This window comes from Oncorhynchus kisutch, linkage group LG8 (assembly GCF_002021735.2).
Source record: "Oncorhynchus kisutch isolate 150728-3 linkage group LG8, Okis_V2, whole genome shotgun sequence".
Taxonomy (NCBI): domain Eukaryota; kingdom Metazoa; phylum Chordata; class Actinopteri; order Salmoniformes; family Salmonidae; genus Oncorhynchus; species Oncorhynchus kisutch.
The window spans coordinates 45,056,418-45,128,506 of record NC_034181.2 but is presented as its reverse complement, the minus strand read 5'-3'; the positions used below and the strand labels follow the sequence as shown (position 1 = coordinate 45,128,506).

General features: G+C 43.0%; 2 protein-coding genes and 1 long non-coding RNA gene across 9 annotated transcripts in view; 1 reads left to right on the top strand and 2 right to left on the bottom strand.

The window, feature by feature from the left end:
- Positions 1-26,247: 26,247 nt before the first annotated feature.
- On the bottom strand, positions 26,248-35,734 carry LOC109895050 (uncharacterized). The gene is made up of 4 exons (XR_002255932.2): positions 35,500-35,734; positions 34,787-34,862; positions 28,255-28,287; positions 26,248-27,903 (listed from the first exon to the last, which is right to left on the bottom strand). It is a non-coding gene; the product is annotated as an uncharacterized LOC109895050 (long non-coding RNA).
- On the top strand, positions 35,719-43,557 carry nr2f1a (nuclear receptor subfamily 2, group F, member 1a). Of its 2 annotated transcripts, none has more exons than XM_020489472.2 (3): positions 35,719-37,110; positions 38,414-38,941; positions 42,353-43,557. In XM_020489472.2, exons 1-3 carry the CDS (start codon positions 36,684-36,686, stop codon positions 42,625-42,627), a joined length of 1,230 nt encoding a protein of 409 aa, XP_020345061.1. In that variant the 5' UTR covers positions 35,719-36,683; the 3' UTR covers positions 42,628-43,557. The 2 variants fall into 2 exon arrangements, with proteins under 2 accessions (XP_020345061.1, XP_020345062.1); XM_020489473.2 differs by having other exon boundaries at positions 35,842-37,110; positions 38,417-38,941; positions 42,353-43,401.
- Positions 43,558-65,973: 22,416 nt separating this feature from the next.
- LOC109895621 (cotranscriptional regulator FAM172A homolog) overlaps positions 65,974-72,089 on the bottom strand; it is a 262,316-nt gene continuing 256,200 nt past the window's right edge. For all 6 annotated transcript variants that reach the window (XM_031830434.1, XM_031830427.1, XM_020489474.2 and 3 more), the window contains one exon: positions 65,974-69,265. In XM_031830434.1, the coding sequence (XP_031686294.1) occupies positions 69,245-69,265 (21 nt within the window). In that variant the 3' untranslated portion in view covers positions 65,974-69,244. The remainder of the gene's footprint in view (positions 69,266-72,089) is intronic.

Here is a 72,089-nt window from a genome sequence, read left to right as displayed (position 1 = left end):
GAAGGCCTGTAGGTTTGCCACTGTACTAACCTGTCACTCACTGAAGACCTATAGGTTTGCCACTGTACTAACCTGTCACACACTGAAGACCTATAGGTTTGCCACTGTACTAACCTGTCACTCACTGAAGGCCTATAGGTTTGCCACTGTACTAACCTGTCACACACTGAAGGCCTATAGGTTTGCCACTGTACTAACCTGTCACTCACTGAAGGCCTATAGGTTTGCCACTGTACTAACCTGTCACTCACTGAAGCCTATAGGTTTGCCACTGTACTAACCTGTCACACACTGAAGGCCTATAGGTTTGCCACTGTACTAACCTGTCACTCACTGAAGGCCTATAGGTTTGCCACTGTACTAACCTGTCACACACTGAAGGCCTATAGGTTTGCCACTGTACTAACCTGTCACACACTGAAGGCCTATAGGTTCACCACTGTACTAACCTGTCACTCACTGAAGGCCTATAGGTTTGCCACTGTACTAACCTGTCACACACTGAAGGCCTATAGTTTGCCACTGTACTAACCTGTCACTCACTGAAGGCCTATAGGTTTGCCACTGAACTAACCTGTCACTCACTGAAGGCCTAAGGGTTTGCCACTGTACTAACCTGTCACACACTGAATATAGGTTCACCACTGTACTAACCTGTCACACACTGAAGACCTATAGGTTTGCCACTGTACTAACCTGTCACTCACTGAAGGCCTATAGGTTTGCCACTGTACTAACCTGTCACACACTGAAGGCCTATAGGTTGCCACTGTACTAACCTGTCACACACTGAAGGCCTATAGGTTTGCCACTGTACTAACCTGTCACTCACTGAAGGCCTATAGGTTTGCCACTGTACTAACCTGTCACTCACTGAAGGCCTATAGGTTTGCCACTGTACTAACCTGTCACTCACTGAAGGCCTATAGGTTTGCCACTGTACTAACCTGTCACTCACTGAAGGCCTATAGGTTTGCCACTGTACTAACCTGTCACTCACTGAAGGCCTATAGGTTTGCCACTGTACTAACCTGTCACTCACTGAAGACCTATAGGTTTGCCACTGTACTAACCTGTCACACACTGAAGACCTATAGGTTTGCCACTGTACTAACCTGTCACACACTGAAGACCTATAGGTTTGCCACTGTACTAACCTGTCACACACTGAAGCCTATAGGTTTGCCACTGTACTAACCTGTCACTCACTGAAGCCTATAGGTTTGCCACTGTACTAACCTGTCACACACTGAAGGCCTATAGGTTTGCCACTGTACTAACCTGTCACACACTGAAGGCCTATAGGTTTGCCACTGTACTAACCTGTCACACACTGAAGACCTATAGGTTTGCCACTGTACTAACCTGTCACACACTGAAGACCTATGGGTTTGCCACTGTACTAACCTGTCACACACTGAAGACCTATAGGTTTGCCACTGTACTAACCTGTCATTTACTGCAAGACCTATAGGTTCACCACTGTACTAACTGTCACTCACTAAAGAACGATGGGTTTGCCCACTGTTACTAACCTGTCACTCACTGAAGGCCTTTAAGGTTTGCCACTGTATAACCTGTCCCACACTGAAGGGCCTATAGGTTTGCCACTGTACCTAACCTTGTTCACACACTGAAGACCTATAGGTTTGCCACTGTTACTAACCCGTCACTCACTGAAGGCCTGTAGGTTTGCCATTGTACTAACTGTCACTCCACTGAAGGCCTATAGGATTTGCCACTGTACTAACATGTCACTCACTGAAGACCTATTAGGTTTGCCACTGTTCTAAACCTGTCACACACTGAAGACCTATATGTTTGCCACTGTGACTTAGTACCTGTCACTCACTGAAGGCCTATAGGTTTCACCGCTGTACTCACCTGTCACACACTGAAGACCTATATGTTTGCCACTGTACTAACCTGTCACACAATGAATACCTATAGATTTGCCACTGTACTAAACTGTCACACACTGAAGGCCTATAGGTTGCCACTGTACTAACCTGTCACTCACTGAAGGCCTGTAGGTTTTGCCACTGTACTAACCTGTCACTCACTGAAGAACGATGGGTTTGCCACTGTACTAACCTGTCACTCACTGAAGGACTATAGGTTCACCACTGTACTAACCTGTCACTCACTGAAGGCCTATCGGTTTACCACTGTACTAACCTCTCACTCACTGAAGGCCTATAGGTTTGCCACTGTACTAACCTGTCACTCACTGAAGACCTGTAGGTTTGCCACTGTACTAACCTGTCACACACTGAAGACCTATACGTTTGCCACTGTACTACCCTGTCACACATTGAAGGGCTATAGGTTTGCCATTGTACTAACCTGTCACACACTGAAAGCCAAAAGGTTCGCCACTGTACTAACCTGTCACACACTGAAGGCCTATAGGTTAGTACAGTGGTGAACCTGTCACTCACTGAAGGCCTATAGGTTTGCCACTGTACTAACCTGTCACTCACTGAAGGTCTATAGGTTCACCACTGTACTAACCTGTCACACACTGAAGACCTATAGGTTTGCCACTGTACTAACCTGTCACTCACTGAAGACCTATACGTTTGCCACTGTACTAACCTGTCACACACTGAATATAGGTTCACCACTGTACTAACCTGTCACTCACTGAAGACCTATACGTTTGCCACTGTACTAACCTGTCACACACTGAAGGCTTATAGGTTTACCACTGTACTAACCTGTCACACACTGAATATAGGTTCACCACTGTACTAACCTGTCACTCACTGAAGGCCTGTAGGTTTGCCACTGTACTAACCTGTCACTCACTGAAGAACTATAGGTTTGCCACTGAACTAACCTGTCACTCACTGAAGGCCTATGGGTTTGCCACTGTACTAACCTGTCACTCACTGAAGGCCTGTAGGTTTGCCACTGTACTAACCTGTCACTCACTGAATACCTATAGGTTCACCACTGTACTAACCTGTCACACACTGAAGACCTATGGGTTTGCCACTGTACTAACCTGTCACTCACTGAAGGCCTGTAGGTTCACCACTGTACTAACCTGTCACACACTGAAGGCCTATAGGTTCACCGCTGTACTCACCTGTCACACACTGAAGACCTATAGGTTTGCCACTGTACTACCCTGTCACACACTGAAGGCCTATGGGTTTGCCACTGTACTAACCTGTCACACACTGAAGACTTATACGTTTGCCACTGTACTAACCTGTCACTCACTGAAGACCTATAGGTTTGCCACTGTACTACCCTGTCACACACTGAAGGCCTATGGGTTTGCCACTGTACTAACCTGTCACACACTGAAGACCTATAGGTTTGCCACTGTACTACCCTGTCACTCACTGAAGGTCTATAGGTTCACCACTGTACTAACCTGTCACACACTGAAGACCTATAGGTTCACCACTGTACTAACCTGTCACACACTGAAGGCCTATAGGTTTGCCACTGTATTAACCTTTCACACACTGAAGACCTATAGGTTTGCCACTGTACTAAGCTGTCACACACTGAAGGCCTATAGGTTCACCACTGTACTAACCTGTCACTCACTGAAGGCCTATGGGTTTGCCAATGTACTAACCTGTCACTCACTGAAGACCTATAGGTTTTCCACTGTACTAACCTGTCACTCACTGAAGACCTATACGTTTGCCACTGTACTAACCTGTCACTCACTGAAGGCCTATCGGTTCACCACTGTACTAACCTGTCACTCACTGAAGGCCTATGGGTTTGCCACTGTACTAACCCATCACACACTTAAGGCCTATAGGTTTGCCACTGTACAACCTGTCACACACTGAAGTCCTGTAGGTTTGCCACTGTGCTAACCTGTCACTCACTGAAGGCCTATAGGTTCACCACTGTACTAACCTGTCACACACTGAAGACCTATAGGTTTGCCACTGTACTAACCTGTCACACACTGAAGACCTATAGGTTTGCCACTGTACTAACCTGTCACACACTGAAGGCCTATAGGTTTGCCACTGTACTAAACTTTCACACACTGAAGGCCTATAGGTTTGCCACTGTACTAACCTGTCACTCACTGAAGGCCTATGGGTTTGCCACTGTACTAACCTGTCACTCACTGAAGGCCTATAGGTTTGCCACTGTACTAACCTGTCACTCACTGAAGGCCTATAGGTTCACCACTGTACTAACCTGTCACACACTGAAGGCCTATAGGTTTGCCACTGTACTAACCTGTCACACACTGAAGGCCTATAGGTTCACAACTGTACTAACCTGTCACTCACTGAAGGCCTATGGGTTTGCCACTGTACTAACCTGTCACTCACTGAAGTCCTATCGGTTTGCCACTGTACTAACCTGTCACCCACTGAAGACCTATAGGTTTGCGACTGTACTAACCTGTCACTCACTGAAGGCCTATAGGTTCACCACTGTACTAACCTGTCACACACTGAAGGCCTATAGGTTCAGCACTGTACTAACCTGTCACTCACTGTAGGCCTATGGGTTTGCCACTGTACTAACCTGTCACACATTGAAGACCTATAGATTTGCCACTGTACTAAACTGTCACACACTGAAGGCCTATAGGTTTGCCACTGTACTAACCTGTCACTCACTGAAGGCCTGTAGGTTTGCCACTGTACTAACCTGTTACTCACTGAAGAACGATGGGTTTGCCACTGTACTAACCGGTCACTCACTGAAGGACTATAGGTTCACCACTGTACTAACCTGACACTCACTGAAGGCCTATAGGTTTGCCACTGTACTAACCTGTCACACACTGAAGACCTATACGTTTGCCACTGTACTAACCTGTCACTCACTGAAGGCCTATAGGTTTGCCACTGTACTAACCTGTCACACACTGAAGGCTTATAGGTTCACCACTGTACTAACCTGTCACACACTGAATATAGGTTCACCACTGTACTAACCTGTCACACACTGAAGACCTGTAGGTTTGCCACTGTACTAACCTGTCACTCACTGAAGGCCTATAGGTTCACCACTGTACTTACCTGTCACACACTGAAGGCCTATAGGTTCACCACTGTATTAACCTGTCACACACTGACGGCTTATAGGTTCACCACTGTACTAACCTGTCACTCACTGAAGGCCTATAGGTTTGCCACTGTACTAACCTGTCACTCACTGAAGGCCTGTAGGTTTGCCACTACTGTACTAACCTGTCACTCACTGAAGGACTATAGGTTCACCACTGTACTAACCTGTCACTCACTGAAGGCCTATAGGTTTGCCACTGTACTAACCTGTCACTCACTGAAGGCCTGTAGGTTTGCCACTGTACTGACCTGTCACTCACTGAAGACCTATAGGTTTGCCACTGTACTACCCTGTCACACACTGAAGACCTATGGGTTTGCCACTGTACTAACCTGTCACACACTGAAGACCTATAGGTTTGCCACTGTACTAACCTGTCATTTACTGAAGACCTATAGGTTCACCACTGTACTAACCTGTCACTCACTGAAGAACGATGGGTTTGCCACTGTACTAACCTGTCACTCACTGAAGGCCTTTAGGTTTGCCACTGTATTAACCTGTCACACACTGAAGGCCTATAGGTTTGCCACTGTACTAACCTGTCACACACTGAAGACCTATAGGTTTGCCACTGTACTACCCTGTCACACACTGAAGACCTATGGGTTTGCCACTGTACTAACCTGTCACACACTGAAGACCTATAGGTTTGCCACTGTACTAACCTGTCATTTACTGAAGACCTATAGGTTCACCACTGTACTAACCTGTCACTCACTAAAGAACGATGGGTTTGCCACTGTACTAACCTGTCACTCACTGAAGGCCTTTAGGTTTGCCACTGTATTAACCTGTCACACACTGAAGACCTATAGGTTTGCCACTGTACTAACCTGTCATTTACTGAAGACCTATAGGTTCACCACTGTACTAACCTGTCACTCACTGAAGAACGATGGGTTTGCCACTGTACTAACCTGTCACTCACTGAAGGCCTTTAGGTTTGCCACTGTATTAACCTGTCACACACTGAAGGCCTATAGGTTTGCCACTGTACTACCCTGTCACACACTGAAGACCTATGGGTTTGCCACTGTACTAACCTGTCACACACTGAAGACCTATAGGTTTGCCACTGTACTAACCTGTCATTTACTGAAGACCTATAGGTTCACCACTGTACTAACCTGTCACTCACTAAAGAACGATGGGTTTGCCACTGTACTAACCTGTCACTCACTGAAGGCCTTTAGGTTTGCCACTGTATTAACCTGTCACACACTGAAGGCCTATACTTTTGCCACTGTACTAACCTGTCACACACTGAAGGCCTTTAGGTTTGCCACTGTATTAACCTGTCACACACTGAAGGCCTATACTTTTGCCACTGTACTAACCTGTCACTCACTGAAGGCCTGTAGGTTTGCCACTGTACTAACCTGTCACACACTGAAGACCTATACGTTTGCCACTGTACTACCCTGTCACACATTGAAGGGCTATAGGTTTGCCACTGTACTAACCTGTCACACACTGAAAGCCAAAAGGTTCGCCACTGTACTAACCTGTCACACACTGAAGGCCTATAGGTTAGTACAGTGGTGAACCTGTCACTCACTGAAGGCCTATAGGTTTGCCACTGTACTAACCTGTCACTCACTGAAGGTCTATAGGTTCACCACTGTACTAACCTGTCACACACTGAAGACCTATAGGTTTGCCACTGTACTAACCTGTCACTCACTGAAGACATACACGTTTGCCACTGTACTAACCTGTCACACACTGAATATAGGTTCACCACTGTACTAACCTGTCACTCACTGAAGACCTATACGTTTGCCACTGTACTAACCTGTCACACACTGAAGGCTTATAGGTTTACCACTGTACTAACCTGTCACACACTGAAGGCCTATAGGTTTGCCACTGTACTAACCTGTCACTCACTGAAGGCCTATGGGTTTGCCACTGTACTAACCTGTCACTCACTGAAGGCCTATAGGTTTGCCACTGTACTAACCTGTCACTCACTGAAGGCCTATAGGTTCACCACTGTACTAACCTGTCGAACACTGAAGGCCTATAGGTTTGCCACTGTACTAACCTGTCACACACTGAAGGCCTATAGGTTCACAACTGTACTAACCTGTCACTCACTGAAGGCCTATGGGTTTGCCACTGTACTAACCTGTCACTCACTGAAGTCCTATCGGTTTGCCACTGTACTAACCTGTCACACACTGAAGACCTATAGGTTTGCGACTGTACTAACCTGTCACTCACTGAAGGCCTATAGGTTCACCACTGTACTAACCTGTCACACACTGAAGGCCTATAGGTTCAGCACTGTACTAACCTGTCACTCACTGTAGGCCTATGGGTTTGCCACTGTACTAACCTGTCACACATTGAAGACCTATAGATTTGCCACTGTACTAAACTGTCACACACTGAAGGCCTATAGGTTTGCCACTGTACTAACCTGTCACTCACAGAAGGCCTGTAGGTTTGCCACTGTACTAACCTGTTACTCACTGAAGAACGATGGGTTTGCCACTGTACTAACCGGTCACTAACTGAAGGACTACAGGTTCACCACTGTACTAACCTGACACTCACTGAAGGCCTATAGGTTTGCCACTGTACTAACCTGTCACACACTGAAGACCTATACGTTTGCCACTGTACTAACCTGTCACTCACTGAAGGCCTATAGGTTTGCCACTGTACTAACCTGTCACACACTGAAGGCTTATAGGTTCACCACTGTACTAACCTGTCACACACTGAATATAGGTTCACCACTGTACTAACCTGTCACACACTGAAGACCTGTAGGTTTGCCACTGTACTAACCTGTCACTCACTGAAGGCCTATAGGTTCACCACTGTACTTACCTGTCACACACTGAAGGCCTATAGGTTCACCACTGTATTAACCTGTCACACACTGACGGCTTATAGGTTCACCACTGTACTAACCTGTCACTCACTGAAGGCCTATAGGTTTGCCACTGTACTAACCTGTCACTCACTGAAGGCCTGTAGGTTTGCCACTGTACTAACCTGTCACTCACTGAAGGACTATAGGTTCACCACTGTACTAACCTGTCACTCACTGAAGGCCTATAGGTTTGCCACTGTACTAACCTGTCACTCACTGAAGGCCTGTAGGTTTGCCACTGTACTGACCTGTCACTCACTGAAGACCTATAGGTTTGCCACTGTACTACCCTGTAACACACTGAAGACCTATGGGTTTGCCACTGTACTAACCTGTCACACACTGAAGACCTATAGGTTTGCCACTGTACTAACCTGTCATTTACTGAAGACCTATAGGTTCACCACTGTACTAACCTGTCACTCACTGAAGAACGATGGGTTTGCCACTGTACTAACCTGTCACTCACTGAAGGCCTTTAGGTTTGCCACTGTATTAACCTGTCACACACTGAAGGCCTATAGGTTTGCCACTGTACTAACCTGTCACACACTGAAGACCTATAGGTTTGCCACTGTACTACCCTGTCACACACTGAAGACCTATGGGTTTGCCACTGTACTAACCTGTCACACACTGAAGACCTATAGGTTTGCCACTGTACTAACCTGTCATTTACTGAAGACCTATAGGTTCACCACTGTACTAACCTGTCACTCACTAAAGAACGATGGGTTTGCCACTGTACTAACCTGTCACTCACTGAAGGCCTTTAGGTTTGCCACTGTATTAACCTGTCACACACTGAAGGCCTATAGGTTTGCCACTGTACTAACCTGTCACACACTGAAGACCTATAGGTTTGCCACTGTACTAACCCGTCACTCACTGAAGGCCTGTAGGTTTGCCAATGTACTAACCTGTCACTCACTGAAGGCCTATAGGTTTGCCACTGTACTAACCTGTCACTCACTGAAGACCTATAGGTTTGCCACTGTTCTAACCTGTCACACACTGAAGACCTATATGTTTGCCACTGTACTAACCTGTCACTCACTGAAGGCCTATAGGTTCACCGCTGTACTCACCTGTCACACACTGAAGACCTATATGTTTGCCACTGTACTAACCTGTCACACAATGAAGACCTATAGATTTGCCACTGTACTAAACTGTCACACACTGAAGGCCTATAGGTTTGCCACTGTACTAACCTGTCACTCACTGAAGGCCTGTAGGTTTGCCACTGTACTAACCTGTCACTCACTGAAGAACGATGGGTTTGCCACTGTACTAACCTGTCACTCACTGAAGGACTATAGGTTCACCACTGTACTAACCTGTCACTCACTGAAGGCCTATAGGTTTGCCACTGTACTAACCTGTCACTCACTGAAGGCCTATAGGTTTGCCACTGTACTAACCTGTCACTCACTGAAGACCTGTAGGTTTGCCACTGTACTAACCTGTCACACACTGAAGACCTATACGTTTGCCACTGTACTACCCTGTCACACATTGAAGGGCTATAGGTTTGCCACTGTACTAACCTGTCACACACTGAAAGCCAAAAGGTTCGCCACTGTACTAACCTGTCACACACTGAAGGCCTATAGGTTAGTACAGTGGTGAACCTGTCACTCACTGAAGGCCTATAGGTTTGCCACTGTACTAACCTGTCACTCACTGAAGGTCTATAGGTTCACCACTGTACTAACCTGTCACACACTGAAGACCTATAGGTTTGCCACTGTACTAACCTGTCACTCACTGAAGACCTATACGTTTGCCACTGTACTAACCTGTCACACACTGAATATAGGTTCACCACTGTACTAACCTGTCACTCACTGAAGACCTATACGTTTGCCACTGTACTAACCTGTCACACACTGAAGGCTTATAGGTTTACCACTGTACTAACCTGTCACACACTGAATATAGGTTCACCACTGTACTAACCTGTCACTCACTGAAGGCCTGTAGGTTTGCCACTGTACTAACCTGTCACTCACTGAAGAACTATAGGTTTGCCACTGAACTAACCTGTCACTCACTGAAGGCCTATGGGTTTGCCACTGTACTAACCTGTCACTCACTGAAGGCCTGTAGGTTTGCCACTGTACTAACCTGTCACTCACTGAAGACCTATAGGTTCACCACTGTACTAACCTGTCACACACTGAAGACCTATGGGTTTGCCACTGTACTAACCTGTCACTCACTGAAGGCCTGTAGGTTCACCACTGTACTAACCTGTCACACACTGAAGGCCTATAGGTTCACCGCTGTACTCACCTGTCACACACTGAAGACCTATAGGTTTGCCACTGTACTACCCTGTCACACACTGAAGGCCTATGGGTTTGCCACTGTACTAACCTGTCACACACTGAAGACTTATACGTTTGCCACTGTACTAACCTGTCACTCACTGAAGACCTATAGGTTTGCCACTGTACTATCCTGTCACACAGTGAAGGCCCATAGGTTTGCCACTGTACTACCCTGTCACACACTGAAGGCCTATGGGTTTGCCACTGTACTAACCTGTCACACACTGAAGACCTATAGGTTTGCCACTGTACTACCCTGTCACTCACTGAAGGTCTATAGGTTCACCACTGTACTAACCTGTCACACACTGAAGACCTATAGGTTCACCACTGTACTAACCTGTCACACACTGAAGGCCTATAGGTTTGCCAATGTACTAACCTGTCACACACTGAAGACCTATAGGTTTGCCACTGTACTACCCTGTCACTCACTGAAGGTCTATAGGTTCACCACTGTACTAACCTGTCACACACTGAAGACCTATAGGTTTGCCACTGTACTAACCTGTCACACACTGAAGGCCTATAGGTTCACCACTGTACTAACCTGTCACACACTGAAGGCCTATAGGTTTGCCACTGTACTAACCTGTCACACACTGAAGACCTATATGTTTGCCACTGTACTAACATGTCACTCACTGAAGGCCTATAGGTTTGCCACTGTACTAACCTGTCACTCACTGAAGAACTGTAGGTTTGCCACTGTACTAACCTGTCACTCACTGAAGGCCTATAGGTTTGCCACTGTACTAACCTGTCACTCGCTGAAGAACTATGGGTTCGCCACTGTACTAACCTGTCACTCACTGAAGAACTATGAGTTCACCACTGTACTAACCTGTCACTCACTGAAGGACTATAGGTTCACCACTGTACTAACCTGTCACACACTGAAGACCTATAGTTTTGCCACTGTACTAACCTGTCACACACTGAAGACCTATAGGTTTGCCACTGTACTAACCTGTCACACACTGAAGGCCTATAGGTTCACCACTGTACTAACATGTCACACACTGAAGGCCTATAGGTTTGCCACTGTACTAACCTGTCACTCACTGAAGAACTGTAGGTTTGCCACTGTACTAACCTGTCACTCACTGAAGGCCTATAGGTTTGCCACTGTACTAACCTGTCACTCACTGAAGAACTATGGGTTCGCCACTGTACTAACCTGTCACTCACTGAAGAACTATGGGTTCACCACTGTACTAACCTGTCACTCACTGAAGGACTATAGGTTCACCACTGTACTAACCTGTCACACACTGAAGACCTATAGGTTTGCCACTGTACTAACCTGTCACACACTGAAGGCCTATAGGTTCACCACTGTACTAACCTGTCTGTAATAGATATAAAAGCTGTTAAGACTTTGTTTCAAGAAAGAAGTGTATATATTTGGCCTGGCGGAGCAGTTTTATGCGCTGACTGAATGGAAGCTGACAATTATGATTTTTTTACTCCTGGTTGGCTGTCCTTACTGTCCTGACTGTCCTTACTGTCCGAGACCGAGTCAAGACCAAGTACAAATGTATCCAACACCGAGACCAGACAGACACTCAATATGTGGTCTCCAGACCAGACTGGACACCGGACTCTACAACACTGGTAGCCAGTATTGAGAGAGTGTCAGACAAAGAAGGAGAGAAAAGGTAGAGAGAAAGAGGCCTAAGTGTCTGGATCTGAAGCGAAGTCTTGACAATGCAAAGCGGAGATGGCAAAGACTGTGTTTTTTTTCTGTCACACACTGAGAGAATTGCAGAGAGAGGGAATGTGTCCTCACAGAAACTGGAGCTCGCTTCAAAGACTACTGCAACTATCCCCCACCGATGGCTCACACCGCGAAGGAAGACAGCAGGGAAATAAGACATACTCCCTCCTCATTTAGGCACTCTTACTTTTATTTGCTCACTTGAAGAGTTCAATTGCAAAATGCTATCTATACATTTTCAGAAATGTTGGTAAATTAGCTTTTGTTTGTTGAAAGAAATTATGAAAGAGATTGGTTGTGTTTTTTTCACTTTCTTATCATGGCATGGGTCCTAATAGAAGATAATTAAAGGCCCAGTGCACTACTTTTGTGAAATAATATTGTTTTCAGCAACAACAAAAAAACTTTAAAAAACAATATATATATATATATGACTTTTTTTATTCAGATTTTTTCATGCGGTGCTACGTCACCCTCAGCACCCCTACTTCCCACGGAAGGCCAGAAAAAAATGACGAAGACTCTAGCCACCAAAGCCGTAGACTCTTCACTCTACTACCGTCCGACAAACGGTACCGGAGCATCTGCTCTCGGACCAACAGGCTCCGAGACAGCTTCTACCCCCAAGCCATAAGACTGTTCACTCTGCTACCGTCCGGCAAACGGTACCGGAGCATCTGCTCTCGGACCAACAGGCTCCGAGACAGCTTCTACCCCCAAGCCATAAGACTATTCACTCTGCTACCGTCCAGCAAACGGTACCGGAGCATCTGCTCTCGGACCAACAGGCTCCTAGACAGCTTCTACCCCCAAGCCATAAGACTGCTAAATAGCCAGACTGCTAAATAGTCCATTAATGGTACCTGAACTATCTGCACTGATTCTATCTTGCACTGACCTTACGCACCCTCACTAGACTATATATACAAACTATATACACACTCACTCGCACACACTACATTGACACTCCCACACAGAATGACACAACAAACACAAACATACACCCACTTTTACACGCATCGTTTGCCTCTGCTACTCTGTTCTGTATTTTACTCTTACTATTATCTATCCTGATGCCTAGTCACTTTACCCTCCCTTCATGTACATATCTACCTCAAATTCCTTGTACCTCTGCACATTGATCTGGTACTGGTACTCCCTGTACATAGCTCCACATTGATCTGGTACTGGTACTCCATGTATATAGCTCTATTCTTGTGTATTTTATTATATTCCTCTTGTGTTACTATTTTACGGGAAAGTATACACCAATTGTATTCGGCGCATGTGACAAATAAAATGTTTGATGACAGACATGTATTTGTTCAAACTCTATCACTTGAAGGTTTCATTTCAGAGAGAGAAGACGTACTGCTAGGTTTAACACAGTCAAATGTAACAAATAACTACATTTTTTATAAATATAGGTACAAATGATACATTGGTGATGTAAAAAACAATGATTCAATACAGTAATATGAGGTCTGTAGGTAAAACATTGACATTTGACAGTTTAGTCATTTAGCAGATGTTCTTATCCAGATTGACTTACAGTAAGTGTGTCCATTTTAAGATAGTTAAGTGAGACAACCAGCTATCACAGTCTAATATACAGAATACGAGCAGTCCATTCCAGCTAAACAATGGATCCATAGCGTTTTGCAAAGAAATACTAATTTTCATAAGCATCTAAAATATTTGACACACAAGGTACAAGTAAGCAATCACTTCAGATGAAAAAACACAAATGTGAAAAATTGGTGGATACAGCGTTACAAAAAGACAGAAATAATATATTTTACTTTCTCACCCACTCCATTCTACTTCTTTCACTCCCTTCACACCCTTTGACTCATCACTCCATCACTCATCCCCTCATTCCACACATTTTATTAACAGTCATTTTTCTACCATCACTTTATTCAGTTCACCCCCCCCCAAAACAAAAATTTACGAATGGAAAATATATTCATCTCACACTCACACACACACACACCCACACAAACATGTGCAGAGAAACAAACACACACCCTCACTCCCCATCTCCCTGTCGTCCAGGTGTTTACTGTCATATTTACTAAGGGGTTTTGTCTAATCCTCTCACCACACCTGAGTCCTACCCTGTCTGACATGTCACTGGCTTTTCTCTCTCTGTCTCTATTTCTCTCTCTCTCTCTCTCACTCTCTCTCTCTCACTCTCTCACTCACACACACAGACTCTCATGCTATCGCAACCAATACATGTTCATACTATTTTACATGTGTAGTTTACTATAACCATGAATTCGAAATCCTGATGTACTGTAACTCGTTGACGCAATTAAGAAGTCTATATCCTATCCTGTGTGTGTGTGAATGAGCGAGAGAGAGATCTGCTGAATTATTTACACTCCAAATCCCACCTAATTGGTATCAGGTTTTTAAACGGGGTCAAATGTTGCGGTGCAGCTTTTCTCTTACTGCATCGCATCCGATGAGGGGCTCGGCCAAGCTCTATTGATCTGCGTCTTAGGCCTTTGACTTGGAAACCCTCTGTGCCAACCGAGGACAGAACACACCCAACATCACAACAACGACAGTCGGGCTGTAGCGCTCCCATGTCTAGACTGAATCCTGGACCATTACTCCATTTATATAGAGTACATGCGAGGGGAGATTTGTTGAGTCACAGCACCATTGACATGCTGCCCGAGGCTGTGCAATGAGTGGGTATTAGATTTAAGCCCCTTAATAAAGCCAATTAGAATTATAGTTGCTCATGAAGGTAACCTTATCATGGCAAGGTAAACTTTAGCCAGACTGTGTGTGTGTGTGCGCGTGCGCTCTCTACATCCCCAGAACCATGGCAGCAAACAGACCAAGATCGGTGCGGACCACACTGGGGTTGGACTCCACACCCGTTCTCCGGCTGGCCCCCGGCCGGCTCGTTTGATGACCAAGGGAAACCAGGGGCCCGAGACAGAAAGAGAGAGGGGAAAGAAAGCGAGGGAGAGAGACAGGGATAAGAGAGAGGGAGACGGACCGTTACACAATCCAGAGGTTGCCGTGGTGACGGCTCCGTCTGAGACGGACGGGCCAGGAAATGGCCACTCATCAATCAAACGCGGAGAGAGGGATGAAAAGAAGGATGGCAGGTCCGTGGGGACTTGCGGGGGATGGAGGAGGGGTGAGGTGGGAGAGAGGGCCAGTGTTCAGCTGTCTGGTTCCCCTGGCCAGGTCTGACGGGCCGTCTGGTCTCCACACACCCAATACCCTGCTCCCAGCCTCCCACTGCAAACAGGACACCGGTCCTTCAGGAGAGGCCTGGGGCAGAACAGGTGAGGTCTCCCTACTGACAACCAAACGGAGAAGCAGGAGGACAGACAACAAGGTTGGAACCAGCACTCGCAGTACCTGTGTTGACACGTATAAATCTACACTGAGTGTACAAAAGATTAAGAACACCTTCCTAATGTTGAGTTGCACCCCCTTTTGCCCTCAGAACAGCCTCAATTGGTCACGGCATGGACTCTACAAGGTGTCAAAAGCGTTCCACAGGGACGCTGGCCCATGTTGGCTCCAATGCTTCCCACAGTTGTGTCAAGTTGGCTGGATGTCCTTTGGGTGGTGGACCATTCTTGATACACACAGGAAACTGTTGGGCGTGACAAACACAGTGGCGTTGCAGTTCTTGACACACTCAAACCAGTGCTCCAGGCACATACTACCATACCTCGTTCAAAGGCACTGAAATCTTTTGACTTGCCTTTTCGCCCTCTGAATGGCACACATACGCAATTCATATGTCAATTATCTCAAGGCTTAAAAATCCTTATTTAACCTGTCTCCTCCCCTTCATCTACACTGTGACGTGGATTTAACAAGTGAAATCAATAATGGATCCTAGCTTTCACCTGGATTCACCTGGTCAGTCGATATCATGGACATTTTTTGTGCACTCAGTGTATCTTTAAGCATGTTGTTGTAATTGAGGATTGTTTGTGCGTGTGTTTTGTGTTTGTGAATTTCTGTGTCTTATTCCCCCTCTAGTGGAGCTCCACAGATCCACGATGCTGAAAGGGGTGATGGTTGTGGTGTACTAAGCCCCAGAAGCAGAGCTGTTCGGAAGCACTCTGGTCCTTAAGCCCAGCCTGGCACGGTTCCCTGTCCCAGCCACACCCACTGCCACAGAACGGGATCCAGACCAGGAACAGGGGGTCAGCAGGCAGCCTCACACCAAGAGGATGGTGGCCCTCTCTCCCCCACCTGCCCAGCCCCCCATACCTCCCTGCACCCCCTTCTTATCCTCCTCTGCATCAGCAGTTTGTCTCTTGTTATGTCAGTCACTGATAGTCAGCCAATTAGCCCTAGTTAAGTAAATGTTCGATAAAATAAAGTAAAAGTCCACTTCAGCTAAAATGTTTTAGATTGCTAAGTTAGTTTAACTGCCAGCAATATAAACATATTATCATGGTCGAATCACCAGCCAAGGGGGGCCCACAATGATTTTATTAGTCAGTCTCACTCAGATGTCATATGACAAACTGCAAACATTTCTCTCCACCCTACGGCAAAATGTGTAGAATTCCATGAAATGTGTTATAAAATTGCAAAATGTTCTCTCCGCCCCATAGTAAAAACTGTAGAATTTCAATAAACTTGCTTTTTATTTTCTCTACGCTACATGGAAACATTTGTACTTACAAAATGTTTCTCTGCTGTCAAGAGTGGGGCCACTAAAATGTGTGTGGGGGGGTATGGGTGTGGGTACTAGCAACCGAGGCCCCTCATGAGTTCAGATTTATTTGTGGCCCCCACCCCCCCATCGAAGTTGCCCGTCCCCCCTCCAGAGCCTTTCAGCAGAACTCAACTCTGTAGAAAGGAGGCGGCAGCCATGTGTGGAATCCTCTGGGGTGGCCCAGCGTGAGCAGCCACCTCCAGGGTTCCATTGTGTTTCCAGGACCATAGTTTTCATTGTTTCATTTTTTTTGTTCCCGTAAAAACCCAGCCAAAGTCGTTCCTATAGGTTTCATTGTTTGTGGTTTTGAAGGCCTTTGCGCCACTACAGATCTGAACCTTGAGTAAGGCATTTCACGGTGAAGTCTTCTCTGTAGTCCTCCATCTCAATCAGTCCCATGTGTCTGCTACTATGCTCACCTGACCATGAGAAAATGATTTGCTGCAGAGATAATACGACAGAACACGGCTGCCTACAGGATTATTACACAAAACAGAGCTTTTTTGGGGAATCATCAGGAAATCATAGCATGTTTTGTTAAAACTCCCTGCTCTTTTTTCATCGTCAGAGGCCCCTCTCATAGTACAATCTATAGACGGTATACACTGTGTGTGCGTATGCCCGTGTGCGCGTGTGCCCGTGTGTGCGCGGGTGCGGGTGCGTGCGTGAGTGTGTGAGAGTCTATCTCTGTCTGAGTAAGAGTTTGGTGCTCCATGCGTGCCCTGCCAATCGATTCAAGGTGAGGCTTGTCGATTAAACAACCAGCACCGTGCTCCCTGCCCCACCCCAAAGCAGTCCCACCCCATACATCCCCCTCCCTCCCTCCACCTCACCTGCAGTCTATCAATAACCCCATCAACAGTCCTATTGACCCCCCCCCCCCCCCCATCCCCGGCGAGACGGCACGGCGTCTGCACAGGTTTAATTTTTTGACAGATTTACAATAAAGGTGAAGTTATTATTTAACTCTTCCGGCTGTGGCGTGCTCTCTGATTTAGCACCCTGAGAGAGGATGAGTTACAGCCGACGAGGAGAATCTGCCGGTCTAGGATGGTAGGCCCTGTTCATAACTCACTGGCTGAATGTCTAGTTAGTCAATCCCTTGATCTGTAATCACAAATGCTGCCAGAAATTACATGAGTGATGAGCTGTAATAAAAGTGCTTACTTTTCCTGCTCTGTCTCTTAAGTGTTATTGGCAGACCCCTCTCTCCCAGGAGGCCGCGGCTGTGAAACAAAATCCCGACATAAACTGGCTCATTGGCTCGGCTAGTGTGGGAGTGTGGGAGTGTGTTTGTGTGCGAGCGGGCGTTATTCCTCTGCTGTGCTGTTATGCCTCAAGTCTCTTTAGAGACAGTGTCTTACTCTATTTCTTGAATTGTCACTTCCTTGAGACACGAATCTCCAAGCTATTTCCGCACGGCAAAAGCAGCAGGTAAGTCCACTCTGGATCCCTCTCGTGTGTCCACCTTAGCAACGGCATCCCAACGTCTTCCCGCCAAGGATTCACGACAGCTGTGTCCACCTTAGCAACGGCATCCCAACGTCTTCCCGCCAAGGATTCACGACAGCTGTGTCCACCTTAGCAACGGCATCCCAACGTCTTCCCGCCAAGGATTCACGACAGCTGTGTCCACCTTAGCAACGGCATCCCAACGTCTTCCCGCCAAGGATTCACGACAGCTGTGTTCACCGTTGATCTGTTTTCTTCTGCCCTTCTACGGCATATACTTACTGTTTGAACTGTAAAATGGTCGTTTACGTACAGAATACCATTGATCCTGTGAATATTCGACGATGTGTGCTTCTCGGTCTTATTTATGGCAGTGTGGGGGGGGGGGGTAGATCTGGCTTAGGAAGATGGAGGTGGCGTTTTGACGAGGTTGACGCTCAACTTCAACGGCTCATGTCCCAGTCGTTCACAGAGCTCTGCTATGGCCTAAAAGCTGTAGGATGTAACGGTGCAGTACTGATTTGACCTTTCGCTCAGGGACTCCAACCCAGTACCCAACGAACCTATGCGATTCCTAAGTCTCGCAGCCTCTGGTGGGTGTATGCTGTGGGGCGTGACAGCTTTGTTGATACGCCCGCTGACCATAATAATTACACAACAGCCAGCTTGCACTATCGATCGCCCCTATTGATGAAATCCTATTTTACTGTAAAGGTCTGTTGATTTGGCGCGTTACAGTGTAAATCTCTCCGCACAAGCAGGCCAGCCATGCAGGACCTCCCACTACCGTGAGTGATGGATGTGAACCAAACAGAGATATATACTGTCTCGCACACAAACACATCTATTCAGGTGGCTCCGCTGAATGGGGAGTAATACACACGGTTCAAGACAGATACAGAAGTAACGATATCCATATCTCTATGCTCTCCTGTGGGAGTTGAGTGCATAAGGATGACAAGTGGGATCTCCTATCCAGACGCTGGTATGACGTGATGTGCGCGATGGTGTTTATGGGGCGTTGGCTTCATCTTATCGTGATTTGTATTGTCAGCGGCGGTTGAATCTGCATGGCAGTAATGGAGGCGTGATGTGGCTCAAGTGCCGCATGGTGAACGGGGAATCGAGATGAATGTGATGGAACACAGCGAGAACCGGCGTCTATAAACTGCCTCTAGGGCTGATGTGCTCAGAAGGGGAGGGAGGGAGGGAGGGAGGGAGGGAGGGAGGGAGGGAGGGAGGGAGGGAGGGAGGGAGGGAGGGAGGGAGGGAGGGAGGGAGGGAGGGAGGGAGGGAGGGAGGGAGGGAGGGAGGTGCAGGCTAATAGAGGGGTGTCATTTCTGGTGTTCAAATGCCCAATCACAATCCATTCCTACAAGACACTGGAATCCACCATCATCATAGTCAGGAGGGATCATTTAAAGAACAACAGTAAGCATATAGTGTTTTATTGTGGTATTTTGTGTTCCCCATGCTTTATATGGTGTTATTTGATTACTAATGTGACATGTGACAATGGCTGAGCTATAACAGCAACAAAGTGGAAAGGAGGTGTTACGTAATATACACTCATGTCTAGGGTGTAGCGCATTATCGCCCTGTGATCTTCTCATGGAAAAACATAACACGGGCATTAAAAGGAAAGACCAAATTTATTGCTATTGGAGGAAAAGAAAATAGGCCTTTATGGTTCAGGTTAAAATGTGGTCCACTAGACCGTGTTTCCGCTTTGGCGCACAGTTCAAACGCATGTTTTCTTTTTCGTATTTTTCTGGCTGAGCTCTGAAGCACTTGGGGGCCGTTCAAAAAGGCCATGGTACAGGCTGGTTTTCCCATTTAGGGGCCAAAATGATGTGGAGAGCATGTTCCTCTCCTAGAGGCCTGAAAAATGCTTGAAGCCTGGGTGTAGAGTAATTCACTAGCTCAGCCTCGGCTGCCACAAATACAGCCACTCCCGGAAGGCGAAACCACGTTTGGCCACTGCGTATAAAACTCCTTCTGTGGGAGGTTGAATTTTTTACATTTTTTATTTTTAATCAGTGGTGAATTGTTTTACAAGCTTAGAGTATGCCATAAGCTAATCTGCTTGTAACTGTCCAGGTATTTTGATGAAAGGCACAGTTGATCTCGGTCCATTTCCTTAGTTTCCTTTGCCAAGAAAAAACATTGTTTCATATATTTGGCAGAGAGTAGGGACTGAGTTCTCTGGCGTAAGGACATTTACACAGTATAAAAATGCCGTCCTATGGCACATTCAAATACATTTGAAGTAACAGACTTTTAGGTATAAGCTAATATCAAACAGACCAGACGACAGGATGTGATAGGATGTGACAGCGAATTGAAAGTGTGTATCTATTCTCGATACAATCATATTTACACAGGCTACTTTTTCACATTGCTGCACATAAGCTATTCTTACATCACTATATGAGTCCGTGAATTCCGTGAAATCATTGAAGGAGAGAATAACCACACCAGTCGGTCATATCTATCAGACAATACCGCCGGCAGGACAAAAACGCACACGTATCACAATTCCTGCTGGTGGAAATGCTAATGTCAAGCCGCAGAATTGCTACAATACAAGTTGTCTTCCCCGATGTAGAAAGGAACCAGGCGGGATGAGACAAAGGGCTGTTTCTAATCTCAGCAGGAAACATATAGTAACGATGCAGTGTGACACAGTGATTGATATGAGTAAAGTTGTCTATTTACAGAAGAGAGAAAAGAGAGTGTTTCCTTCTCATCCCTACGCTTATCTCCTGCCGTAAATCACCGCCAATGGCATGCATAAATACGCCCGAGTGTCGTCGTATGGGTCCAGCACGGGCAATTCCACTTTGACCTTTACATTTTGCATCGGTCACTCGCGCTTAATGCGTGCCTCGACCCCACTGACCTTGGCCATTTATATTTAATAGACACACAGGCGGATTGTTCTCCAGACAACAAACACAAGCACACACATAAACCTACTGTATTGCCAAATGGCGAGCTCATGCCATGATTAATATTGTCATCATAACATGGTCACATTTGAAATCCGTCTAATGACGGAGGTACAGGCTAATGTGAAGTCCCATCTACTGTTTCTCATTAGTCCTTGTCCCTCCAGTCACAGCCCTTTGATTCCATTACGGGAGCCCAGCGGCACTTCGTATCGTCGTATGGCCATCCTAACCTTTGACTTCAGCCACCGCTTTAAAGGTTTTGCTCTTTGCCCTCTCCCATTTGACCTGTCTGAAGTATACTTTAATAATTGCAGCTGACGCTATCAAATGCACATACGAGAGGGTGGCAGGGCAGGGGCCGAAGTCTGTCCAGTAACCTTTTGGCCTTTCAGTCATCCGCTGTGCCTGATGCAACACACACACACACACACACACGCTATTCCATACTGTATTAGTCTGCATGTCACAGTTATTGATGGACCCTATTTTATTGGTCAGGGTGACCTTTGACTCAAGTCAGCCAATCATAACCCGCCGTCCCTCTCAAGCTCCTATTGACCGGATCACATGATCAGATGACATTTAGATTAGGGAAATATACACTGCTTTCTGTTGGCAGGCTGTTTGTAATCATTGGAAAATAGAATGCACACATCATGGCGTGACTGTTTCCTCTGTCTTCATCCATCCTTTTGGAGGTTGTGTTGCCCATTTACATCTGGTATTTGCACCAGTTTGTGCAGGTAGAGAAAGTGAGAAGTCAGTCATTTTGATTATTTATGGTTAACGACCTGTGGTAAGACTGCATTGTGTCATTTTGAGCTCAACGTAACACCACAGAATCCCAAAAAGGGGAAGGAAATCATTTTGCAAAAAATACATATATTATTCATTTTGAGCGCTTAATGTCACACGCATTAACTCTGCCGTGCAAGATAGTACATTTTACATTTTAGTCATTTAGCAGACACTCTCATCCAGAGTGACTTACAGTAAGTGCATTCATCTTAAGTTAGCTAGGTGGGACAAGCACATATCTCAGACATAGCACGGACATTTTCCTCAATAAAGTAGCTAGGAGGGGGGAGGAAAGTGAAGTGATAGGGTTTTTATTTTTTTGTAAAGTTGTGTGCAAGGACCACTCGGCACATCGAAGTTTGCCTACAGCAAAACGTTGCTGGTCGCCACGTTGATTAACTCACATACATTATTTTGAGTAAAACACAATTTTGCAATGACAGTGGAATGCCTCTGCCCTAAAATGATGTCCCTCCCACTCGATGTGGACCTTGTTGAATTGTAAGGTAGGCTAGTCGCCGTCAACAGAAATGTAGCTTTGTGTCGACCTGTGTTGCTACTCATGGTTATATGTTATATGTTATTTATTGTTGCTGAATGACTGATTAGTGATGTTATTGATATTGGTGGACATATCCAAACAATGTGTTTGGAACAGTTGATATATTATATAAAATCATTCCAAAAAGGTTTGCATCAGAAAATGTTTTTATCCACCATTGCTGCAGACCCCTGAATGACTGTTTTCAGGTAGATACCGCCATTTGAGTTACATCATTTCTTCTCCAATAGCCTGTGTGACAGTTACGTCTACAAAACAGTTAAATCACTGTTGTCATATCAGTTGTCATATCATGGGGGTTGTTGAAACCACTGTGTCAACATAAAAAGCACTGCCATATCAACCAACGCTCAAAACACGGTATACCTCTCTCCACCGTTCCCTCTCCCATCTCCTCCTTTCCCTCAAAGTAAGCCTCTTTGTCACAGGAAGTATGGCTTGCGTTGAAGCACCTGCAATTAAAATAAGCCTGATCACAGCTGGACAATTACCTTGCCAACTAACCTTTTCTGGAGGCACTTAAGGATGTAAGGACCCCGAGGATAGATGTGCCCTGAGTGGATCAGACACTTCACCGAGAGAGAGAGAGAGAGAGAGAGAGAGAGAGAGAGAGAGAGAGAGAGAGAGGGAGAGGGTATCATGGTGAGATTACCTAATCCTCTGAGAGCATCCCAGTTGTAGGGCTTGTTCATGTCAGACGTGAGTGGGGCTTTGGCTAAGTTTACCCCAGAGAGGGCCACAGAGCACACAGGGATCTGCCCCCTCCACAGCACATCGCCGGTGGCTTGGTAAACAGTGTTAAATTGGTTGCAGGGAGCAGATAATATTTCCCAACACTTGCATTCATTAGCACGGTGGGTATTATTTTTCACCCTCCCTGACTGCACCAAGGTCTACCCTGGAGGTACTGCCCCCTCGGTGCACTGAGTTAGGTTTCACCGTGCTTGTGTTATTGAAGAGGTAGACCTGAGGGGCAGCCACTGAGAATCAACAGTGGAATACTGCTTGTGTTTATTGAAGAGGTAGACCTGAGGGGCAGCCACTGAGAATCAACAGTGGAATACTGCTTATGTTATTGAAGAGGTAGACCTGAGGGGCAGCCACTGAGAATCAACAGTGGAATACTGCTTGTGTTTATTGTCATCCATCAAACGTGATGGAGAACAATCACCTGGAAGAAGGATGCAAAATCATGCTTCAATAGGCCGGTTTTGGGATGAGGTTCCTTGCCTGGCACTGACAGGGCACTGACGGCCTGCCCGGTTATGCCGAGGGGCACACGTACTTACACAGGTCATCGTGAGGGAGATTGCAGACGAAGTGCCATGCATGAGTAGATGAGCGCTGTGTGTCCAACACATTTCAGATTCTATGCTTTATATTTTGAGTTCTCTAACCACAAAAAAAATATCCTACAGGTTTCGTGAGGAGTGCAAGACGGAGTGTCCTTGGATCAGTGAAGAGGTCTCTAGTCAGTATCACTTAACAGTTGTGGGCGTGTGCCAGAATTCAGGGGAACAACTCAGTATGTAGTGTGAAATAGCACGATTTAAAGGGACACTTTGGGATTTTTGTCATTAAGGCCCTTAATCTACCTCCACAGAGTCAGATGAACTTGTGGATACCATTTTGTATGTCTCTGTGTCCAGTGGGAAGGAAGTTAGAGGTAGTTTCGTGAGCCAATGCTAACTGGCATTAGCGCAGTGACTGGAAGTCGACGGGTGTCTGCTGGCGTGCTCACTGCCAAAATCCCGGCGTATCCCTTTAACACACTAAGCAGCATGTTGCCGTGAAGTGGTGTAGTAAGGGCCTGCCATAGATCATGTCGTTAGCAGTTAGCTGGTGCTGCAGGTGTGTATAGACTAAGGGAAGGCTGTAAAGGCCTCCATTACAGTGAAAATAGCCCACTCCCACAGCCCCTCCAGACAGCCAGTCATTACCCATCTATTGGGAGGCCTGAGAGAGAGCAGTAAGTATGGGAGACGTACGGCTTTGTTAGAATGCGCCTGGATGTTCTCCACGGGGTTAATACTACCAGGGTCCAGCGTCCAGCGCATCGAGCGTCTCTCCCCCAATGTTCTCGTGAGTAGAGTCAGGGGTTATTTGATGCTATTTTTACAAGAAACTGGTTAATTTGTCTTAAGTCATTACCGTCTATTACGGCTGGAAGTCTTGGGAAAAGGTGGGAAGCGGCAGGCGCTGGCATTCTGCCTAAAGAGAAATCAATGAAACAAATTAATCCTTTGCAGGCTGCGGTGACACAGTCATCCATCATTCATGGGCGCTTTTACCCAACGAATCAGGGAGCAGGGCAGGGGGAGAGAGAGAGGCCCAGGGGACGGGGCAGACAACCACGCAATGCCCAACACTGGGGCAACAGCGAGGAATCATCTTGCTCCAAGGTGAGCCTCCAAACACAACAGCCGACTGTCTGTCTACAGAGTGCAAAGCAGGGATAAATACAATTGGAAGAGCAACACCATGAACAGCCATGATTACACACAGTGTCACTCTCGCTCTCACACACCAGTATTTCCTCCCTCCCAGTATTTCCTCCCTCCCCCAGCTTGTTCTGGGCCTCCAGGTTGATGGGAAGACTGACAGGTGATCTTTATCATTTATTTACACTGGACATATAGCCCGCGTATTGGTAATTAATTCCTCAGACAGAGAGGGTAGAGGAGGGAGAGAGAGGGATCAGAAAGAGAGGGCTAGAGGGAGAACGCGATCCCCACTGTGGGGGTGGGCATTGAAAACAGAGATTCCCCTCCAACCATCACATTGAGCACAACCTCACTATGTGGCGTTGCCTTGTTCCAATTCCATCGCATTCTGTTGGCATTGTTCGAATGATGACGCGTTCTGTCGGCATTGCAGACTCCCGCGGCTCGGGCCCCCAGTCCGACGAAAAGGGCCACGTGTCGCCACCCACAGCCTCACTGGGACTACAACCCCCCCCCCACACTACCATACAAAGGTTAGATCCCCATGCACGTATCACCGCTAGGTCTGCGCCATCTTGGTACGCCTCAATTCAGCCACTTCAGAGATCTCAGATCTATGCACATGATCGCATCACATGACCCACACCAGGAATCGTCATTACCCTCATTGATACATGCAGTTCTATTCTATAGCAGCTTGCAATACCAGACAACAAAATCAATGCAAATACCCCCCCCCCCCAAAAAAATGAAACATTAAAATACAAGTGAAATGGATTGATTATTTTATTCGGACAATTCTTTTACTTTCTCTGACTGTAATGCTACAGTTACACGTGATTAAAACTCAGGGTATTCCAGCACATCATTGCATCAGCCTCCTGCGTTCCCGTATGGTCCGCCTGAGACATGCAATGGCGGCGCCGACGTTAACCTGTGGCGACTGCATGTGTTCTTAAAAAATGTCGCGAGTGGGTAGGACTGGGGATGGAGGTGGTAGGATCACTCCCTGGGAAAGCATAAATAAATCATGGGGAACAGCGGAACAAGCGGCATCATTACTTGCCTTGTCATCGTAATGGGGGCTGGCACTTACCTTAACCAGCCTCAAAGAGGAATACCAATAGCCTTTCTTTTTTTTTTCTCACTGACACAGGTGGCAGGATTCTGTGGAGGAGCATTCTGGAAAATCAGAGAGAAACAGTGGAGGGAGGGAGGGAGGGAGGGAGGGAGGGAGGGAGGGAGGGAGGGAGGGAGGGAGGGAGGGAGGGAGGGAGGGAGGGAGGGAGGGAGGGAGGGAGGGAGGGAGGGAGGGAGGGAGGGAGGGCTAAAGAAATGGGGGGATATTGCAGGGGGAGTAGGATAGGATGCTACAACCTACACATCCTGTTTAAACACAGCGCTATATTTTCTCTCAACCTCCACATCACTGATCAAGAAAGGTTTACGATACTAACATCCAAGGAGTTGACTTCTCTTTTTCTACTAACACCAGTCTCTTTTTCCTTTATTCATCTGCAAATACGCCAGAGCTTTGTAGAGCATTGCATTCAAATAGCTCTGTAAAGGCTTGCCTTCCTCGGAAGTTCATGTTCAGGGTGATTCCCACAACCTCTTCCAATACATACAACAGGTTTATGTTTGATTGATAAATGCATTCTTACAACCTTTGAAGAGATAGGTGTTTCGAGGAGAAGTGTAGGAAGGGATAAGGAGAGGAAGGAGAGGAGGAGTTGCTGAAGAGGAACATGCTGTGGAATGTCTGCTGTTCAGGCCCAGAACCCATTTGTCACGGCTTGAATTCAGCTCGGACGCCTCATGTCAGCGGGGTCATCTGAGGTAAACTTGCCATGTGGTCTCTCACACACACACAGAATCCACATACATAAATTAAACGACTAGTAAAGGAAAGGCACTTGATCACGTACGTCCAAAACCTTTTTGCCCAGCGTAGCATGATATAGCTAGCTTCACCTTAGCTTCTGAATATGACAATAAGAACGTTGACAATCAAACACGAATGGCATCACAAATACACTTGGACTTGAGAATGTCATTATACATTATATACATATTCATAAAGCATTGATTCTGTTTCCGTTGGCCCTCAGAGCTGTGTGGGCTGCTGGATAGAAGGGATTAAGGTTATCTGAGTGGGGTGGAGAGGAGAGCAGTGTGTCGTTAAGGTTAGTACACCCTGTAAATATGTCCTCTGGTTCCAGGGCCAGGGCAGTGAGGACACAAGCACAGGCATGTTGATCATCTCTGACACAGGCATGTTGATCATCTCTGACACATGCATGTTGATCATCTCTGACACAGGCATGTTGATCATCTCTGACAGTAGATACCTTCAGCTACGGACACTGGCGAAGCTCATATATAGTCGTAATGCCAAGACAGACCAACAGGAACGTCGGCCGTGCACCGCAGGTGCGCAGCGGTTGGACGTCACACCACCGCTGACAACAGTACACTGGCCGTGATTTTCAGATCATTTCCCAGCGATTCTACACGTTGAGTCGCAACCGTTCTGTCGTCGTCCAGTAGGCGGTCCTCTGTGCACAGCCGACATTCGTGTTGGTCTGTCTTGCCTTTAACCTACTGACACAGGCATAATAGCAACCCTTTACCTTGTAGACAAATGCATAGGGAGTATCTACCTAAGCTGGGAGTTTTGATAATCAGTATTTTCTTTGGAGTGATTATTAATACTTCTGAAGACTACATTATTCGGATGTCAACGGTCAAATTATTCCAGGTCGTGGCCGTTGTGTGAGCCGCACCTTGTGCTACGGGGCTGACGTCACGATGTCACGGCTGCTGCTGCGACTGAGCTTATATAAACAGAGACATTTGTTTTACACATGACATCACAACCCTCTGTCGATTCTGACTGCGTGACAAGGTGATGCTCTTTATTCCAAAGGATGGGGACTTGCCATGACGTTCCTTTCAGTCTGAGAGAGAAGGAAAAAAACAACACAGAGACATTGATGAGAGGGGAGAGAGCTGCTTTTAAGACACACTTCCAATGCAAGGCAAGCCAGATAAAATGACACAGTGGGTGGCTATCATTGGCCCTGTGTGCGTCACGCTGCCTTCTGATTGGCTACTTGACTTTGGCCATGCCCTGTACACAGTATCAAGATGATATTACGGATCTGATTCCAGGGAGAATTCAGGTTATACCAATACAATAAAGGTGTATTGTTGGTCAATTATTCCATCCTTGAATCGATAAGTGGTAGACTAGTGAGATGTCTCAGTGAATTGGTGAAAGGGGCCAGTGTAGCAGCAGTGGAACTTACATGGCACGATCAGTTTGCACAGTCGCTCACTCCCTGTTAGGAGGAAACACAATTAGTTCATTGTTGATGACGAGAACACACACACACAAACAAATAAACTTGCCGTATGGATATTGCCATAAAGTAATAACATATGGTTTGGTTTAAAGTTACGTTTGGTTTTGAATGTAGATGTTTTCTTCAATGTGACCCCCCTGGCTTTCCACCAACAAAAGTATAAATAATTTCTCGGAAGAGTTTCATGGGGAGAGGGAACAACCGACTGATAAGGTCACAATCTGTCAGCTCGAGAATAAAAAATTAGCAGCCTTGTTGCTTTTCAGTGGGTGTGTACTGTATGAGGGCTGGGGTTGATATTTTAAGTTACTTGTAATAAGTATCTGATGCATCCTGAAGCAAAAATGATTTAACCCTTTTACCCAAACTGAAAGGTAAGGAGATATTCTCTGTTTAGTTCAACAGACGATGTACCACAGAGGTGTGTTCGTCATCATTCGACAGGGACACCTGACATTGGTTTACTTCAGGGCAAAGGTCCTGAAGTAGCCATATCCAAAATCCAGCGTAGCTTTGATGGTCAATTTAAATAGTGGGCAATAGCTGTGGAATCATTTCATTTCACACACACTATGCACGCGCGCACACACACTCACTCACTAACACGTCAACAGAATCGCACATAGATACACACACTCCATTTCCAAATGAATGTGAAAATGTCTAAAAAGAAAAGGGCATCTGTGGTATTTGGGATTTTCCCATGTGTTCTTCTACCAACCAGGTGCACTGAACAGTTCAAAGCACCTTACAAAGGCTATCGTGGCCAAAACATTCTCTATTTTGTTGCCTGGAAGCAATTACAGCATTTGGAAAGGGAATAGTGCCGACTCTCTTTCTTCGTTTTGATGATTCATCACTGGCCCAGCACTGGTTGCCACACTTATGGATGTTCATATCTGGCTAACACCTCTGATCATTTCACAAACGTTGCAGGCATTATATTTCTCTAATGATAACACCCCACACCCCACCCCATATAAGTATACCGAAGCACCTGTGTGTGTGTGTGTGTGTGTGTGTGTGTGTGTGTGTGTGTGTGTGTGTGTGTGTGTGTGTGTGTGTGTGTGTGTGTGTGTGTGTGTGTGTGTGTGTGTGTGTGTGTGTGTGTGTGTGTTTAAATACTGTCATGACATTATTATTATGATTCGGATTATTATTATTATTACACTTATCTGCATTCTTGATTCGTTCTAGCTGTGTAATTACAAGGGGATACAATAATGTCATTTTCCATACAGTTTGTGGATGCACTTATATTTAACACATCTCATTTTCCTACTATTAATCAAATTAATTTGTTCAGGGATCATGCTTAAACCATAGCTTATGGCTCACATAACTGTCCACTATTCCCTGGTTTGTAAAACGAATGGCTACATGTAAATTAGTCTATGCAAGCATTTTATCATCAGAAGCAAGTCTTGTAAAAAACATATATGAGAAATGATCAAAAACGAGGTTGAGCGTGATTTATTTTTTGTCTTGATGTAACATGTTATTCCCTGTCTAAACGTGCTCAGTCATGCCCTATTACAGCACGGTGGCAGTTCAGCCAGACAAAATTCTAATTAAGCGCCCACTGGGTGTGTTGGTTTAAGAAAAACATTATGGATACTTGAAGTGATGCCACTCATTTCACTACAAAATTATGCACAATGACGGGCAAGTTTACATTGGAAATGTATCTCATGATTTAGTTCACCTCCCAGCTTCAGGATGGACACATGAGACAAGCCACTTCTCCGGGCTCTGTGTCTTCCTTTCTCTCTTTACTCTAGTTTTAGTTTAATACTCCTTAAATGGTTATGTACGGGGTCGCAAATTTGCACGGGAGATAATCTTGTTCTGACTTTTTTGTCCTTGGTCTATCAACAGTGTGTTTTCGGATAATGTGGCGATAGGATGAAAAGTAATCCGCGTGCAGAAATCTAAAAGCTCCTCTATCCTTGTAGAATTTCTCAAGAATTCCACCTTTGCCCTCCGATTTCCCCGCAATAAATGCCTTTAAGGGTGAAATGCCTTCATCCACTGCATTTGGAACCTGTGTCCATGTTACCTCGGTCGCTGTAGATAGATGTCGTTGAGAAACGGAAAAACTGTTCAAGCACTATGCGGTAAAGGGATGTCCTCACATTATATGGAATGAGGTGATTTAAAAAAGTCTCAAGACATTGAAACTATCATAATAGCCTCAGTGCTTGGCCATTGGTTGCATTAACTAGGATAATATGGTGTCTTCTCCCATTCAATGATACAATTATGATTTAAGTTGTGTTTTGCTAATTGTCTTCTTTGTTTGCCACCAAGATATTAGGCGTACCATATTAAGCCAGTGTGGGTGTTTTGATTTGGTCTCCTTGAATTGCGTGCTGCACACTCTATACCCTACTAAACTAGGCCTACCTTACACGTGATTTTCATCACTTATAACAGTCTAATTTATGTCATTTATGTCACGTTGCCCGTTTTTGCCGGGTTAACAATTCAGAAAAGGGTGTTACTTTGATGTCTCTACTGGTGCTTGCAGTTGGGTTTTTGGTGAACTACAGAATTACAGTGTTTGCACTGTAAAACTATCAGGATTTTAGTGCTAATGGATTTATGATCTCGGTCTCTGAGACCATCCAAAGTAATTAGCACATGTGCTCTAAATAGATGATGGTTTTGTGAGCAATAAAGCCATTACCCATCGAGTAAACTGACAGTCCCTCTAACTAAACTCCAACCACAAGCTAATTGGAAAAGTCATTTCGGCCTTATTGTCTACAATTATAGCCTTGGCTTTCCCAGCCCGAAAATCCTAATGTGTGTTGCTTTATTCATCGTGGTGTATTCAGGCCCATGATTAAAACCTTGAAGAAACAATCCCAACTGAACCTGTTAGCTACTGTGACAGTGTGAGATCGCGTTGGTCTGTCAATCTTGCATGTCACCAAGCAATAGTTGGGAGTTAGGCCTACGATAAGAAATATTAAATATAATTTCTTACCCGTTTCATGTATAGGCCTACGTGTAACAGGCATAAGCCTAAAAGTAGCCGAATACACACGAAGGACAGGCGGTAGCCTAATAGGTCACATTTCTAGCGTGACTGAACTGCTTGTTGACTATCTCAGGTGATATACTTCCTCATATTTAGTTCTGAACGAAAGGTGTTCACGTTCATGATATAGCTTTGAGTTTATTCTAAAATCCTAGTCCTAATAGTTTACGTTTCAATTTATGAAAAGCATTTCCCTTTATTCCGTTCAACCATCATTTGCGTCAGATAATTTTGTCCAACGGCCTACGTTAAACGTGGCGATTTTAAGTAGCGAGACTCAAATATTTTCCCTATTTCTCACGAATAGCTTTTCCATTAAGAGCGATTAGATTATGTCTATTGAAAGTTGCTGATCCATAGAGAAAATGGCAGCGGATAAAAGGCGATTTTCAAGTGACCTTCTCGTCCCTTTCACACCAATCTGAGCCCCGAATAGTTAGGGATCAGATTGGACAAAAGCCCCCTCCTCTTCTCTTTCAACTCGTAACGACTCAAAGTAGAGGGGCACGCAACAAAACCTCCAACTCACACATTAAAGTAGAACGCACAGCTTGGGTCGACAGAGAAGCAGCAGCACTGGGCATCTTCATTTTTTCTTTATGTAGCCAAATTCACAACGCAAAATGTATTTTTTCCAAATAATCTGTACATTTTGTTTAAAGTTGAGAGACATCTATAACAAAACTAGGATATGAGGCTACATAGAACACTTCAAAACCAATCAAAATAGTACAACTATAAACGTTTCATTATGCCGGTCTAGCCTGTATACTTCCAGTGATAAGCAATGTGGAAAAGTTTTAAAAGGCGCAGAAGAAGGAATTCTTCAGCCATCTGTCTTCAGATGTTTCTGTTATCTGTTTAAACATTGCTATGTTAATTTAAGTGTAAGTTATTTTATCAAATTAAATTATCATAAATCACTCAAGTATAGAGTTTTAGTGAAATGTAGTTGCACATGTAACGTAGGTTATTACGCATATTAATTGGTGTGCAATAATTGACAGCTCCCCTCATTTGAAGCCTTATTTAAAACATTGATGCAGGCCCCATGCACTTGGCACGTCTCTAATACCATTTTCTCATCGTTTTTTAGACTCATATTTTTCTTGGTTGACATATAGGCTATATATCTTTGGAACAAAACACCGCAGCCTTTTCTTCATGAAAGTTGGTTCAGTTAGAGGCAGATTCTTAGGCGGGCGCGGGATGGGAACAGCGGAGATCGGATGTGTGTTGCCCTCTCTCGTCGTGAAGAAACATAATACTTGTTTTTACAGGAGGCATTTCGACTGAGGCCTCTGAAGCATCAGAGCAATGAATGCTCTCTGTCAGCTTGAACGGTGTGGTGACTCATTACTATATATTCACTGCACTGAAGCGTCTGCATAACCTAAACTAAATCCATGAGGATTATATTATTAGGTATATTCCTGCAACGTTGTTAGGTGTTTCAAATGATCTGAAATGCCTATATATTTGCCTCCGTGTTCCCGGAGTAGGAGGCTTGGCTATCATGGCCTTTTATTGCTTTCACGACTGTTCCACAAGAGTTCATAAAGCTCGATTGACTGCTTGCAGAAGCGAAAAACATGTTTGTCGGTCTGCAGAATTCGATTTGTTTGTTATAAAAAACGGAGAGAGAGAGACCCCATCACTTGGAAATGAGTCTAATGTAGCCTATATTTAAAACAAATACAGTATATGAAGTCCACGTAGGCCTATTTATATGGACCTCACCGCAGATGCTCAGAAAATATATGTGTGTCCGGATGCATATGCTACGTGTGCAAATATATTGCACTGCGAAAAGCATTTGGTATTTTTGGTAATAACATATAACATACCTCAATGTGTAACATAGAAATGAATGGTAGGCCTCTAAATTCCTGTTATGGGGAACCTAAAAATTGCATTTATAGCATCAACTTATCATCTGAGACACGAGGGATTCGAAGTTGATTATAGTCTCACCAAACATGTATTTCATAGCCTATGCTTGTATCAATATCGCTCGATGTAAGTTGTATTTATGGCTCAATTATCTACTAAACAATAGGGCATTTGAGGTAAATCATTTCATTTACGTTCCCTTAATCCTAAAACTTGCCTTTAAATTGACATACTTTCTTCTAATTTATCTAACATTGTGTGGTTGAAATTGTAACTGCAAACTTTGCAATGAAATAATGATCATTTGATGATCGTGAACCTCCTATATTTTCACATGACTAAGCAAAACAGCCGGAAAGTCTTCCAGGTACTATTCTCATGCCTAGCTAGTAGCCTACAACCCTGACCAGCTCGGTCGAACAACTGTCCTATAATCCGTTGACACTATCTCTGAGACAAACAGGCTGTTATCGATCATTTCATTATGTGATCAAACAACAAATAGCCATGCACAGGTGAGATGCTCACGACTTGGAAAGGGTCCCCTGAATTGTGGTAACAGCATCAACGATGCCAGTATATACTGGCGAAGACAGCTTAAAACGGAGAAACGGGTCCCCAAAAAACGGTTAGAATGTAAAGGAAAAGATTCAATGTACTGCAGCTCAAAAGTTTCGCCCTGGAATGTAACAGTGGTTGTTTAGACAAATAGGCTAGATGCATGGGTCTGCTTGGTCGTGTGGCGAGGCAAGAATGTATTCTTAGCATTTAAAGCTACTTGTGAATAGGTAAAACAGAAATTAATTGTGTACTTGCCTGGCTGGTGTTAGCCAAATTCAGTTACCGATGTTTTCCGTCCACCATAGCCTAATATTCGTCGCTGGGTGCTTCTTCTTTTAATGTCCTGCTGTCCACTTTCTCGTTTTTCTCACTGTTTTCGTGCTATAGCCTTATTTCCCTCTGCTCTTATTCGCTGTCCCCCCCCCCTTCCACTCTCTCTCTCTCCGTCCAACTCCCTTCCCAATCTGTATAGTAAAATCTTAATGATACACTTACAGAATATTCTTTGTCCGATTTAATCTTATTCGTTTCACCTTTTCAAAGAGCTGGAGACAAGACCGGGAGTCTCAGTGCAGTGTCTGAGACGGGGGACGGGAAGAGCTCTGCTGTTGAATAGGCTACTTAAAAACACCCATTTCTCCTATGCGTTTGCAAGGGGGGTACTTGCATAATAGCGCTCCATTATATCTCTTAATAGCTGACCATAGTCGGAAAGACAATAACAAATGTGTTCATAAACTATTCACTTAATTTGAAAATACTGAAAATACCCTTTCCTCTATTTAGTGTATGCTTATTATGGGATGCATGTCGACGCACCAGGCTTGTAGCCCCACTGAACACAGTTTTGATGACTTTGGTGACTATGTAGCCTACAGGTTTTTGTATTTGTTGTCATATTCACACTACTCGAGTTTGTAAGTTTCATGTCAATGTTATCTGAGCTAAGTTCCACTCCTTTCAAGTGATTTTTACCTTGAAGGACTTTGCTCAATCTAAAGAAAAGAAGCAGCAGCTGTTGTGTTTGGAATCTTTTTCAGGAACACAGCACCTGTAAAAAAAAAAATGAATAAAAAAAAAAGAAAGTAATTTTCAGGAGTTTACTTGTTTTTTACAACAATTTTACAAGGTTGATAACAATAGATGTGCGTTATGCATTACTATGTGGTTGTAATTGTATACTGTACGCTAGATGGCAGACCGATCCAGACATTTTTTAGTTGGAAGCGCATGCAGGCTTCAGTATCAACACACAAAAAGCCGGAATCCCCGTGCAATTTTCAAACAGCTTCACATGATTTTGAGTTATTGTCATTATTAAGACATAATATGACACCCATTTAGTGATTGTGCAGGCCTTAAAACCACAACTGTTACAGAGTATTTCTTCTTCGTCGATGTGATTGTGAGATTCGTTGGCGCCATCGCACCCTTTCTGTCTATTCTAACACGACTTGTCTAGGCTACTATGCATCATTTCTTACATTGTCATTTTCCCTAATTTGACCCTGCAATTTTGGACCCCAATCATTTTATTTTCTACAATGGAAATGTACCGTTGACGCGTGTACCACCGTATTACGCATCACCAAATGCTGTAGGCTGCATGTAGCCTATTATAAAATACATCATACATAAATAATTATATCTCACGCATTTATAATTAAGATAGCAGTCTCAAAACAAACCATTTCAAACTTTGGGGAATTCTATGCGAGTCCTTCTATGCGAGTCCCTTTCGCCGCGCACGTTTGTTTATTTCACGTGCGCAAAGCTTTGTCCCCTCTTTCACCCATCTTTTCGGCTATTCTATCCAGGGTTTCTTCCTGTTTTTGTGACAATAGACGGCCCGTAGGCTAATCAGGTTTCAAAGTAAATAGCAGCGCGAGGCGAGCTCAATGTAAATTGTGCTTGTCAGAGCCCCCAGTCGTAGGTAGCGAGGAACGAGGACTCTAACCAATGGAGAGAAAGAGGCTTGGCTAACCTTAGCCTCCCATTTTCCCTCTCCCCCCTCAATGCAGGGCTCTGGCCAGTCAGTCGCCTTTGATTATCAGTTGCCAGCAGCCTCTCTCTTGGCTCCTTGACACGAGCACCATATAAGGCGCAGCGATCTCCATAGAAACGTGTCAGTTTCAATAGTAGTGTCAAAGTTCACTATATACAGACATTCGCGAAGATCCCGGTTTCGGAAACATTGCTCTGCTGGTCTTCCCGTTTAAACGCATTCATTTTTGGGTCTCTCCGTCTTGCATATTCTATTAGTTGTTTTTTTTCCCTTCCTTATTTTTATCTCTTCGTATTCGCTCCATTCCTGCTGGAGAGGTGAAACTACATGGGCACTACGGCGACGCGGTCTTTTTGCTGGACGAGATGAGGTTTATTTAAGAATATAGATGTAAAATCCTGCTCTTCAGTTTTTTCCTCCCCTCCAACAGCGAAGACGGGAGTAAGGAGCAAGGAAGAAAAGAGAAGGGAATTTATTTCTCGCAGCACTTTGGATCGCGTGTCTTTGAAAGATTTTATGTTCATTTCTACGTCCATGTGAATCGCTCCTGCCTCCTTTCTGGCTATTTTATACCAAACTGCATTTTTGTTACGTCTGGCTCTCTTTTTCTTCAAGATTGGGTACCTGAATGGCTAACTGCAATTTACCTTGGAACTGGCCTCCCGATACTTGCATATCCTGATCGGGTGCTTATTCTATCGTGTCCTTTATTTTGAAAGTATTGATCGTGTTCTGCTCCCTTCTTTCTCATAGGAGATTGTTTGCTCCGATTTGACTTTGCACTGTCGTGTTTGAGATCTTTTTTCTCCCCTCGCTTTATAAATCCCAGCGATCAGTTCGCTTTATCGCACTTTTCGGGCCCGAGATATGGCAATGGTAGTTAGCGTCTGGCGAGATCCGCAGGAAGACGTGGTCGGAGGACCTCCAAGCGGCCCAAATCCAGCAACTCAGCCGGCGAGGGAGCAACAGCAGACGGCGTCGGCAGCCCCGCACACTCCGCAGACCCCTAGTCAGCCAGGACCCCCGTCAACACCTGGGACTGCTGGGGAGAAGGGGAGTCAGAATTCTGGTCCACAGCATATAGAATGTGTTGTTTGCGGAGACAAATCGAGCGGCAAGCACTATGGTCAGTTCACCTGCGAGGGATGCAAAAGTTTCTTCAAGAGAAGTGTCCGAAGGAACTTAACGTATACATGTCGTGCCAATAGGAACTGTCCCATTGACCAACACCACCGAAATCAGTGCCAATACTGTCGGCTGAAGAAATGTTTGAAAGTGGGAATGCGGCGGGAAGGTGAATATCTTTTTTTAATGCCACATATGATTACGCATACTGAGTTCCATAGACGACTAGAGCTGCCATGTTGCATAAAGGTCATATACATGAGACATCCGTTGCACATCCATGTTTTTCCCAGGAATGTGCATGTACGCGTTTAGCCTAAAATGTAATGAAAGCAGCTACAAAAGATAGGTCGTATAACAAAGCAGCTATTTACTTGACGGACGTTTTTGTGAACGTCAAAAATAAACATAACTATTTGCTATTTGCATTTAGTGTTTTATAGGTTTTTAATAGTGTGTGTGTGTGTGTGTGTGTGTGTGTGTGTGTGTGTGTGTGTGTGTGTGTGTGTGTGTGTGTGTGTGTGTGTGTGTGTGTGTGTGTGTGTGTGTGTGTGTGTGTGTGTGTGTGTGTGTGTGTGTGTGTGAAAGAGAACATGAAGTGCACTTCCTTACATGTGTAGTGATACACAAGTGTTTGGTTTGTCTGTGCATTAAAACGAACAGACAACATAACCACATCGCCCTCCTGTTCCATATGCTTAGGCAGCTTGAGTAATACTGGAGAAGTTGTGCGGAGCACATTGTTTTGCCTCATAATGTATGAGGCCGTAACTTTCCCTCTCTTTGGAGCACAAATGATAGCAATACTCGTATTTTAAATAAACCCCCACATTACCATACATGTTATTTAATATATCCTCAATAAATACATGTAAAATATATATATATACCAATTATACTTTTTCAAGCACATTTTTAAACGATTTATCCTTGTCCAAACTATTGCTATGCTAAGAAGGGGTTGACTCTTATTTGGTGTTGATATATTTAGGCTATGCCATTCTTCTTTAGTGCAGTATAACACAGGTGTAATGGAGAAACATAGCTTTACGTTGATAAATACAGTAGTAAACTGACACATGGGCTGCATTATACCTAAATGCAGCATATACCTAAATTACACTATAGGCCTGTATTACTGCAATTTAGCAAATGGCAACACCCGTTATGTTCAATATTTAATATTTGTGTGTGTGTGTTTTAATCTAGATGCATGCATCGTCAATACAAATGTAAACAGTGCAACATTGAGCATGGTGATATTGAAAATGGTATCATTTATTTAAACAACACACAATCTTACACACTATATAATTTACAGTTTGAGATAGATTGGGATGGGAAACGTTACCCCCTTATTTTGAGAGCAGAAAACACTAGCTTGCCTTATGCTTCTCGGCATAGGTTGCACATACAACAATGTTCATCAGTTCTGGATGCACATTTCCTCTCCTTCTCTTTCTTTTTGTCAGCGGTTCAGCGAGGACGAATGCCTCCAACCCAACCGAACCCAGGTCAGTACGCGCTGACGAACGGGGACCCTCTGAACGGCCATTGCTATCTCTCCGGATACATCTCCTTATTGCTTCGGGCCGAACCATACCCGACGTCCCGATATGGAAGCCAGTGCATGCAGCCCAACAATATCATGGGTATCGAGAACATCTGCGAGCTCGCCGCTCGCTTGCTCTTCAGCGCTGTGGAATGGGCTAGGAACATCCCTTTCTTTCCCGATCTGCAGATCACCGACCAGGTGTCCCTTCTCAGGCTGACGTGGAGCGAGCTGTTTGTGCTAAACGCAGCTCAGTGCTCCATGCCTTTGCATGTGGCCCCTCTGCTTGCCGCGGCAGGCCTCCACGCTTCTCCAATGTCTGCGGACCGAGTCGTGGCTTTCATGGATCACATTCGAATCTTCCAGGAGCAGGTTGAGAAGCTCAAGGCCCTCCACGTTGATTCGGCAGAGTACAGCTGCATCAAGGCAATAGTACTCTTCACATCAGGTGAGTGTTTACCATGCCACTATGTTAAGGCCTTGTCTTATAGGCGGGCAGTGAGGGGGAAGACTGGGTGAAAATCAGACTAGAGGCCATGGCTGTCTAGTGCAGGCTACTTCATTATGTTTTGTATAATAACATGCTGCATATATTCACATTTATACATTTTGTGTGTTAGCCAAAGCGAAAGAGAAGTAAACAAACCGACCCACAGACAGCGTCTAATGTAATATTTTCAAAAACGTCATTTAAATGTGTATTTTACCTCGTATTAAAAGATTGAAAGCCAATATAATATTTAATAACTGTTGAAAAAATATGAAGCATTATATTTTTTATAAATCCGGATAACTATAGATATTTGTTTTGGTCTATGTCCCAGGCGTATTGTTTTATTATATTATATCCGCAAAGAAAAGCACAATTTGAGTATGACACTTCATGTAGGCTTTTAATGTTGTGACGCATGTTTTTCATGTTTTGCGCGTACAAACACGTGTTATTTTAAAACAGGAAATGATCCCTAGCTGCCTGATCAAAGAAAATGATGAAATAGCCTAAAATGTCATTGTATTACATTGCTCGAGATTGATATGGGAATTTGGGCTATTTTGTTTACTGATATTTCCTCTCACAATTATTGTCTTAAACAATTAGAATCCCACATTTTGAAAAGTAGTCTACACAGGGCAGCTCATTACTAGCTATCTTGCTGAGGCAAGTTTACCATTGGTGTCGCGCGTAATAATAGGCCTATAGATATTTAAAGTTTGACTGTGGACACTTGCTCTCATTACCATTTGCAAATACCGCGTAAGGATTGTAGAGAGTAGGCCTAGTGGATAAAAAAAAGCCCAACTCGACCGTGGCTCAAAATAGCTATCATGTGGCTATTTAAAAGTGATCAAATTCTTATTAAATTGCCTTATTTCAATCAATACATTTCACATTTACGCACAATTTCGCCAATGATTGTGTTTTGTAATTTAAGGAAAAGTATATATTTTTAATAAACACATTTTCACTCTCGAGATCCTCAAAAAAATACTATGCTTAGTGACATCACCTATAGCCTACTTTAGCCTAAAGTAACCTAGTATTAGCATCTTACTTAATACTTTTTTTTAGATTAGGTCTATATTAAACATATCCACACTACTTTAAATACTCAAATACATTCATTGCATATTATATTAGGCATATATTACATTACATGATATGTAGGTAACATATGATGTTATGCATTTTGTAATTATTTTGAAAAAATGATGTGGATAAACAGACTGAGGTTGAGTGTTCAGTATGTAGGTAACATATGATGTTATGCATTTTGTAATTATTTTGAAAAAATGATGTGGATAAACAGACTGAGGTTGAGTGTTCAGTGAACTTGTTTTGATTGGTGGCCAAAGGGGGATTCAAAGGAAGTGTTTTATTCAATGTAATTAAACCTACCCCAGTCCTCTAGTTTGCCCTCCTCAGTGACATGGAAACCTTTACCACTGCTTTATCTGTTCACGAGGACTTTTCCTGGATTTTGGGATAGTTTATGGCATTTCTGTCATTAGCATCGAAACTTTGAGTTCTCGTTTGAGCCATCATTGCAAAATAACATTTAAAGACAAACATATATTTACGTGCATATTAAATGATCAATCAAGCCAATCTGGTCTACCTATAGACCTTTGCTATTGCAAACTTATATATATATATTTTTAATATTTTATATGAGGCATCAACCTAACATTATGACATTGAGGGCCTAGTGCCAAGTTGTTGTTACATTATGAGATCAAATCTAACATAAAATAGCCTACAACTGAATAGTTAGTTGTTTAAGATGACTAGCTAGCTTTAACTTTTGATTTTTGTCCATTTTAGCAAGAGACAACATGTAGGGCCAATGATATATGTAGCAAACTATTGTAGTCCAGGTTTACAGTGTTGTACATTGTAATTGAGTCACTTTTAGCTATTTTCAAACAGGAAACTCATAGGCGGTAGCCTAGTTTAGGTGATTGTCTTCTTATCGTTCATATTATGTCCAGTTTATCTATTGCGTCTTCATAATTAATTACATGTTTCTATCTGTGTTCAGATATTTAAATGTGAATCTAGAAAATATGTATTTTATGTTTTTTTTCAGTGTTAGTTCTATGTTTGGTGTACTATAGAGTGCCCTTTCGCGAGCTTTCTTTTTCTGTTGACTCATGCGTTCACTGCTGGGCAGTCGCCGAAATGCTTTGAACTTAGTCATTGCGTTGCGTTTCGCAAGTTTATATTTGCAAGATGTTTTGAAATGTAATTAATTTCTCCCCGATTCATTGTTTTATTTAGTGAATAGTGACACTCAAAAAAATAAGCCAAACCGATTTGCATAGGCTACATGGGGTTGTGCCGCCTATAAGTTCATACATAGTAAATCAACCCGAGATCTCCGAGTTGCCCCCACGCAGTCAGTGAGTTCATAAGGTTATTGTGTCTGGCCGTAGTGAGTTATAGCCCTGAGAAATCAAGATTAGGCTTAAAAGCCTCTCGGATAGCATTGTCCGATGTTTAATGTATTAGAGCTGGAGAATTGAGGCTATCTCTCCTGTGCACTTGCAACAAAGCATAACGGTCCATATGCCAGTATGCTTGGCCTTTCACAAACGTTTACTGCAGATTTTTAACCACAGCAGTGAGCCTATGCTATGGCGACAAAGAGTTTAGTTTGTACTATTCGCAAACATATCTTAAGACATGAACATTGAGTGTATTTCTCTATTTAGGCCTATACAGACTGCAATCCACAACCCCCGACTGTGTACAAAACACATTTCGCATGTGTTGTTGTGCTGGCTCCTTTTCGTATTTTTACGTGTTTTTTGCGTGACTATTGACTTCACCCCGCTAATAAATTTGATTGCTTCCAGCGGCCTTTCCTAGGCTACATTGAAAAGCAGGCCAAGCATGGTCTATCAAGTAAAGAGCGGAAAAAATGTCTTAACAGCTTATTGAGAGTAGACTAATTAGGTCATATACAGCCATTGCAATTTCAACGTAATCAATGTATTTTATACATTTGCATAGACTTGAGTCCCCTGAGTCAGAAAGCATGAGTGGGCCAGAACTTTCCCTCTGCTTCCTCCATTGGAAATGTTATAGGCTTATGCTACACACCATTTTCCATCCCAGTTAGCGGCATATTCTTTGTTTTGATTGGTTTATGAACGTGTAGAGGTATCTGCCGCTGTGTGGTGCGTTCCCCACTTGAACATATCGCCCTTGTTTATTCTATATGACAGTCCCTCTTACTCAATGTGATGTAGCATGTTTGGGCAGTGTGTTTGTTTATTTCACTTTGTCAATAACACGTAACGCTGATGTTGAATGATAACCAGAGTGCTTTTGTGTTTCTCTTTTTTGCCTGCACAGACGCCTGCGGCCTGTCAGATGCGGCTCACATCGAAAGCCTGCAGGAGAAGTCTCAGTGCGCCCTGGAGGAATACGTGAGGAGCCAGTACCCTAACCAGCCCAGCCGCTTTGGCAAGCTCTTGCTGCGGCTGCCCTCTCTCCGCACCGTCTCCTCATCGGTAATTGAGCAGCTGTTCTTCGTCCGCTTGGTAGGTAAAACTCCTATTGAAACCCTCATCAGGGATATGCTATTATCCGGGAGCAGCTTCAACTGGCCTTACATGTCCATCCAATGATCCGAATGAGAGTGACAAAAAGAGAGAAAAAGGACCAAAATTCAGCATCCCGTACAAGAAGACTATATATAGGACCTTTTTGAACACATTGGAAGACATGACATGCTTTTTTTTGTCTTCTGGGACTAAGATCTGAGATGGAATACGTTATGTACAGAAAATATGGAACTGGACTTACACCTGTGTAAATCCACTCTCGTCTTCAAGAACAGTACTCTTCATTTTGTAAAATACTAGTCTTTATTTTCCTTTTTTGTATAAAAAAAAAAAAAAAATACAAATAAAATGAAAAACATCATATGCGCAGTAAGAAAAAAAAGAATCAAGATTTAGCGGGAAAATAATGTTTCCAAGCAATTATAAGAAATGTCCTGTGTCTATGTACCTGTCTGTTTTGTATTTTTTCTGGTTCTAAACCAGCTTTTCTGTGATTCTATACTAATAATTTTTGATATAACCTTTTGCTTCTTATAATGAGTGCGATATATGTTGTCGAAGCTATGTTCTCCAAGAATTAAAATTGAAGTGAGAATTTAAAACAGAAAAATAAAGAAATTTAGACAAATAAGAAACAAGTCTAATCGCTATGACAATATCACTACTGATGGTTGAACTATGGACCTGCAACTGCAGCATACTGACCTCGTGGACATTTTGAGGAGAGGACATCTGTGGCAACTTTTTCCTGGTCATGAGTGTGTGTGGAGTCGATCATCAGTCAAAGAGGAGAGACATGAAAATCAAAAGCACTTTTAATATATCGTTTCAAATACATTTTGTTTGTTTCGTCTTGAAATTTTCATTGTTTCTTGAATTTTATTGGTTGTTGCCTTCAATTTGCTTACTCCATGATGCAGCTTTTGCAGAAGGGTCGGTTGATGAAGTTGTGTGATGGTGACTGTACTATTAAAAAAGAAATAGGCAACAATGTCTCACTCTCAAGAATGTTCATCTGAAGCTCAAGATGCGCGCTCGCGCTTATTGTGTGGGATAGCATAATGCCAAACCAAATAAGGTGGTCCTCTTTTTTTCTTTACGTCACTCTTCATACACAGGTGTAGGCTACACAATATGTTTGCCTTGTATATGCGTTCTCCAGTTTTGTCTTGCACAATTACACAAACATTCAAATGCATTATTGTCATTTTGCTTCAAGTATGGCTTATTCTTCAATGGGGGGGGGGGGGCGATGGAAAAAGATGACGTGAACATAGAACATGCGTTATTTAGATTGGTTGGCTGGTGTGTTCATTGCATAGCTCGCTGTATGTTACTGTTTCATGCACTCACTCACGACTGGGTATGAACACAAAGAAGCACATGTTATGTGCCGAATTAGACGGTAGTGACGCTGCTCGCTGTCTGTGAGCGCGTTAATGACTGGTTCATATTTTCTCAGACAGCAATGAAAGCAGGCGCGCCACCGAGGCTTCTCTAAACTGCCTCCTGTGGCTTAATCAAGGTGATTCTCAATTCACTTCTCGCTGCAGAAACGAAACATATGCATTCGCCCCTTTAAAAATATACGCTTGGATGTATTGATTCAATATTGAAACGCATCTTAGCTAGGGATTACGCTAGCTGCAAAACAGATGTAAAATGCGTGATCAATTTGGAAAATGTATTTTACTGCATGCAAGCCAGTCGATAGGAAGGAACATCGAATGCGATGCATTGTGATGGAAAATAGAGAGTGAATGAGACAGCGATAAACAAAGTGCACAGGGGCAGAGACAAATGGGAGAGGAAATGTGCAGAGGCAAAGCAGTGTGTTTGTGGCCTAGGCTTGAATATAGCCGACACTTAGAATATCATGAATAGATCGACGAAGTCCTCAAGGTGTTGGATTCTGATTTTCGACTGCACGGTACTCTGTGGAGTAGCTTCATGTAGAGGCTGCATGTCTCTTGCGTGCCATTGTCTCCTTACCCTTTAAAAAATGTTTTTGAGAGGAGACCTCTAAGCGTACAGGATGAATTCAGTATAATTTCCATATACTCTACTGCACATAATGTAGCTATTAAACTCAAATAGGGACATATTGGAATATGCCCTTTGATGGGAGAAATAAAACAATGGGCCTTGTAGCCCTAGCCTCGCAGTTGAGCTTGGGATAGTAAGTAGCATGATGAAAGCTGCGTGAGGATGGATCTGAACTAAGACTGCCACAGTAGCCTGTAATGTCTTTGATTTGATTTATATCTCCATGTTGGGGCTGGGGGAGGGGTGTGTGTATCATGACAGTGGTTGATTTGAGTGTGTGTTCCCTGATTCATTCATATACCAGTAACTTATTGTTACTTAACCAGATGTTGTGACATTTCCTAGGCCTAAATGTACCTGTCGTAATAGTTTTTTTTTCTTACCCCTTGCAAAATTTAAGTAGGCTAATCCTAGTTCTCATGGCCTCATCGGGTAAAAATATGAGCAGGCCTTATTTGATCCCAGTCGAACTGTGGTCATGGTTGAAGCGGTGTTCAGGCTCTACACTTTCTACAAATATTTCAACACGGTATTTCTTAATACCAAGGTAACCCTTTAATGTGCCATGTCCTTAATGTGTAATGATATGGCTACGGTTATGAACCGGGCAGTTGACCGGTTTGCAGGTCGAAGTTGGAGGATGAGGCCTTGTAGTATTGCTTTGAATTAATACGTTTAAACACTGCTTTTAACATATAATAGTCAAGCAGTTTGCAGATGACCCATTTTCTCTCATAAGAAAATAACTTAGTTTAGCTTATAGCCCAGTAGACGTCTTTTCTTAGAAATACAAAATTGTATAGCATACTCCCCCTAAACATTTTCTTTTGTAATTCTGGTTGTATTTATATTACTTGTTTATTCGGGGATAGTAGTTTATGATTATCCTCAAAGGAGGAGTTGAATTTGAATTTGAATTTGAATTTGAAAAAATACATTTACTTAAAATAGTGTCATTGATGACGAGTCTCGATCAATTCGAGCCCATATTTACAGCCTTCGACTAAATTGTTCACCAGCATATTAAACGCAGCTTTCAACTGGTTGTCTGTCCTCACATAATGTATTCTAAACCCCTCTAGAATTCCCACTTTCATCCTTTGCTGAGCGCATTCTGTTACACAATCGCTACACTACGGGCTAAAGCAATTCAAAATCACATAATTCGAGCCATGTGTATGAAGCAGTAGGACTAACTACAAACCAGAATGATAGGCTACAGTGGTGTATTGCGTCAATTTCCTAACAATTATGACAATTGAAAGAGCTTGTTATAATCCCAGATATGCAATAATTACATCTAATCTCGTAATAGTTTAGTATTTGGCTTTCCAGTAGCCTAACCTCGTAGACCTAGTGTTTGGGATGATAAGTGGTCTTTTTTTAGATCACTCAACGTTAAAATATTTGAGGCTATACAAATGTTCTCTCTGGGTCTTGTATGCTGGTGATATCTTAGCTGGAATTCTGAAGAAGAAGAAGAAAAACGTGTTACATGTTTGGGATGTTCTATCATATTGTTACACTTGACTGATGGTGGTGGGTAAATGGAAAGGGATCTGTGACACACTATAGGCCCCACCTCGGTAATTTCGGAAACTCTGGTTACAAAAGTGTTATTCCTAAATTAGTTAAATAACCATTTACCTTTGTCTGGTTTCATTCATCAAACCACAAGCGAAGGACTCCTAACATGGGGGCTGGCTATTTGTTTGCTTTACACAAGCAGCTGGATGCGATTTCACGTTTGAGATATCTGAAAGCGAAACATTTATTTCCCGAAGTTGTCAGTGAACCTATTTCCAAACCTTATGCAACCAATGGCTCCACACGTCTTGAGAGGTCACAGGGCAATAACAAGCTTGTGTGGGGTAGCACAGATAATTTCGCCTATGTCAGGCCTAAGCACGTTAATAAGTCACTGTTGACAAATAGTTCGACAAAAATATTTTCTAATAGAAGCTTTAAGATGCGTGGACAATCCTCTAAAGTATGGGCTATGACAATGTTATAGGCGAAACTTTTATTTTAGGTATTGGCTTATGCAAATTATTACACGACAATTGACATCCAAGTTTTTCAGCATCGCTTGAAAATTCAAACGCTTATGGTAAATGGTTGAAAACAGCACAGGGGGAAATAGCCTATCATTCTAAATATTGTCCATGTCTGTTGCGTTTTGTTTATTATAAAATGGCCTAGGTTGCTTTCTATGTGGAATGGTGACCATATGTAGTCGACCTGGAATTAACCATCTCAATGATCGCAGAACAATTCTGTCGTCCGCAGACCTCACACGCGAGCTTTAAGCCATGGATCAAATCCAACACTACAGGGTATAAAATATCCCCAGTTGTGAATGTAACATAAGGTGACGCCTTCGTCTGTGTGTGTGTGTTGTGCGAGCGCGCGCGCGCGCGTTCGCGGATGTGCAAGTGCAAGTGCGCGGGTGTGAGTGTGAGAGTGAGAAACAGAGAGTGAGGCGGCTGCGAGAAAGCACAGATCGCTGTGTAAGCGATCTCTTTGTGTTGATATAGGAAGACATTTGCTGTATATAACGTTCAAGGCTGATAATATCATTGCCTGGCCAGATAAAAAAAAAAGCATTGGCCAAACCATCGGGTCAGCTATCGATCTGCTTCTCTCCGCGAGCGAGCGAGAGAGAGAGAGCGAAAGAGAGAGATGGAGGAGGGAGAGAGCGAACGAGGGGTGAGAGACAGAGAGAGAGACCCTTTTCTCATTAGTATTCCATACCCATGGACAGGGACAGACTGGGACCAGAAATCGGCATGGGTATTTCTAACACACCGGCCCATTATTTTCCTCAATGCCCCAACTCCGGGCCATTATCTTTCTTGATGCGCCTTTTTGTTGCCAAATATGTCCTTTTTTTGCATAAACCCCCCCAATGTTGACAGGCCCATTGGGCTAAAGATGGACCAACACATCTGGCATTTGCCAGAATTGCCCTATGGCCAGTCCGTCCGTCCCCATGGACTAACGCCGACAACTAACAGAGATATCCAGGTCCACACCATGCATTTTCTCCTTTTGTCTCCATACCCTTCATTCCAACTGACAGATTTCGTCACAGCAAACACACATTTTATGCATTTAGCCCTACACTTGAACAGAATCCACGCACAATAGATGTCCTTTTTAAGGATAGCCATATAAAAAAAAGATGTGAATTGTTATCTTCGTGCTCATTAATAGTGCTAAGACATTTTAAATCTGTGTAGCCTATAGTTAAAGTTACAAGTGGGAGCATAAGCATAGGCCAATTGCGATAATTGTGTGCCTTTACAGTAACATGGTCAACTAAGTTGTCCAAACTCTCACCAGTACTTTAGGTGTATTTATTATTAGAAAACATTATTTTATTATTGATTGGCAGGTGAATCGTCAGAAGGTTGAATAACTGTGGATTCATCTTAAACTAGCTACCTCAAGGGAAGATGCTACACATTTTAACGCAATGTAGGCTGCTAAACATCAAACACCATGGATTGTCTGCCATCTGGGCACACACTGGTTGAATCAACGTTGTTTCCCAGTCATTTCAATTCAATTATGTTGAACCAACGTGGAATAGACGTTGAATTGACGTCTGTGCCCAGAATGCACTGGGATGTTAGGCCTATAGAATATTCTCTCCTGCAAGCCTTATAGGCTAAATGTTGTTAAATAAAACATATTGAAGTTATTATTTATGATTTGGCGTAAGAGAAAAAAAAATCCTCATCATCAAGGGACATTCGATGATAATTCTTTGACAGGGGCATTGGGAATCTATATCTTAATACAAAGACTTGCCCAACAATGACAGCTGTTCATCAGATAGTAACTTCTTTCCAAGTTTTTTCCCCTCCCACCCCGAGCCCGGTCTCTATCTTGCTTTGTTGTTTTAAAATATGCATGTCTCTCCGGAATGCCAGTCACGAGTCCAAACTTTGTGTCCAACCTCCCACATGAAATTATCCTTTTAAAGCGGGCTCAATATGTCTCAATCTGCACTGCACTTCATTCTAAGCTATTGGGTATAGTCTATGGGACAGTGCCCGGAAATATATGAATTAAAGCGAGATGTTGTTTCGAACTGAAATATTTCAGACTTTATGACTGTGAAAGAGAGGCGGCTCAGAGACGCTGAAACAACGACGACTGTGATGGTCTGCGGGAAAAAAGTAAGACTTTTGTTTTGATTTTGTCCCTCTTGCACAATGTGTGTGTGCGCGTTTGAGTGAAATGGATAAGCAAGGGGGAGAGGAGCGGGAGAGAGAGGGAGATCGAGAGTGAGAGAAGGGGGAGGGATATGTGAGAAAGGGAGAGAGGAAAGGATGTGCCTATGCGTATGTGTATGACTCCGGTTGTCATTAACAACAAATTAATCAACATGTGGCATTCAAACTCGAGAGTGCTATTTTTCAGTGTATGTAGGAAATTAATCACAGTACCGGAAAAGAAACCCCGGAGATTGGAAAGGAAAGTTTCTTTTGAAATGGAAACCGTGAAACGAGGTAACCGAGTCGAAACAAGGAGGAAAAGGGCTGGTTTTTGAGAAGAGTAAAGCTCTATTACCTTTGGGAAGTTTATAAGGATGTGTGCGATTGTCAGTGGCAAATGTCGTCATTATGGCTCATGGAAATTCGACTTGCAATAACAAGTAGGCTATAAGAATAATATTGTGTAGCCTAATAAAATGTGTTTTGAGTCTGAGGAAAAGTAACATGTTGCTTATGGATACTTAAAACTTGAGGTGTTGCCCGAAAAATTCCACAGTGGTGTAAACATAACATCATCCCCAGCGTGCTACCGCCAACTAATTCATTCCATAATCCCTTCAGAAATGTCAGAGTCATGTCAAGTCATCGGGAGAGCCACACAACAGCATTTATTTAACTACCATGTTAATTTATTCATTTAGATATGTTTTAAATAGATATCTCCACAGTGTGATATGTCAATATATGGGAGGCCAGCAATGCCGGGTTTTACATACCTGATAACGTCCTGGCTTTTCAGCTATATTTACCGCCTCTCTTTCTAATACACACCAGATGGTTTGTGACTGTGCCACCGCTGCCAGTGAGCTCCTCAATTTGACTCAGCTGCATTTTGTTGCAATTACACATCATGCTGAGACCAAATTTACTGGTGACCTATTTTTTCAGCATTTTATTTGTATTTATTTGGCCAACGCTGTATAATGTTTCACACCATCGTCAGGATTTTCACATGACCTTCATGAAGTGAATTTTTCATATGGGAAATGTTGCTTTAAATGCATATGTTGTCTAGCCTGGGCCTGGTAAACACACGTTCAATGGGTGGTGTGATGAACAAGAAAATCCATAGCATGTCTTCAAGGTTGACCAAACTGTGTTGATAGGCCACTCACTCAATCAAATATGATGCTTATGAAGCAACTGGCCGTTTGTCTAACTAGTCTGTATCTGTAGGCTTATTGGCTGCGTCTTCAAAACAATACACTATACGCCTATGTTTTTTGAAAAAACAAACAACAAACAAATAAATAAATAAATATATATAGCCCTGTATGCAATGCGCTGTAAAAACCCTCATTTTGGTCAAGGCCGGCTGTCTCCTAGCTGAATCAATCAATTTGTTTAATTTCAACTATGTTTATGAAGAGATGATTAGGCTTATAAGTCTGAACAATAATAGCCATTATGAAAATAACGGAGACATTCTGGGGCCGTTCCAACGTTACATATGTAGGCCATCATAAAATTATATGTGAAAAACGGTACATCTGTTTTCCTACTATGAAGTGTGCTAGAATATTTGTATGATCCAGGAATGTCAGAAAATAGTTATCCTTGAACTGCTATACATGTGTGGCGATATAAAAGACAACAACATATAATTAACATTTTATTAACCTTACACTGAATTTAGTGAACATATCTAATAACCTTGCTTGATAATGGGCGCCCATTCGTGGTATACTTAAGCAATAAGGCCCGAGGGGGTGTGATATATGGCCAATATACCACGCTAAAGGATGTTCTTACGCACAACGCAATGCGAAATGCCTGGATATACAGCCCTGAGCAGTGGTATATTGGCCATATACCATGGCCTTATTGCTATTATAAAGGGGTTACTAACTTAATTAAAACAGTAAACAAGTCATTTTGCGTCATACTTTGAGCCAATCAGCATCGATGAATCAAACTACCCGGTTTCTAAAATGTATGTTGGTCTTTATATTGTTACAATTTAGCCTTTGTTTATCTGGTTGGCGCAGAATGGTCTGTTTTCTTGATTGACTGAAACGTTTCATAAAGGGCATTTTTTATCTATGCCATTGGGAAAGGTCTTGACAGTTGCAGGGTTTCGCAAGGTTGATGCTGCACACACATCACCTCTCTCTATTTCTCTCTCTCTTTCCCTCTCTCTCGCTCGCTCGCTCTCTCTCACCCTCTCCCCCTCTCTCTTTATCTCTTTCTCTCTCCAGCCTAGAGGAAAGGCAGACTGTTGATAAATAAATGTATTTTTTCGATCTTACTCAGCATCATCCATCATATGTGTGTGTCTGTGCAGCAGCATCGGTGCGTCTAAGCAAAGAGAGCCTGCCAATAGCGATGGAACACATTGAAAAACTTCGAGGAAGGATGTAACGCAAGTGTCTTCATGTTAGACAATTACTTAAACATTTATAGGCTAATACACAGTGGCCATTATTATCCAAATGGAATATCCTTTGGCATATAGGCTACTGATAATATAGGCAGGCCTCCCTTTTGAGATAGGCTACCTGCATAAATCATCTTTTAAAATGTCCCAAATCTATTCGCTTTTAACACTTATTGTGCTTTGATGATTGTAAAGCATTCGATAGAACGTTTTTCTGCTCGCCTAAAGCGCTTGGACCGCTCCATAGAGAATCTCATCTCGCTATAGCTGTTACCACTTTGCCTAGGCTACATACAGCCGCTGTGATTATAGAAGTGCCTCCTCTCCTTGTTAGAGAAGCAACGCTCCAATCTACCCTCTGTGACGCCTTAAAGTCCGCGTGATATAGTGAAATACGTGTGCGCGCGCTCACGTGTGTCTGCTGCGAAAAGGTGCGGAGTCGGTGGGTTAGAGGGAGAGAGGGGTGTAAAGGGAGGGGGTTAACGGAGTGGCCTTTCCTCGATGACTGACACGACCCCGCTCTCTTCAAAGGCCATGCAGAAATAAATGCATCAAATCTGAACGGCAAATGAATTTTTGGGTGGTATTTCAGAGTACGAAATTCAGAAATTGGAATGTGTCTTTTCTCTGCAATATTGAATTCAGGATGGTTTGAACCATCACCACATTGGCGAGTATTCAATTACTCCATCTACACACGCGCATTCTCAGCTAGTGTGGTATTTATTTGTCCATGGCTACCACCCCTCCTCCTGCTCCTTCCATGCAGCCCCCCACATCCAAATTCATTTGCATTCGTTGATGATATCAGTAAAGAATAGCTAGCATTCTAGATGAGGCAGGGTGGGGGAAGGAGGCTTATTTGGTTAAAACTGGACGGAGAGTGGACACGGCCCGAAAGGTCAGCCGCCCATTCAAGGTGGCGGGGGGGCGGGCGGGCTGGGATTGCCAGAGAGGCTTATTTGAAAGCGGGAGTATTTGAGGCAGGGGAATGAAAAGGAGTAGAGCACAAAGCTCGTCATACTTCAAATACGCCCAGTCACATCTTCACTCTTTCCACTCCACGCAGAGGCGGCAAAAAAAGAGTGTGTGTGGGGGGTGGGGGGCTACAGAAAAAAATTAAGATGTGCAGGAAAAGCAATACGGGGGTCGGAGCAGGACTTGGAGCAGGACACACTATCATGAAAATCAATAGGCTAGCGTAACATGCAACGTTATTGATTAGTTTTAACTATAGCCTATATATTTATGTCGGCAGCCTATTTGACACACATAGCTGCCTTCTCCTTGGAGAGGCCATGCACGCTCGTGCACGTGTCTACAACAGGTTCATCGCATTCGTGTTGTTTAGCAGGAAACGGCTCTTAAGGTCATTGTTCATATAATAAATAATTGGACTGCATGAAGCCATAAGGGATATATTTGATTTCTGTATGAAATTAATTGACACTTCTCCGGATTATTTTTATGAGAAGAGGCATACTTTCATCACACTGAGAGGTCGAGAATGTAGGCCCACACACACACACACACACACACACACACACACACACACACACACACACACACACACACACACACACACACACACACACACACACACACACACACACGCACTCGCACGTACACACACACACACACACACACACACACACGCACGCGCACGCACACACACACACTCGCACACACACACGCGCGCACACACACACACACACACACACACCTGGATTAGAATGGCATAAAAACCTCATCATGGGACACTTCTGCAATTAAAAGAAAGAATAAGAGTAGTTTATATGCGCAAATGTTTTTATAATTATTAACAATGTGTAGCAGCCTATATGCATGACACCGACGTACACTTGAGCATTTCGTACACCTTACTTTTAAACTAGGATGCTATTTCTTAATTCCCTTGCAATAGGATATTAGCGCCCACGTCTCTCGACGAAAATTATGACTCATTGTGGTATATGCAGGAAAAAAAGCAACAGCAACGGATTGTGCTATGTCTCTGACATAGCCTATTGGCATATATTTATCACCGTAAACGTAGACTAAGCCCAAATATTCCACTTGAACATCAGGATATATTGAAAGTAGACTATTAGAGAAAATAATGATTAAAAAAATACTTATAATAACATATTTTGGCATTTATAATATTTCTAACTATGTAAAATATCCTTTCCAAATCAAAAAGGTCCGTCTGTAGATATTCACATGCTTATAAATTGAACTAAGACACACTATAGTCTTTGTCTCCATTTTAGATTACATCTCTGCTGGACTATACGATTTGATGGCCATACTAATCATGGTTATTACATCGCCTAATGATTATTAAGAAGATCTCCATTATGACGATGATGTGTTATTGCTAGGCCTACCACTATATCATTATTAGCAGTGCTAGGACTACATTTAAACTAGTGGTATTAGTGATAGCGTTAGGATACGGGAGATGACCTTGGGTCGTCATATTTGTTGGTGTTCGAAGTAATGGCAGTGCAGATGAAAGATGACATTGAATAGTGAGGGTGGGGACGTGCGAGCCTGTGTTGACTTGTGAGCTTGGTCATTTACACCGGTTCTGTGGTGTAGTCTGCTGCTCATGCATTCAGTGGCTTGGCGAGAGCGCATGACAACACAGCTCACTGGCCCTCGGTAGCCTATCCCGCCACAACCTACATTTGAGACATTTCAATTGATTCGAAACTACATCCGACAGAAGATGTATTGTGTGCTTGTGGTATAGTGGAGTTAAACACCGTTATGGGGCTTGCGGATGTTATTATCGATTTTGTCAAGTTGATAGTCGCCACCTCTTCCTCAGCCAGTTTGACATACGTTCCTAAACATTTAGCTTGAACACCGATGACAGGATTGGTTTATTTAGGATCTTGACCCTTCGAGGTTCATTCACATTCGAGCCTCTATAAAAATGAACATTGCCTTGTTCTAATTAATCGATTCGTTAATTTATTCATAATTTACGAAAATACACGGACTATTTCAGGGTGGTTTATTGATGTCAAGCATCAATCGTGAATAGAGAGCAGTATACTGCTGAATGAAGGCAATGCAGGATGCAATGTCTCCGCGGTGCTGCTATAAGCGGCTTTGTTATGGTGCTCTCGTGCATCAGTGTTCGTGCAGTGCAGTGCATGGAGGCTGTCTCCGGCTGTTTGTTTCTACTTTTGTTTGCTAGATGGCGCTCTGCGTACTGGGACCCTAAGACCAAGGAACCACACGAAACTCCTTCTGTCCACGCTCAGCCTCAACCCACAGTCCACCGCATTCTCTCTCTAGCTTTTCTGAAGCGACTTATACTTTCCGGGGCTGTGATCCTAATTTAATTTCGCTGGTGTGTGTATACGAGAGCAAAGTTTTTTTTAAATTGTTTAATGTGTCAGAGGGGTTTTGTAGTATTATCAAATCAGATTGATTAAACACAGCAGTCAAATTAGAGTAGGCTACTAATGCATGTTTTTTAAAAACATTTTTAATATAAACTGATAATAAGACATTTGTTTACCTTATTGTGCATTGCTTATAAGCTCATTAGGTTTAATCTTATTTTATTTTAAGTCTCCATAAATTTGAGATTGCGTACTCCAAAATGAATTGTAGGCTTAACATTGTTCAAAATTGAATGTAATGGTAATTATTTCAACAACTCAAATTCGTGTATAGTGTTAAATGCACTGCTATAGCTAGCTATATATTAACGAGCATTTTTGTAATATATAAATATAATTTAAAACCACATTTTTCAACAATGCTTTAAAAACAAAGCCTAATTCCACGAAACACGGCCATTTCAACACATCCATATATTCTGTGCAATAGCCTATGGATTTGTCATGTTGTAATATTTAAACCTTTCGAGAAAAATATAAATATGCTCTTTTTAAACGCGCTTTGCAGTTGAGGGAAAGGGTGCATTGTTTTCTGTGTCCCACTCTCTGTCTAGATATCGCCTACTGCTGCAGTTAAACTTTCACTAAATAGCGTCGTGTCCATGTCTGACGTTGATGAATGTTCTGGAGACATAGAGACGCTTTTACAACTGTATTAAAAGCAGGATCTCAGACCAAGGCACTGGCGATCAGGTGCAGAGGCCGCCACCACGCTAGATGACAAAGAAACACGTTAGAGAGACCCAAAGAACAGGCATATGTCCTGTTATGAATAAATACTGCCCACGTGTAATGTTTATATTTCTGTTACAGGATTTCATCATTTGTAATAACGACTGGCCTTTGGTAAGGGAAATGCGTTTTGTATGCAGTTTCAAACCGCTCATTTATTGACATTAATTTCTAGATTATATTTCCCCTGTTTGGTTTGGATATAGGATTAAAATGCATTTGCAAAACACGTTTTCAATGGACCGTGTTGATTATGACATTGAACTTTTAGGCACTAGATTAGGCTAATGGGAGTGGAAAACTACGATAATAGTTTCTCTTTGTTTTCATTCACGGCCCAGAAATATTTGATGTCCAGCGCCATGCATGAGGCTATGTTGTGCAGGCGTGACAAAGAATGGTGGTCGTTATTGTGAAAGTAATCTTTCAGCAGGGATTGAGCTGTATTGTCCGCTAGTTCACGTCACCCCCTGTTGGATCCTGGGTGGTATCTCACCGCAGGTGTGCGTGTTCTTCGAACCTCCACCTAGAGCAAAAGAGCTGCATCAAAGACCCACATCTAGCACGGCTAGAACTAAGATCCAGAACGTATCTACATCATTTACATTAGTAGCATAGGCTTGGCCAACACATTGAAGTCTACATTAAGAAAGAACCCATTTCAATTCCTTTTTGTAGAATGGTCATGGATTCATCCTGCGTTTGAGTGTTTAAATAAGGCTCTCGGTATTTGTTTTTCACTACTTAACAAGACATGATCTTACATATGCATATACAATGAAATAGCACACAGATCTTCGCAGTTAAAGGGCGTGAGGCTGGGCAGAAAGGGCGGCATAAAGGTGAAATATTGCAGACATTTATCAGAGAATATCAATTCGTTCTCACCGAAATGACACACGTTTCACTTTTTAAGATGTATTGTTTATTTATTTCACAAGGGAAACCCCCAAACTCAGAAGTGCTTTCAATTTTAGAAAAAAACCGCTGCTTTAATTTGGTCAAAGTGAATATGTGTTTTCAGTTATTAGACCACCCAACCAAGACCTCTTTTCTTGCTTCACTCTTTACTTAAAAAAAAAAAAAGCCTAATCGAATTAGCCGCATTTTTAAAACGACATGGGTGGATTTGAGAGTATAAGAGCAGTCAGTTGGACTATTTTCCTCAAATAAGACAGTGAATACATCGGTTTGTCATCGTTTCGTTAAGTAGAAAACAAGATATTTCACCGCCACAGTGGGATTTTAACGAATTAAATTATTTCACTGCTAGCCTGTGATAAAAAAAAAAGTATGGGATTGAAGAGCAAGCACAAAGCTGCCCGCACGCCTGCTTGTTAAGTAGGCATAACTTGCTGTCAGAATAGTTAGCAGTGTTCTGATATGGACGGTGGCTCCAGAGGCTCATCTCTTGGGGTTTTAATTAACAAGCTGTCTCAAAGCTGTAGAGCTCGATCAAACAGCCTCTCTCTCTCTCTCCACCAGCAAATCCGCCTTCCGTCAGCGCCTTCGGTTCCCTCTCCAACTATAGACATGAGCCACACCGACTCACACTTCAACTTTTTCTCACATGTGCGCCTGACATGGGTGTGGCGGGCTTCAATGTCTTTCTGCAGACACATCTGTACATTGTGTGAGCATGAATGAATGTAGACTATGTACATGTATGTTTGTATCTATGCATATACTGTATGTAGGCTGCATATAACATGTCACTGAGTCCAGGCATAAGCGAAATAAGCGGTCGCTTAGGGAATTTACAAGGTGCACATTTTTTTTTTTGGGCATCAGCAGTTGTTCTCTTTTTTTGTCAGTCACTGACAGTCACTCAATTAACCATGCCAGCTAACAATTTTTAGATTGCTAAATTAGTCTAGCCAGTTATCTAAACTTGTAGTAATCATGGCCGACTACCAACCAGGATGCAGGGCATGTGCCCAGGGGCCCAGACCTCCAGAGAGCCCCATTGATTTTGTTCGTCACTCTCACTCAGATATCATTAACATGGCATAAGTCATGGCAAAACGTGTAGAATTTCAGGATAGGTGCTTTAAAATGGCAAAAATGTATATCCAACCCATGGAAAAATGTGTAGAGCTGCAGAAAACTAGCTTTCAAACTGCAACATTTTCTCTATTCCACATGGCAACCTTTTTAGAAATGCAGGAAATAAACTTCCAAATCTACATTTTTCTCTCTGCTGTCAAGAGGGAGGCCACTAAAAAATGGTCCAGCTTGGGCAAATCTCGTTTAGGTCCCCCGAAATGCAAGAGCCGTGTAACATATGAATATATGTATATATGGACGGAGTGTGTGTGTGTGTGCGTGTGTGTGCTATTTTAGCTTGGTAGGCGATTTCAATTGACTGATGAGGAACATATTTGAATGCATGACTTTCAGACTTTTAAGGAGAATCTCACCATTCTATACTGATTATGGTCTCCTTTTTTTGCTGATGGATAACATATTTACATAGTTAGAAAGGCTTTCACATACTGTCTGCATTCAGACACAATGCCCCTTTAAGGACAAGGCATGAGGAAGTGTATAGTTTTTTCAGCAGATACTGGGCCGTACTGACAGTAGCGAGAGCATGATTGAGGGGCTGTATGATCAGGTTTGAGGAAAAAAACAAAAAAACAATTCCCTCTCTGTCTTGCGAACTTGGTGTTGGTCTCCCGTAATTTGATAGCAAGGTCAAGAAAGAGCGTTCTGCGTGCACGTTTCTGTGAGAGGATAGCTGGATGCTATCATCAAATTAGAGAGGAGAAGTTTCTAATCGATGCCACCGTGAGCGTCTGGAAAGAGCCAACAGTTGGAGTTACATGCTTAACAAGTCCCGCCTGACAGGTCAACATCTCGGTACCAAAACACACACACACACCTGATAGCCTATACCGTGGGCTACTACATCAGCATCGTGTACGCTAGATTGCAACCATTCCAGCAGGTCCGATGTTAATTGCAATGAGGTGTGTTGGATTCTGTATTGTTTCTCATGATTTCTCACGCGTATGTGATTGTAATGGACATAAACATGAACCATGAATGGAATATACCTACCTTTTTTGTTGTTCATTTAAATCAGATTATATTGAAAGCAAGAGGAAATTAGTAATGTTGCATGGTGCACAGATATATAGTTTATTTGGCAAACGTAACAGCAACCAGCTGATTAAGTTATGTAAAAAAACACACACAAAAAACAGCCACAAACAACATGCTTTTCATGTCGTTGAAATCAAAGGATGTTCTGTCTATGCTATACGGTTATTTAAAAAAAATCTAATATGTTACATAAATTGCCATTATTCAGATGAAACATGTTTTAATATAAACAGTAGGATTCCATTATAGTTTATTATATGCGTTAATTGCAAGATGTTTTCACAAGTTAATCTCCACTGCATTTTAAAAAAAGAAAAAAAAGAATCCTAACCTATATCGTTTTTCTTATATGACTTTGTTATTAGATGGAAGTTATTTTTGGAACAACAAAACTGCAACACATACTAGCTATATTGTCGGCTATTATTAGCCTTGAAATTCAACTTTTGCACTGATCCGTCTCTTGAATAAAACCGTCTCATCGAAATAACATCGCTCAAATATTAAACAAAATAATCAACAAAGACGTTGTATCTGTATACAACGTAGATCTATTTAAAACGTACTTTTGATTGTAGCCTACATCATTTACTAATTTCTAATCGCCTGTAAAGTATCACATGATTACCATCCTTAAAGCCTATAGCGACAATTATTCGATTACCAAAAGGAATATGAACGAACGCAATCAAAAAAATATTTTATTTTAATTTAATTGAACCTTTATTTAACTAGGCAAGTCAGTTAAGAACAAATTCTTATTTTCAATGACGGCCTAGGAACAGTGGGTTAACTGCCTGTTAAATTCACTGAACTTTCAACGTATTTCTGTTGCTTAGTAATGCCCTTAGTAGTGCCCCAAGAAACTTTTACGGAGACAACGCGTTTGGAATCAAACTCCGATAGCTTGGTGGATGTCCAAACGAAAATGTGCTTCTGCATAATTTAGGCTATTTGAATGTCTCAGTACGGATGAGTTGACAAAGTATCTCAGGTAGCGCAGGTTTCGATGGTAGGAGGGATGACTGTTTATAGAGACGCTGCCAGTCTGTCACTGTTATTCTGACAGGTTTGCTTTAGGGATAAACAGTAGCCTAACAAAGTGCAGTTAGTTGCTCTGTTGTTGACTTCACAGACTGTATTAAAAGTATCCCACCCACCAGAGCGCACATATACACAACTCCTTTCAGGCGTTCCTCCCGCCATCACAACTCACCCCCTGTCCTGTCAACTATTCCGTAAAAAAAAAAACGCTTTTCATCGTCCCTGCTGACTCAGGTAGCAAACACAATGACGACTTAAGCGCCGACAAGAAGAAAGCTAGTCAACTGGATGGAGAGATTATGGACAGTGGCAGGGAGAGGGAGACGCTTGTCAGACAGGGAGAAAAATGGCTGATAAAGAAATGACATGGGAAAGGAACAAAGTCGACCCATCAAAAAGAGAGAAAGTGAGCGGCATCAAAGAGCGCTCTAGAAGGTGCCTGCAATGCCTTTAATAGCGTCAGTGTAATAAGTACCAAGGAGATTCCAATTGGGCCCAATTTAACCAGGGGGCTATAAACCATGAAATGTACTTAAAAAACACACCTGCCAATCCGGCCAGCCCCCCCCCCACACACACACACACACAGCCCCTCTCCACCTTGTTGCCTGTCAGGGTGTTTTAAAGCGAGGCCCGTCTGACGGCCACCTATGCGGCCTAGCTAATTTGAGTTCATTGGTTGGCAATAACTTAATTTAGAGCTTCAGCTTTTTGGGCGTCCGTAATGAGGATGCGCGCTGGAGCCGATGATGACTGCTCGGGAGTAATAACTCATCTCTTACTCTGGGGGGAATGGCCAACCTGCCCCACTCAGCCTACTGGTATGTTTAGACTCGGAGGGCTGCGTCCAGCTGATGAAACGAATATATAATGTCTCATTTAATATAACGTTGCAATATTTTTTTGTATACGTATAAACCCAAAAGTGATGAACACGAGCCAGTGGGTTCCCTTATGGGCCTTCCTTCGTCTCTCACATCAATCTCACTCCCCCTCCCACAGCCATCGATTTGAGGACATTGAGGATTTTTAGGAACTACCTGGGGTTAAGTTTTGTTCGGAAGGAGAAGCCTCTTGTTGTGCTTGTGCACATAGATATAGACTAGCATCATCTTGTATTGTTAAATGATTGTTGGTTATGAAGTTGAAAAACACCTGCATTTCCCTTTATATCATCCCAAAAAAGAGAGGAAGTTGATGTATAAGTTTGTGGTTTGATTGGACTTCATCATAGCACACAACAACACACACACACACACACACACACACACACACACACACACACACACACACACGCACACGCACACGCACACGCACACAATTCAGATTAACAGTAAAACCAAAGTTTTTTTGTTGGAAGTGGTAAGAAAAGAACAATAGGAAAAGCGTAAATGCACAATCCTGGGAGATAACACTTATAGCTTTTCACCAGTGCCGTTGCGGAATTCGAAATGGTGTTGAAGTTCAGATCATATTTGATCACTCTCGAAAAAAAGTTCCAAAAATATGATATCGCTTGCTTATAGGCACCCCTATATAAGACCTCAAATGAAGCTCTTTCATCTAATAAGAAAGGGGTCCATTGGATTTCAATATAGAGCCTTTAGGGGTGCCATGCGATAGAACCCTTTTTGGTTCTATAAAAAACTTTTTTCCCCTAAGAGTATATATAATTAATTCCCTTATAGCACACAAAACTGAATAACCAGTAGGCCTACATTTTCGTTTCACGTGTCGATAACATCTTATTATTATTGTTGATAACTTTAGGCAATCATCACTATTATTCTTTCCAATGCGGTTATTCATGTTATTACCACGTTACTACTATACTTAAACTAACTGGAAATCATTGGTATCGTAATAGTTAGGCTAACTACTCAACAACACATTCTGTTCACTAATAATTGTGTCGGTAAACGAATTAAATTGCACAATGTCCTCAAGAAGACATAATAATAATAATAATAATAACGAAAACGCCAGGGCATGGTTAAACAACTTATTGCGTTTAAGATTAATAGCAGGTTCATATCCGTTTAGTGGTTGTCTATAACTGACAGATTAGTTTCAAGTGATATTAAACTATACTGAACTATGAAACTTGTACATGTTGTGACTCTTACAAGTATTTCCTCGTACATGTTTTGCCCGGTACATGTTTTACCCGGTACATGTTGTGCCTCTTACATGTTTTTCAAAGAAACTACATCTGCCCCTGACTTCCATATCTAATGAATATGGCATTTAAATAATACAAATATGCAAACTCATTAAATAGTATAATAGTCCTAATGTTTTAGGCAATTTAATTGTTAATGTTTCAATGTTAATTTTTTCCCTTTGGATTATACTATTAGCCTGTAAAACCTAAATATAATTCATCCATATTGCAGCAGTATTCATTTTTCAACTCTGTTAGATCAAACATAGGTTGTACCTTTCAGACAACATTGTTAAATGGGAACTGTCTTTTATCAATAATAAATTCATAAAATTAACTATTAACTTAAGTTATGGAGTAACATGTTGCCCATTTAATGTCCTACATAATTACCTGTTAACAGTGCATTTGAGTGGAATGGATGTTTCTAACGTAGAATTGTATCATGTGAATTTTGTTTTCCAAGTTAATTGGTTCAGACATCCCTTGAGTCATTTTTGATCGAGTGAAGTTGTTTGAAGGACCAACATTCCCCCTTATTTGTTGATTATTTGTTCCTTATTTCACAAGACAAACGGTGTAGTTGAAATAGGCTGTGCACAACTCCTGCCCAACTATAATACTGAATTTCCACATGATTTAACACAACGTTACATCACAACTCATAAGAATAGCCCATTACAGACCCACTTCAAAACGTCACATTGACTGTCATTCATTTATCATATCGAAATGAGCCATTTCCTCCAATGGGCCGTTGGTGGGCTCTTAAGCACTAACTGATTTCCTCTTTACTTTACTTGGTCTCTTTACTCGAATAATATACAGTGCCATCACGTAATTTGTAGGAAAGTATAATCTTTAAACTCGAAGCCCATTCTTCAAATGTATTCCATTTCAGAGGCGGGCTTTTACTAGTGGAGTCTTTACGACCCGAGACTATCAGGGGGGTGTAATTGAGGGGGCGGTAAGGGTAGGCTATAGAGTAGCGGCCGCCTGAAAGCTAGGCTACTAATAAAGCCAAATGGACTGCACACCGTAAAACGGCTCTGCCTGCCAACAGCTGGACACAATAGGTGTATTATAGGCCAGGCTCATCCAAACACACCGCACACAGAGGCTATATAGTGACTATGGTTGTGTCCCATTGTCAGATTATCAGACAGGTGAGGCCAAATTCATCGGAACGTGAAGCCACTGTCCGTGTGTGCGTCCGTGTGTGTGTGTAGCTGTTTGTCACAGGGATGTAAGCGTGGCTATGTTTGACCAAGGATTCTTGAGAACCGGCCTCTTGAATTTTCGGGAGTTCTAGTTTAGGCCTACTTCCCTACTTCACGTCCATGTAGCCAGGCCTATACCGCCTGCCTGGCTTTCTCTCAGCTGGATAGAAACACCTGTCGATGTTTTGAACAGGCAGATTGGGAACAAGGTCTACATTGTATCTAATTAGAAGTATCCTCTCGCATAGGCAACGTGCCACTTCCAGTGCCAAGTAAAACAATAATTGGGTTTCTTAACTCTTAATAACACTTTGTTTGTGCGGTAAAATGCATGTTAAGGAGGCATCTTAATGATTCCCTTGAGTCTGATCTCTTTGGTCCCCAGTATAACTCTTTGACCGGGCTAGTTCTGTTTCAGTGCACAAAGAGCTTTGCTGGGTAGAGAGAGTTAGTGATTGAAGTGAGGTGGCTTCCACTGGATTCATGGTTCGGTCAGTCAATGAATATGTAATGACGTTACATTCGAACCCAATACCGGGTAGTGCCTTCTTGGGTAGACCTATTTTGCATGGAAAATACACAGTATACTCTGGGGGGGGGGGGGGGGGGGGGGACAAACTTGAATACACCTCAAGCTTAAGCTACACATTCCTCTTCCGTCAATAGATGAAAAACGATTTGCTCCCCTACTTAGAGAGAGAGAGAGATACACTCTTGAATGGATGTTAAGATAGTTTTTTAGTAGGCTATACACGATAAAACATTGATTGTTGCAGTTTGTTGACCCGTACAATTTGGGGGTTAGTTTTCTCTTCACAGCGGAGCATATAATTATGCAAATAGAGATCCGACAGTGATCTGGTGGAATGCTCAAGGTGCTGGTGAGGGTGACGTTCCAACTTTGCTTAGCGCTGCCTAGTCCTTCTTTGGAAATAGTTCATATTTAGCAGTGCTGGCGAGCGTGGGAGGGGAAGATGAGAGTAAAAGCGTGACAATCTGAGTCTTCTGAAAACGTATAATATCATTTTGGGATCCCATTGCCATTGACATGAGACCACGCAGGCGTTTTGAAGTTTCGAGAGCGAATACATTCTAGTAGCCTACGCGAGGGAATGATCATGTGGTCATGAATATGTAGGCCTAGGTCCTGCATACTTAAAAGAATGAAACGGGAGTGGAAACTGTAATTCAATGTAATGTTGTTAAGTGTGACATGGTTGATGAAAATGACGCAATTAGTGTAGGCAGATATTTCTGACGCTTGCTAATCAGAGTTATGTTCAACTTGTCCCCCGTTTGCAAATGTATCTTCCTTATGGTGAATAGAAATACTCTAACATGGGGCTAAATCGATTTAAAACGCTCTATTTGAGAATTGGTGGAAAACTCCTGACAAGAGAAACAAATATTTGAGGTTTTAAGACGTAACATGTTATTATGTGACAACCCTCGCCAATATTTGCCTATTGAATTTGAGTGTGTTTAAGACATTTTAGGTGTCAGAGAAGTGAGACCAACTCTCAATGATGGGTGATTGAATGTTTTATTTTTAATTGTTTTACGAGGGACCTGACTTGGTGTGAGGGATCTCAGCTGGTTCCACCCGCTCGCACTTGTTGTTCGACGGTTAATGGAAAGATTTCTAAAGATTTATTGAGGGGGCGTTTAATGACCTTATCGGGTTTCACCATGTGAAAACAAACGATCCTGTAAAACGCGCTGGCATACAGCTCTCTTTGCAAAGATGAATCGCCATTTGAGGAGTTTTAATTGACATTTAACCGTCTTCATCTTTCTTTCTTTTTTTTTTTAAAGCAAGTTTAACCGGTAGTAACTGGAGATGGCAGAGCACATGTTTTATCCGGTGGACGTGCAGGCCAATAAACCTTATGCAGTCTAAAACTTGAAACCAAAAAGCTTAACTTAATATGGATAAGGCGTGTTTTTTTTGCAGTTCCATCAGCGCTCTTTGAAGCAGGACCCGATAAAGAGAACTGTTAGGCCTAATACTAAAACAAATCATTAAACTAGATTTAAGAAGGCATTTAACTTTGGTTAACACTAGTCCAATTGTTGAGGACTGGGCTCCTCTGTCTTGAGTGACGGATCGTCTTCCTCGGTAATGTTTCATAGCTGTTATGTGAGATGATGACTCCCATCCCTTTTTTTCCTCGAAGCTCAACTACCTCGCGCACTTTGCAGTGAAGGCAAGCGAGCCGATGTGGCAGCGCATCAGGCTCTAGATAGGTACCAAGAACATACTCTCAACTTGTTTTTCTCGGCGTTACACTTTCTATCCTTTTCCCTATTGAGTAAGCCTGCCCCATGACCTGGGTAGCATACCCTACGATCATGTTATGTGTGGTAAAGCAAACGAGCTACTCTATCATTGAACTATGTAGACCTAATCTATGGGTTTACCGCTCCGATGCCTTATGTTTGTCTTTGTTTCTAAATTAATTTATAACACTAGTCTAAATGAAGAACATTATACTGCAGGCTAATTGATTTAACCACGGCAGGCGTATTAGAATAAGCAGTGGCCTATATACAACAAGCTCTCACAGTCTCACGTCAGAATTAGACATTCATCCATGTTTCTCCAACATTACATTTTGAAGTTGATCCAAATGTCAAATGTCCAAGTGTTTAAGGTTAAGTTAGGTATTAACTCCGATATCTCAAGGTTAGGCATGAACTCTGAATGGTTAAGGTAATGATTAAGGTTTGGGATAGGCTTAAAACTAAACTATTTTTTTTTTATATCGCCGTCATTTGGCAACCTTTTGCAACCGAAACCTACTTGAAGGTAACAGCGCTCACTGTTGCCCCTAGTGGCCGGTTCCCATGTCATCTCCCGATGAACTCAGACGTGGATGGACATCTAATACTGACTTGTGTCACCAGTCACCTGGCTGCTATATACATATAAATTAGGCTATTTGAAACAAATACCCATATGCCATGTGTTCGTTGTAAACTCCATAAACACGACCACTTCTTAATTCAATTTCAGCAACTGACAAAAATGTTTTAATAGATGGGAAGGGTGCATAGGAAACACATGATTGAAGGGATAGTTGCAGGAAAAATGCTAATATTGGTACCATGTCTTGAATGGGATTTGTGACACAAATGCTAAAACGTTAGCATTTGGAAACAATGCCAGGGCAACTAAACCAAAGCAAGGATGGCCGTCATACCTTGTCCATAGACCGCTTACAGGGTAAGGAAACCAACGTGTCATTTTGTAATTTGGGTAAACTCTCTCTTTAAGGTGGATGATTGGAGTTTACTTAACATAAAACAGTGGACATTTTCATACACAACAGCTATAATGTATCTGATTGGAGAATTATTTTAACAAAAACTTTTAAAAAATGCAATTTTCCAACTTCATATTGATCTCCAGCACCACCGCAACATCAACATATGTGAAAATGGTGCATTTCTATGTTTTGTAGTAAAAACAATTGAGGAAGTGTTTCCAATGACGTCAGTGTGCATCTTGTGATTTTGACCAATTGTGAGTTGACATTGCCTACTAATTGTCTCCTAATTAGGCGATGTCATTGGAAACATATTTTTTTTAAAACTACAAAACACAGAAACACGCCATTTTCACATATGTTGATGTTGGGGTGGTGCTGGAGATGATCAATATGAATTTGAAAAATGGTGAAGTTTCTCTTTAGTCAAATCACAAAACATGAATGTCCTTAGATAGATTACTTCTTTGATCAATAAAACATACAAACAATCTGAAAGAATAATATGTTCAAGAGTATTTGTTAAAATTAGTCACAATTTACATACACTGTCTACAACTGTGCTTTAGATTTAGTTGAAAAAAATAACTATAGCAAGTGCATCTTAAGTGCCAAATGAAGTAACAGGGTCGATGACTTGTTAAATCAGCCATGAATCAATCCCCATGTGATAGGGGGAATGGAGTCTTGTAGTTTACAAAAGAGAGGGGCAATTCAATGCAAGCTTCACAAAAATGTTTTAATTGTTAAAACATTTCTAGCCCATCTATCTATGGGTAACAGGGTTGATGTCTTATGCTCAATTTTCCATCACCAAACACCAGAAAACGGTCAAAAATAGTAGAACCAGCTCACCTGATTTTATACTAGAATTTGACAATTAGATGTTCAATGTCTCTTTTGACATTAGAAATCAGATTCATTGAATGTTCCACGTGGTCTATATTAAAGGGCACTTCATGTAATATAACAGGCGTTTAAAATGCAATGTGTGTGCACAATTTATACTTAAAATAGGGATGTGAAAGGCACTCATTTCCTGGAACGAGCCCTTTATTACAAATATCAAGTGAACATAGTGTGTTGTTTATTCCTGAGGCAGCAATATACACATAATGAAGGAAAATAGCAACGGTTTATTCCTTCACGCAAAGGGAAAACACATGAACAACAGCATCCTGGAATGAAACTTCTCCACCAGTCCGCATATTCCCAAATCAAACAACAAGTTAACTTCATGAGTGACATCCAAAGAGACATTAATACAATTAGTTGAAAATCACAACAGATCACACTCTGCTTCCCTCATTACTGACAAAAGCAATGATTTGTTTAATAACCTACAAAAGCCTCAAAATATCACCCAGTGGATGTTATTTACACAGAATTCAAAATAAAATAAAAAGTCTAATATATACCAATACATTTCTTAACACTCCTTATAAATACCTCGCCTGAAGCCGTGGAAAGGTAAAGCATGTCTGGATAGACAGTGGCTGTGTTGGGAGGTGTAGTCATATATCAGTGGCTTACTGTCTCCTTCTGGTGATACAAATATCTGGGCATATTAGAAGGATATTCCATTATTCTTTGAGTGATTTCTAACTTAAACGCTGTGGAAATATATATACCTTGTTTATGTCCCAGATTGAGATTATGCGAGGCTGACCCACGCAGAGCTCTCCTCTTTGTCACTTTTACGTTTGCACTCGAGGCAAGTGTTGGGAAAATACATTTCTCCCCGCATCTGAAGACACATCATCTAGGCTTAGGATAATATTGAAATCTTGGATTTCCCGACATGTGCAAAGGGGATGTATTGAAGTTTTTATGACTGTGTTACCGACTACTTGTTTCTGTTAAAATGAGATGTCCCTAAAACTCATTTTGATGCTGGGCTTTAAGTGATTTAAAATCTGCTCAGTTTCTTGAATTCTCATATCTAGCACAGGTTATGGTTGTTTTATTTAGTTCATCAAATTAAATCATCTGGGGACATCAATTTCATGGATTTCAAACAGATAAAAAGGTATAAAAATCCATAAAAATCCAACTAAACATTGAGCGAAAGTAAGATACAAAACACCACCACTATATCAGCTGTCATAAACATTGCAGTGCAACTCCCCAAAGTACGATCGTATAAATAGGACCTAATTTGACAGAAAATGTAACTATCGTTTTAAGAAGTGTGTGTGTGTGTGTGTTTGGAGATGGTATAGGGAAAGGGATGGATGTGACTAGGGAGCCATAAAAACAACACACTCACTTTACGTTAAAATGATCTCATGTTAATGGCGAATGTTTACTCAAGTTAAAACAATCGGTTTGTGGTGACAGTAGGAGGTTGGGTTGAGGGGGGGAGATATGCCAAGTGTATGAGTGGTGTGGGTTGAGGAGGACTGTGTGGGTAGGGGCGGGCTCTAGGACCTCGGGGAGTGGTGGGGAGGGCTGCCGGGGTATTAGCTCAGTTCAGGGCGATGTCAGGACAATTAGAGGTATACCACGGCGCACTGTGCACAGCGCCTGTCAGCCTTAATCTCAGCCACTGCAACCACTGCTCCGTGGCCCGGACCACAGACGAGCCACAGCCCACGGGAAACGCAAACACTCAGCCCATATTGTTTTGACAGTTGCGCTCATCTAGAAATAACGCAAAACGCTATTGCAATGTATACACCACCACCCTGCACTCTGCCGGTAAAACAATACACGTGCGAGCGGGGAAATAAATTCAGCCAGAAGAGAGAGAGAGAGATCACACAGAGATGAGGGAGGAAGGAGGAAAAGATGGAGAGGGAAGACGGAGAGGAGTTTATGCACCTCCTCCACCCCCCCCCTGCGTTTCCCTCCTGCTGGTGCAGTTCTATAGGTCGTTGTGGTTGTGGTCGTGGTCGGGTTTGGTTCTGTGGGAGCTGCGTGTAGTGACTGTGTTGGAGGTCTCCTCCTCCTCCCCAGTCTGTAAAGCCTCACTGAAGAACTGGAAAATGGAGTTGAAACTCCTCCACGACGTCAGCTCGTGTCGCTCTGTACCTGCACAACACACACACACATAGCACAAAGAGACAGTGTTAACTTAACGGTCCACTGTATGACCATAGTGAGGATAATCAAATAATGAAAACTAACATACACCACAGTTACATCACACACACCTAATGGGTTACAGATAAATAATTTTGTTAACGGAGCATGTAAATCCCCTCCTCTACACCTGGAGAAGCTTATTATGTGTCCACTTTCAAGCAAAATGCTTATAGGACATTACATCCATTCCAACCTTTGACCTAGCAGTCCAACGGGATAGTCTTAATATTTGATCCAACTTGATTCATGATCGTGCACACCCGATACCCTCCAGTGTCTGTCTTTTAATTGAATGGGAGTTATGCACAATGGATGCACTAAGCGAAACCAGTGGACCGTTATTCATTCATTCTCAGAGCTGCTTGGAGAGAGGAAGCGGTGAGAAGGCACTAAGGCGGCCAGCGTATCAGGTGGTCTGGGTTTCCCCTCCCTTCTCCAGGTGAGCCGGTTCCCATGTTGGGGTCACAGGGAGCCTGAAATCTGGTACACACGCCTCAGGTTCCTCTCGGCTCTCCGAGGTCAGGGGATCGCTGCGTCACTCTGAAAGCTGCCACGCAACCCCTCCGCCACGGTGCGACGACAGCACACCAATGCAGCTGCTCCACTGCCAGCTCCTCGGCAAGCATTTACAACCAATGGCTTATGGCTTAGTTCCCTACTAGCTGGCAGCAAGGCTGCTTAGCCACATGCTGTACTGTACCGTGTTGAGAAGAAGTAACCAGAGGCCATCCCAGGGAAAACGGGTCACAGAGTGATACAATGGTGTTCTATCCCCTGATATCCCAGATACACAGTGAGAACTAGTCATAGCAGGGTCCAGTTCTTCCACTGTATTAGCCCTCGAATAGACTCCTAGACCATTAGGTTTATGTACCTGGTACCAATACAGCCGCACACACTATCAGTTAATGAGGCCATTGTTGCTTTGTTGATGGGTCAAGGCACCAGTTAAGTGAGAGCCCTCTCCTCCTCTCGTCCTGCTCTCTCCTCTCCTCTACATGCACCAGGCTGGAGGGATACAATTAAAAAGCACCTTTAAGGCTCTCTACAAATAGTGTCCTTTGATGGCTGCTGTATTGACCCCGTGTTAATTAGATTGACCCCCTGGCTGGCTGTGATAATGGATGGAGGTGGAGGGGGTGGCCAAGGCTGGGATGGTCTAGCAGGCGGTCAATCTACTGGACTCTACATGGTTTACCAGGCTAGCCTATGATCGCTGCCTCAGGTCAGATTGACTAGCCTGGCAATCAGTGAGTCACTAACCCCCAGACAGACTAACAGTGTGCTACCTGTGTAGGGCTCAACGCAACAATACCCCCCCCTGGAAAACAAAGACACAGTCCTGCTCGCATCTATAATTTATATCCAATTTGAAGCACAGGGATCTCTCCTCCTCCGCTTTTTTCCTCCTCATCCCTCCATTACAAGTGTTTTTATATCTTTCCTTTTTCTTTCCGCAGGAGCGATCGAAGCCAAGGCTCTCCCATTTTCACCTCAAACCTGAGCTGAACTCCGGAATGCCGCGAACTGTTACACCCTATCCCAGCGCCGGGGTCAGTGGGAGTGCGTCTCCTTTTCGCTATGCAGACGAACCGGGCCCCTCCGTCGGCCTCCGTATAAGCTCCCCCCTGTCTGCGGAAGGAGCGGCCTCCGATGTCTCCCGGCGCCCGGGCCTTGATAGCTAACAGCCTTTTACTGCCTTCGCCCACTCCTCCAGTAACAAGTAGAGTGTGTGGAAGCTAATGGATGTTGTCAGTGGTGTGTTCTGAGTGCTGATTTAGAGGGAACCCACCAGCCAGGCTTCTCTCAGAGTTAGCCTGACCGCTGGACTACCTGGGTGAGGAGTACGAGAGGAGGAGGATAGTTAGCTCACTCACGCTACAAATCACATTTATATCCTTAAAAGATATGGAGATCGATTAAATGCCACGGTGTCGTGTGGAAAGTGAATTCTGTCCTATAAACAGTCTGTGAGAGGACTCGCCTTTTTCCTCCCTCCGCCAGTTTCGGTTGTAGTCTCTTACGTAAAAGTTAATTGAGCCACTGATTTCAGTGCTCAGGTCACAGGGGCTCGAAATATACTGTGGAAACTGCAAACCTCTCCCAGATTCATTAGTTTATTTATATTTTACTTGACTATTCCGGGTTCATTGTGAAAAAGCAAAAAGTGTTTGTATTATTTGTACTTTTTACCCCCCTATTTTGTGATATCCAATTGGTAGTTACAGTCTTGTCCCATCGCTGCAGCTCCCCTACGGTCTCGGGAGAGACGAAGGTCGTTAATCCGGAAGCCAGCCGCACCAATGTGTTGGAGGAAACACCGGCCAACTGGCGACCAAAGTCTGCTTGCACAAGGAGTTGCTAGAGTGCGATGGGACAAGGAAATACTGGCCGCCCTCCCCTTCTCTAACCCGGATGATGCTAGGCCAATTGTGCATTGCTTCATGGGTCTCCCGGTCACGGACGGCTGTGACACAGCCTGGGATCGAACACAGGGCTGTAGTGACGCCTCAAGTACTGCGATGCAGTGCCATAGACAGCTGCGCCACTCGGGCGGCCAGCAAAATAAAATGTTGCGCAGAGGCTCACTTTTTTATACTTCTTGAGATGTGATGTTTTCATAATGCTGGACATACATTCATATACAGTGCATTTGGAAAGTATTCAGACCCCTTGACTTTTCCCACGTTTTGTTACGTTACAGCCTTAATCTAAAGTTGAATAAATCATTTTTTCCCCCTATCAATCTACACACAAAACCACATAACGA

Coding starts and splice junctions, on each gene's coding strand:
- nr2f1a (XM_020489472.2), top strand. CDS start 36,684: ATGGCAATGGTAGTTAGCGTCTGGCGAGATCCGCAGGAAGACGTGGTC. Junction 37,111..38,413: donor AGTGGGAATGCGGCGGGAAG/GTGAATATCTTT, acceptor TCTTTTTGTCAG/CGGTTCAGCGAGGACGAATG. Junction 38,942..42,352: donor AATAGTACTCTTCACATCAG/GTGAGTGTTTAC, acceptor TTGCCTGCACAG/ACGCCTGCGGCCTGTCAGAT.